This window comes from Moschus berezovskii, chromosome 21, assembly GCF_049115385.1.
Source record: "Moschus berezovskii isolate FMDL1 chromosome 21, NW_MosBer_1.0, whole genome shotgun sequence".
Taxonomy (NCBI): domain Eukaryota; kingdom Metazoa; phylum Chordata; class Mammalia; order Artiodactyla; family Moschidae; genus Moschus; species Moschus berezovskii.
Genome location: NC_142480.1, coordinates 48777182 through 48829070, shown reverse-complemented (window position 1 = coordinate 48829070; position 51889 = coordinate 48777182). Strand labels below are relative to the sequence as shown.

Below are 51889 nucleotides of genomic sequence, written 5' to 3'. Positions count from 1 at the left end.
CCCCATCAGCTCCAGTGAAGTCCCCGGAGGCTCCCAGGAAGCCCCTTCCAACTGAGATCACCACCCTCCCCTCACACCTTTAGCTCCCGGAGCCACTGGCTTGGCAAGCCATATGGAATAGATTATTCTGGACCCATGATAATCTGATTATCTTGGTCATGGATCAGCTGGAATGCACAGCCAGTGAAAGTCACAGGAAGGAGGCAGAGGGGTGATGAGGAGGGAGGGGGTGGGAAGAAAGGAGAGAGATCTGTCAGATTCCTGGTAAGGTTAGGGAGGAAGTGCCAGTTCTGGGAGCCGGGCCAGGCCAAGAAGGCAGGGAAAGTAGATCACGTCTCTCCCCTTAGAGGTGTCACATCTATGCTTCTTCACTTCATCTGGTAAGTGGAGGAGGGTCTGAGCCTGATAGTGAAACATGGGGAAACCCATGAAAGGGGTGAAGTAGCTGAACCAGCCCAAAGCAAAGATGCAGACATGTGAATACAGGGAAATTTGTCACACGGCCCCTCAGTTAGTATAGCTGTAGAAAGTACTCCCAACTGCCTGCTGAGATGTCCTGGGAGACAGCATGCCTTGGTTGCAAAGCATGGTCTCAGGCCAGAGAGCTGTCCCTGGGTGTCCAGTGTCCTTGCATTCCCAGCCACAGGCAGCAGAGGGCGCTGTCCAGCTACCTGAGATCTTGGGATCTGGGCTTGGGCGGACCTCCTGCCTTTGTCAGAGGACTTTTTATTTATTTTTCTGGGTCCAGGGCCAGTGCTGGGTGCAGGTGGTGGGCACTGGGAGCTAAGCAGATACCTAAGAGACGCTGAGGCTGGCTTAAGAAATGGGTGAGGCCGACTTCGTGCCAGTGTGATGGGCTATGTGACCCCAGACAGCCCATTTGTTCTCTTTGGACCCCAATTTGCTTATCTGTCCACTGGGAAAAACATACACCTGTGTGCAGAAAGGTAAAGCAAGATGGAACCCAGAGGAATGAGGAGAAAGCAGATGGGCTCAGGTCTCCCTACCTTCCTTATACCCATTGAAGCAGAGGTTGAAAGCAATCAGACCATGACCTGACCAAAATTCTAGGCTCACCAGCTCCCCCTAAGGATTTACAGGCCCAGCTCAGCGGCCAACTGTGGACACATCCAGCACCAGTACCTGCAGAAAGCACAGGATGGCGCTTCCTCTGGGCAGGATACACAGGTTTCTGGCTTCTTCTAACCCCATGCCTACCCTGGCTGACTGCACAGCAGAACAGTGAGGAGCCAGGACAATGGTGAGGCTCCAGCCAAGTCACTGGGTGGCTCCAGGCCTCAGTCAGCTCCGGGTTGTCCTTCCCAGGGGCTGGGGAAGGAGCATATTACCTCCCTTCTCCTGGGCTATCTAACTTCAGACCTAATATAGAGCAGAATGGGGGCTCCTGGGAGTGGGCTGGAATCTCTGGGTAGGGTCTGGGGAAGTGAAGAGCTTCTGAGCATAGGATCCTTTGTAAGAGACTGGGAAACAGCCCTGAACAGAGTGGAGAACATGTAGGGGCCGAGGATAAAGCTCAAGTTGCATGCATGCATGCCAAGTCCCTTCAGTCATGTCTGACTCTTTGCAACCCTATGGACTGTAGCCCTCCAGACTCTTCAATCCGTGGGGTTTTTTAGGCAAGAATACTGGAGTGGGTTGCCAGGCCCTCCCCCAGGGGATCTTCCCAACCCAGGGATAGAACTTGCATCTCTTATGTCTCTTGCAGAGAACCTGCAGGGCAGGTTCTTTACCTCTAGCACCACGTGGGAAGCCAGGGCTTAAGCTGACCAGATTATAAACAGAAGAAGGGTCTTACATAGTCAGTACTGATTATGTGCCTACTGAGGGTAGGTTTGGGCTTCCCTGGTGGCTCAGAGGTTAAAGCGTCTGCCTCCAATGCGGGAGACCCGGGTTCTATCCCTGGGTTGGGAAGATCCCCTGGAGAAGGAAACGGTAACCCACTCCAGTATTCTTGCCTGGAGAATCCCATGGACGGAGAAGCCTGGTAGGCTACAGTCCACGGGGTCGCATAGAGTCGGACACGACTGAGCGACGGAACAGAAACAGAAACAGAACAGAGGGTAGGATAAGCCCACCAAGAGAAATCCAAGTCTAGCCCTTGGCAGAGCCCAGGAAGTTCCTTCACCCTTGGAGATCCTGCCTCACCCCAGGCCCTGGGAATGCACAGTCAGCACCCAGCATGGGCAGCCCGTCTGGCAGAGGCCCCCAGGAGTGCTGACACCTGCTGCTTGCCTCCCACAACCAGGTTGGCCTTGACAACCCCCACCTCTGCCCCCACCCCACCCCCGGCCCTCCTCAAGGCTGGCCCCAGGCTTCAGAACAGCCTCAGCATGCCCTTTGCCCTGCGATTTCCCTGATGGGGAATTCATTCTGATAAGAAAAGATTAAAGGTGCAAGTGAAGCCTTGGTGCTGTGACAGATCCAAACTGCAGAAAAAACCCTTCCATGTGACTTGATTGATATAAGGAAAAGCAAAAGAGAACAAAAATCTAAAAACCAAGCCCTACCATGCATTTTGTAAGGATCCACAGCATGTGTGTGCATTAATGCATACTCACCAAGGCTAAGGTCTAGGACTTATCTGGTGTGCGGGTGGGGCAGGGCTGGATTCTGAGGGCTGATATAAAGAGATGTTAATCATATCTATAAGGTTTAAAATTTTTACAAGGAGTTTGCATTCACATGTGACATGTGCAGTTTAAAAGTATAGATATACGGATTTATACCTATGTGCAAAACTGCAAGGCATCTCAGTATATACTAGAAAGTGTGTTACCTAAACAGTTACAGTCATACCAGGGAGTACTTTAAAATCTCATTGTAGAAATAAATCTAGTGATCTGGAAAAGGTTATTCATACACTGTAGCACGGGAAGCTTGGCTCAGTGCTCTGTGATGACCTGGATGGGTGGGGTGAGGGGTGGGAGGGAGGTCCACGGGGGAGGGGTTACGTGTAGACATACACTATTCACTTTGCTGTACAAAAGATACTAACACAACATGGCAAAGCAATTATACTCCAATGGTTTTGAAAGTTATTAATACATTAGTGAGAGAAGCTGGTCACAAAACAACATGCACTTTATACAGCCAAAGGAACTGAAAGCAGAGGCCAGAATAGATGTTTGTCTGCCAACGTTCATGACATCTGAAAGATGGAAACAGCCCAAATGTCTATCAAGTGATGAATGAGCAAAATGTGGTATAAATGCACAATGGGCTATTATTTGACCACAAGAAGGAATGAAGCTGAAGCACATGCTACCTCGCAGATGAACCTTGATGACATTATGAAATAAGCCAGACACACCAAAGGACAATACTGTATGGTTATACTTACACAAGATACCTAAAACAGATAAATTTATAGAGATAGGAAGCAGATGAGAGGTGACCAGGGGCTGAGGGGCTGGTGGTAAAAGGGAGTTTTTGCTTAATGGGTTCAGTTTCTGGTTGAGATGATGAAAAGGTTTTGGAAATAGAAATGGTGATGGTTGTACAACATTGCAAATGCAATTAATGCCACTGAACTGCATACTTAACAATTGTTAAGATGGCAAATCTTATGTTATACAAAATACATTTACTGCAATTTAAAGGAATTTTAAATGTAATATACAAAAACTACTGAATTGTACACTTCAAACAGGTGAATGTATGGTATGTGAATTACATCTCAATAAAGCTGTTTTAAAAAAGAGACTATTACCATTTAAAAAAAAAAATGGGCAAAAGAACTCAGTGTGTGTGTGCGCTCAGTTGTGTCCAACTTTATGTGAGGCAAGGACTGTAAGCTGCCAGGCTCCTCTGTCCATGGAATTCTCCAGGCAAGAATCCTGGAGTGGGTTGCCATTTCCTACTCTAGGGGATCTTCCCAACCCAGGGATTGAACCCACATCTCTTGTGTCTCCTGCATTGGCAGGTGGATTCTTTACCACTGTGCCACTTGGGAAGCCCAAAGAACTCAGTATGCTCCCTTAATGCTTCCATCTCCATGTTCTGTGTTTGTAGGGATGCTTAGAAAAGGTTAGGATGCAGAGATATAGACTAAGTGTGAACCTGGTCCTCTCTGGGTGGACGGAAGTGGGGGTTTTAAAATTCCCTTCATTTTGATTGTCTAGACTTTCTTGTTGTTTAGTTGCTAAGTCAAGTCTGACTCTTTGAGACCCCATGGACTGTAGCCCACCAGACTCCTCTGTCCATGGGATTCTCCAGGCAAGCATACTGGACTGGGTTGCCATTTCCTTCTCCAGGGTATCTTCCTGACCCAGGGATTGAACACTCGTCTCCTGAATTGGCAGGAGTGTTCTTTACCACTGAGTCACCAGGGAAGCCCATGTCTCACTTCTCTGTAATGATTATTATTGCTTTGATAAATCAGAAAAGAAAGAAAAGGAAGGGAGGGAGGGAGGAAAAGACTTCACAACCCCCTTGCCTCTGTTGTTTGCACTCCGGTAGCAGAGATGGTGAACCCAGGCCCCCTTAAGGCTTTCGGTAATCAGGCTGGGGCGGCTGGCTCTCCCCTTGCAGAGCCTGCAGAAGTTAGTGCCTCTCCTTCTCCCACTTTGTCTCTCCCAAGAGCTGCAAGACCACAGATGGCCTCTCCTCTCCAGCAGGACAGGCAGGCAATACTCGTAGAGTCCCCCATGATGAACATATGATGCTATATCTAATCCTCCCAACAAGGACACCCATTTCATAGATGAGGAGACTGAGGCTAAAAGGTGGGCATTGAGCCCAGGCATGGCTGGCCTTAGGCTTGAGCCATCTCTGCTGAGACTTGTTGCCCCAGGAGCTGGACCAGGCCACCCTGGGGCCTCTTCAGGCTCTTCCACACCAGCCTCCTTGGCCTAGCCTTCTTTGTTGGAGGAAGAACATGGCATGCACCTCCCTACCCCCAGCCTGCTTGGCACTCCCTGGGTTCCTGTGGCCCCAGCCTCTCCCATGTACCCCCAGCCATCTTTTCCCACATTACCTTCTATGGTATCCTTGGCCCACTCCCAGGGCCCCTGCTTGTACCCAGTTTAGACAGCCTTTGCCCTGATGTGACCGCAGTCTCCTGTTTCCTGCCTCCATCTCTTTACCATCCAACCCCTCCCCCTCCTCAGAATTTCTGTGGGATCTCACTGCCTCCCCAAGAGCCCAAACCCCTCACTCGGCAGGACTTTCCAACCCCACCCGGCTCCCACTTTCTTGTCCATGCCCCTCCCACCCTCCCCACCTCTGTCCCAGGGCTCCAGACGACTTGGCATCCCCCCAATTACCCCTGAGCGTCCCTGCTTCCAGACAGGCTCACACCTTTCCCCTCAGCCAGGAAGACCCCACCCCCACTTGGAGAAAATCCACAATTTCAGGGCCCTCCTTCCCGGGACCCGCCCTGATCACCTGGCCAGGTAGCACCTCTGTGTCGCCCGTGGCCTCCAAGCACATCAGGCCCCCACAGGCTCGGAGCCAACTCGTCTTCCTCTTCCTCCAACTCATAGCTCCCAGATAGCAGCAGAGACTCAACCACCTCCCCCAACCCCTGCCACCCCGAGTCTCAGCCCCCTGGTCAGGAGCAATATTTCCTTGTTGGGGTGTGCATGGCCTCTGTGGGTTTGAATTCTGGTTCTGGGGGGCCCTAAAGCAAAGGAAGGGGCCTCTCTGGGCCCAATTCCCCTACTCAGCAAGACTGGGAATAGCAGGCTGTCAGGCCAGGGGTTTGAGCACTGAACAGACTTCTGTGGGCAACGCTGGGCACTGTGGGGTGTGGACGTGCTCAGAGCCGGGCCCGTGTAAGGCCCGGTCAGGGTGAGTACAGTGCCCAGGGCTGTTCCGTGCCCTTCCCGGGTGGCTGTCAGCCTCTGGGCGCCCCTGGGTGACGTTGATGGTGCTCGGCCTGGCAGGCCCTGGTCATTGGGCTTCCTTGGCTATGCCCAGAGTCACACGCCCGTCCCTGGAGCCACGGGAGGAGAGTGTCCAGGGTTCTGGGCTGGATACTCAGGGCTCCCGGAGTGAGCAAGGGGCACACGCAGGCCCCTGGGTATCACCCACCCTCCACCAACCCAGGAATACAGGCTCTGCCTTTACCCTGAGCCTTCCACGAGGGGGGCCTGCAGCCTCCTGCTCCTACCCCCAAAGTGCTTTCTGGGGTTTCTAAGGGGACCTGCTGCCGGGCTGTTTTGGAGGCCCCTGCACACCCTGGTTCCCAAGTCAACACCTTCTGCCCTGGAGGAGGCGGCCTTGTGTCAACAGGCAACAGGAGGTGTGAAGGCAGCCACCGTGGTCAAGGGGGAGCCTGGGCTTGCCCTCGCACTGGCTGGTAATGAGAATACCACACGGCGGCCCCTGCAGCCCCCAGCAGCCTGCCTCCCTGCCCCACACCCCCACGTTCCCACCACCTGACCACCCCACAGCCGGGAAGGGACGCAGGAGGGAAGAAGACCTGCGGGGCAGAGGCCAGCCCTGCAACCAGCTCCAGGGCCCGGGCCTGTTCCCCAGGGCCCCGCATCACCTGCCCAGGGGAAGGAGCAGGTGGAGAACTTCTGGGAGCAGGGCTGGGGGTAAAGAAACACTGAGGTCTGCGCTGAGCCACCAAGTGATCACAGGCTGACCAGAGACACGGCCTGCCCCAGTCCCTCGCAGGGCCAGAGCTAAAAGCACACTCTGACTCCAACCTGGGCCTCTCCGTGCTTCTCCTCTGACCGGGCTCTGGGGCATCAATCAGGGGATGACGGACAGGGGCCTTAGGTGCCGCTAGTGGTAAAGAACACACCTGCCAGTGCAGCAGACATAAGAGACTCAGGTTCGATCCCTGTGTCAGGAAGATTCCCTGGAGGAGGGCATGGCAACCCACTCCAGTATTCTTGCCTGGAGAATCGTATGCTCAGAGGAGCCTGGCGGGCTGCAGTCGGTGGGGTCACAAAGAGTCAGGCACGACTGAACGACTCACACTTATAACCGGAGTACTGACGGGGCCGCTGCCTGCCCCTCTGCGTCCGACTGACTGGTGCCACACGAGTGAGCGGAGCTGACTCAGGGCCCTGTGGTTCCAGCCCTGAGAGAAGGCCCAGCTGAGCCCAAGCCGCAGGCACAGAGAAGAGCAGGGGTAGGAATGTCCCGAGCGCTGAAACACTTGTGAGGCCTCGTTCTGCCCTCCCCCCGCCCAAGATGTCCTAAAGCCAGGTCTCCCGAGGCTCCGTGGCCCTGAGACTCCCAGGGCCCTGAGGGGACAGCTGCTGATCCTTGGCCTCAGCTCTCAAAGTCCCTCAGGGATCACCAGGTCCAAGCACCTCTTTTTACGGTGCTTTTGGTCAGTGTTGGCAAAGGCAGTAGCAGCCATCCACTCCAGCTCCTGTGCACTCATCCAGCCTCTTTAAAAATACACACACACACACACATACATAATTTACTGGTTTGGCTGCACCAGTTCTTAATTGCGGCACACAGGGCCTTTAACTGTGGTATGTGAACTCTTAGTTGCATCATATGGGATCTACTTCCCTGACCAGAGATTGAACCTGCGCTCCCTGCTTTGGGAGCATGGAGTTTTAGCCACTGGACCACCAGGGAAGTCCCTTCATCTGGCCTCTTCTTGATTACCTCCAGGAATAGGCCACTCACTCCCCCACACGACAGCCCCTGTGATCTTAGAAAGTCCTTCAGACTCTCCCTGGAGTATTTCTCCAGCACCTGGAGACGATGCTCACATTCCCTGTGTATTTTCCTTTTTGCACGAAACATTCCTGTGTCCTTCAGCTATTTCTCTGTGACCCAGCGTCACGTCCCCTCACTAACCTCCCTCCCCTAAGCTAGGTTTGTCCCATGCCCTCATAAACCATGGCCCTCAGGTTTGGCCACTTACCCCACATAGGCAATAAGAGACCACTGCCTCCTTGATTTGTTCTTGTTGTTCAGTCACTAAGTCACGTCTGACTCCTTGTGACACTATGGACTGCCGCATGCCAGGCTTCCCTGTCCTTCATTATCTCCCAGAGTTGGTGATGCTATCTAACCACCTCAGTCTCCTTGATTAAAGATCCCCTTTTTCTTAAAAACAGGAATGTGATCACATTTTTCATACCCTTAGTGCCTGGAAGGCAATGACCACCATGCCTGTTCCACAGTTGCTGCTGGTTACACAAAACCTTCTGACCCTGAACTTAGAAGGAGGGTACATAGGGCTCTGTTGATTCTACCTTCTTAGTAATTAGATCTCATGAGTCATTCCAGCCTAACAGAATCTCTTTCAGTTCAGTTCAGTCACTCAGTCGTGTCCGACTCTTTGTGACCCCATGGACTGCGGCACTCCAGGCTTCCCTGTCCATCACCAGCTCCCAGAGCTTACTCAAACTCATGTCCATTGAGTCGGTGATGCCATCCAACCAGCTCATCCTCTGTCATCCCCTTCTCCTTTCACCTTCAATCTTTCCCAGCACCAAGGTCTTTTCAAATGACTCAGTTCTTCACATCAGGTAGCCAAAGTATTGGAGTTTCAACTTCAACATCAGTCTTTCCAATGAACACCCAGGACTGATCTCCTTTAGGATCAACTGGTTGGATCTCCTTGCAGTTCAAGGGACTCTCAAGAGTCTTCAACACCACAGTTCAAAAGCATCAATTCTTCGGCACTCAGCTTCCTTAATAGTCCAACTCTCACATCCATACATGACTACTGGAAAAACCATAGCTTTGATTAGATGGACCTTTACTGGCAAAATAATGTCTCTGCTTTTTAATATGCTGTCTAGGTTGGTCATAGCTTTCCTTCCAAGGAGCAAGTGTCTTTTAATTTCATAGCTGCAATCAGCATCCGCAGTGATTTTTGAGCCCAAAAAAATAAAGTCTGTCACTGTTTCCATTGTTTCCCCATGTATTTGCCATGAAGTGATGGGACTGGATGCCATGATGTTAGTTTTCTGAATGTTGAGTTTTAAGCTAATTTTTTCACTCTCCTCTTTCACTTTCATCAAGAGCCTCTTTAGTTCTTCTAGACATAGGGTGGTGTCATCTGCGTATCTGAGGTTATTGATATTTCTCCCAGCAATCTTGATTCCAGCTTGTGCTTCATCCAGCCCAGCGTTCCTCATGATGCACTCTCAACATGTTAAATAAGCAGGGTGACAATATGTAGCCTTGACATACTCCTTTCCCGATTTGGAACCAGTCTGTTCTAACTGTTGCTTCTTGACCTGCATACAGATTTCTTAGGAGGCAGGTCAGGTGGTCTGGTATTCTCTTCTCTTGAAGAATTTCCCACAGTTTGTTGTGATCCACTCAGTCAAAGGCTTTGTCATAGGCAATAAAGCAGATGTTTTTCTGGAACTCTTTTGCTTTTTCTATGATCCAACGGATGTTGGCAATTTGATCTCTGGTTCCTCTGCCTTTTCTAAAACCTGCTTGAACATATGGAAGTTAAATGTATATGTATTGCTGAAGCCTGGTTTAGAGAATTTTGAGCATTACTTTACTAGCGTGTGAGAAGAGTGTAATTGTGTGGTAGTTTGAACATTCGTTGGCAATGCCTTTCTTTGGGATTGGAATGAAAACAGACTTTTCCAATCCTGTGGCCACTGCTGAGCTTTCCAACTTTGCTGGCATATTAGGTGCAGCACTTTCGCAGCATCATCTTTTAGGATTTGAAATAGCTCAACTGGAATTCCATCACCTCCACTAGCTTTGTTCATAGTGATGTTTCCTAAGGCCCACTTGATTTCGCATTTCAGGATGTCTGACTCTAGGTAAGTGATCTGATCACACCATCGTGGCTATCTGGGTCATTAAGATCTGTTTTATATAGTTCTTCTGTATATTCTTGCCACCTCCTCTTAATATCTTCTGCTTCTGTTAGGTCCATACCATTTCTGTCCTTTACTGTGCCCATCTTTTCATGAAATGTTCCCTTGGTAGCTCTAATTTTCTTGAAGGGATCTCTAGTCTTTCCCGTTCTATTGTTTTCCTCTATTTCTTTCCAGTGATCACTGAGGAAGGCTTTCCTTAGATGTGACTTTTGTCCTTGAGATTGCTTGAGGGTCACAAAAAAGCTGTTGAAGCTCCAGCCATCACTTAAGTTTTCCAGGATAACAATATAAGAGAGTAAGAGTCAGGGGAGTGTACCCCTCTGCTTTAAAAAGTTTTCCTAGAAACCCCATACAATATTTTTACTAATATTTCATTGATGATTCCATCTACGAGAGAGGCTAGGAAATGTAGTTTTCAGTTGGGCACATCACCCTCTGTAATACAGAGCCCTGTTATTAAAGAAGAAAGAATAGAGGCAATAACAGACACTGTGTGGACAACCAGAAGAGTCTGCCACACTGGTGAACGTTCTACTGACCATGGTTCCCTGATCTAGCTACCACCGCCTCCTATAATAGGAACGGAGGGGTGAAACTGGCGTCACTATCATGCTGAGGCTCAAAAGTTAATCACCTTATCCAACAGCACACAGCCATAGATAGCCCTCCTTTCACCAGGCAAGAAAAATGAAAGAGAAATGGAGACTGCCCAGCTGGAAGCCCTTGGGGGATGGGGGCCAGAACTCGCTTGTTCATGCAGCACCAGGGGCTGCTTCAAGCACACAAGGAAGAATGCTTGAGAGTCTCAGGGCCGGAGAGCAAGCAGGAAAAGCACCTGGGCCAGGACCCAGTCCACCAGGAGAAGCTGATTCAGATTCTCTGCTTTCTGGCCTTGGTTGGGCCAGTGGGCTCTGGTTCCAGCTCCAACAACTAGAACTCTTCCATTGCCTCTGCACTGGTGAGCCCTGCCACAGGCCAGGAGATGGAGTGCCCTGCTGAAGACAAACCCCATGCTGGGTCCACGGAGAAGACAGGCTGAAGTTGGAGGAGGGGGTGAGGGCAGGATGTCTAAGGCCTGGTGCTAGAGTGAGGGAGGAAGGAACCATATTCTGGGGCCACAGATGAAGCTGTCAGCCGTCTTACCACAATGCAATCTCGTCCTTAACCCACTTCATTCTGCTGCCCCGAACTTGCTATAAGAAAGACTTATAAACAAAGGCTCTATGACACGGTGGTGATGACATACATTACCTTTCCCTTCTAAAGAGTCCCATCACTTCACGGCAAATAGATGGGGAAAAAATGGAAACAGTGAGAGACCATTTTCTTGGGCTCCAAAATTACTGCAGACGGTGACTGCAGCCATGGAATTAAAAGACAGTGATTCCCTTGGAAGAAAAGCTATGACAAACCTAGACAGCAGAGGCATCAGTTTGCCCACAAAGGTCAGTATAACCGAAGCTATGGTTTTCCTAGTAGTCATTTACGGATGTGAGTTGGACCATAAAGAAGGCTGAGTGTCAAAGAATTGATGCTTTTGAAGTGTGGTGTTGGAGAAGACTCTTGAGAGTCTCTTGGACTACAAGGAGCTCAAACCAGTTAATACTAAAGGAAAACAGTCCTGAATATTCATTCGAAGGACTGGTGCTTAAGCTGAAGCTTCAATACTTTGGCCACCCAATGCGAAGAGCTGACTCATTGGAAAAGACCCTGATGCTGGGAAAGATTGAGGGCAGGAGGAGAAGGGGATGACAGAGGATGAGATGGTTGGACGGCATTGGTGACTTAAAGGATATGAGTTTGAGCAAACTCTGGGAGATGGTGAAGGACAGGGAAGCCTGGTGTGCTCCAGTCCAAGGGGTCACAAAGAGTCAGACACGACTGAGTGACTGAACAGATTTATTTTTTTAACAAGTTTATTATTTTTATTTTTTGGCCACACCTTGCAGCATGCTGGATCCTAGTTCCTCGATCAGGGACTGAACCCATGCCTGTGATATTGGAAGCACAGTGTCCTAACCACTGGATCTCTAGGAAAGTCTCCAGACATGCGTTATCTTGCTTTTGCACCAATAATTGCCCTGGAAATGAGAATCCCCACTTAATAGACAAGAAAACTGAGGTTAAGTTGCTCAAGTTCTGACAGCTAGGAAAGTATGAAACCTGGACTCTAAACCCAGGTCTATCTGATTCTACAGTCCAGGCTCCTAATCATTAAACCACATTGCCTCCCAATGCTGAGTGGGGCCAGCAGTGTGCCCCTGTGCTCCCAGAGCCTGGCTGAGGGGCCCAGCGAAGAGCCAGGGGCCACAGACCAGGGCCTCACCTCCCAGAACTTATGTTCTGCCATCCCATAGTCAGCCTGAGGCCTGGGCTCTAGGACTAACCCAAACTAAGACAGAAGGAAGCCAGGCTATCCTAGAGAGGAAAGGACAATACGCAGGGCTCTGCCAATGGTGAATTCCCCTAATTCACCAAGTGCTTTCACAGGAGACCCCTCCAGGCTTGTTCCTTCCTGGGAATCACAAGGCCACTCCACCACTCCTTACCTAGTTGCCTGTGCCCAAAGCAGCACTCTTTGGCTAAAACTAAAAACACACCAAAGGTGCATTAAAAAGAGACTGACCATGGTGTGAGCATACTATGAATACTATATTGCAGTGAAAAGAGGTGAGTTGGAGCACTCAATATCAACAGCACCTCAATTTGACACTCCAGAATCCAGATCAAGAAATAGACATGAAACCTGATGAATCCTGTTTATAACTGTCATTCAGTTCAGTTCAGTTCAGTCGCTCAGTCGTGTCCGACTCTCCGCGACCCCATGAATCACAGCACGCCAGGCCTCCCTGTCCATCACCAACTCCCGGAGTACACTCAAACTCATGTCCACAGAGTCGGTGATGCCATCCAGCCATCTCATTCTCCGTCGTCCCCTTCTCCTCCCGCCCCCAACCTTTCCCAGCATCAGAGTCTTTTCCAGTGAGTCAACTCGTCTCATGAGGTGGCCAAAGTATTGGAGTTTCAGCTTTAGCATCAGTCCCTCCAATGAACATCCAGGATTGATCTCCTTTAGAATGGACTGGTTGGATCTCCTTGCAGTATAAGGGACTCTCAAGAGTCTTCTCCAACACCACAGTTACATCTACATAAATTTCCTGATAGTATATGTCAAGATCTTTAAAGTATTGTGCAGCCTTGGATAAATAATGATTTGCCATTATTTTAATCCTTAAAAGTGTAGGATTAAGAGGGAGAACATATGTACACCCGGGGCAGATTCATGTCAATGTATGGCAAAACCAATACAATAATGTAATTAGCCCCCAATTAAAATAAATTAAAAAAAAACTGTAGGACTGATTATTTTCTAAGTCTTCCTCCCCTTAGAAAAAAGGATTATTATTTTTAAAATTATTATTATTTGGCTGCGCCATGCAGCATGTGAGATCTTAGCACCTCAACCAGGGATTGAACTCATGCCCCCTGCCTTGGAAACAAGAAGTCATAACCACGGACCACCAGGGAAGTACCCAGGATTATTATTTTTTTTTAACCTTGGTTTAAACCCTTTTAAATCATGAAATATTGCATAACTAATCGCTTCTTTCCTGTTTGAAATCAAGGCCACTGTTGACTGATTCCACCTTCTTTCTGTGTGATAGACAAATTAAATATGTCCCCTCATTATTTATAGTAGTTAAACTAAAAACAGGTGCCCTGACCAATCTTATTCGATGTCAATTATTATTTCATCATAGAGTAGTAACTTGGGTATATTTTCTCCAATATTTAAAGAATTAAGTTCTGAGGAGAAAGTGATATAATTTCATCATTGAAGGTTTATCTGCACCTCCTACCATTATTTTTTTTTTAATTACACAGTAAGATTTAAACAGATGAACACTTAAATCAACTAAGACCAACTATGAGTCAGCTAAACACGTCCTGACATGGAAGGCTCTAAGATACACTGTTAAGTGAGAAAAAACAAATTACAGACAACTTGCCATAATGTTATCTCATTTATACCACGAGTTTTCTAAGGATACAAATGTTTCTGGGAGTGCACAGGGACCAAGTTTGGAAGGACACATGACCCTTGGGGAGCGGTTACAGGGACTCCAGCTTTATGTTTCCATTTCTTATAAAGAGAATGTATTGTTATATAATTGGTGTAAGTAAAAGTTAATTTTTAAACAGTCACAAAAATACCACAAGGCCATTTATTACTTTAGGCTGGTGCGGGTTAACCTACTCTTGAAACATTGTCATGTTAACTTTTAGTTATTGAATGCTGAGTTGTTGTGTTTTTTTTGTCACACTTCTGGTCAAAAGTCACTTGGCTCCCCCTTGCCTTAGGAGTAAAATCCACCTTCTCAGCCTGGCCCCAGCCAAGGTGAGCTTGTGCGCTTCACATCACCTTAGCACACCGAAGCACATTGGGAAATCCCCCTGCCAGGCCTCTGCTTATACAGTTCCCATATTCAGAATGCTCCCTACCTGCCTGCCTCTCTCCCTAGGGCACGTCCTAATCATGCTTCAAGGCCCAGCTGTGACCTCTCTGCCTCTGTGGCCAGACCTCAACCACTCCTGGTCCTCACTTGGCCTTGAGCCTTCGATTTCAGCCTTTTCTCTGAAGATGTGAAGAAAATGGACGCCTCCTTTAAACTGCAATTATTGCTGAGGAGTGGGCACTTTTAAACTTCACTGTGTCAAAGGTTATACTAAGACTGTAAAAACAGTCCTGTGAGCAGATACTATAAGTATTACTCCCGTGTTAAGAGCTCAGGCTCAGAACTGCCCAGGGACACACAGCGAGCTAGCAGTGGAGCTACTAATTATATGTCGACCTATCTCCCGGTAAGACGGAAACCCCATAAGAGCAGAGGCCACAACTATCTTGTTCACTCTGGCATGCCTGACATTCACCAGTTGCTAAACAAATATGAATTAAACGATTAGTGCCCACAAACATCTTGAGACATAAATACTGATACTTTCTCTAGAAAATGGTAGTAGCAGACATTTAGCCCACTTGCCAGGCTCCTAAGTGGTCCCATGGATGGTCCCATTTAGCACCAGCAAACATCCTAGGTGGTAGGTATTTTATGTTATTACTGTCCTGAGGATGAGCCTCAGAGGAGTTAAATGAACTCCCCAAGGCCACACAGCAAATAAGGAGGATGTGATTCAGGCCTGCCTGGGGCCCACCCTCCCTCATTTTCATCACCCACTACACTCCATGTCTCTCCTCCGGGCTGCTGGCTCTGTCCTATTTCTCAGGGAAACTGTGGACAGTGAGACGCCCTTCTCGGTATCACTCGGCGAAGCAGCAAGTGCGGATTCTGGGAACCCAGGAAGGATCCCCCTGTAGCTCCGCTCCTTTCCCCGTCTCCCGCCACCACTGGCTGTGAGCAAGTCCCGAGGCGTTTGTCTTGGCGCCTTACCCCGCACAGTTTTAGGCACTTGGGTGGGAGTTACTGGGCACAGCCTCCCGGAGGGTGGTGATGAGGGAGGCGGCCACTCTTTGCAGGGGTCCATGAGTCATTTGAGGGACTGCTGGCCGCCCCCAGACGGTGCCACTGCCCACCACTGTCAGGGCACGCACCAGAGCAGTGGACGAGGCGGGGTGAGTGGGAACACGGTGAGAAGCTTCGCGGCTCCATCCAGATGCGAATTGTTCCTCCCACACTTCCCCCGGCAGCAGGGACCTCCATTAGAGCCCCCCAGAGGAGTCAGAATCCACACCTCCGCAAATGGGCCCGTTTTCCCAGGGCCCCCCCTGCCCAGACCCTCCCTGGGCTCTGTGGGTTTTGACACCTCTCCGCAACCTGGCGGGGGTCCACCTCGCACCTTCGATCCGAATAAAAGCTCAGTCCTGGAGGTGGCCGGCCCGGCCTGCCTCGAGGAGTCTGCAGCCATCCCTGGCCATGGCCCAGTCCCCTCCTCTGCAGAGCCTCCTGGGCCACGACCACTGGATCTTCCCTCAGGGCTGGGGCTGGGTCGGCCACTCGGATTCCACGTCCCCGGCCTCCTCCTCCTCGGACTCGTCGGGCTCATGCCCCTGCGACCGCGCCCGCAGGCCCTCGCAGCCCGCGCCCGCAGCCAGCGGCGCCGCAGAGACCGCCTCGACGGCACCAAGCCGAGCGCGCACCCGGCCGGCGGGCGGGCAGCGGCAAAGCGCCAGCGAGCGCGAGAAGCTGCGCATGCGCACGCTCGCCCGCGCCCTCCACGAGCTGCGCCGCTTTCTGCCTCCATCGGTGGCGCCCGCCGGCCAGAGCCTGACCAAGATCGAGACGCTGCGCCTGGCCATCCGCTACATCGGACACCTGTCGGCCGTGCTGGGCCTCAGCGAGGACAGCCTGCAGCGCCGGCGCCGGCAGCGCGGCGACGCGGCGCCCCCTCGGGGCTGCGCGCTGTGCCCCGACGGCGGCCCCGCGGAGGCGCAGACGCGAGGCTGCTGTTGCAGCTCGGCCGCCGGCGCCGCGGTGTCCTGGGGGTCCCCGCCCGTCCGCCCCGAGGTCCCAGCGGCGCCCGAGCGCCTGGGGAGCAGGGTCCCCGACATGGGACCCTGGCTGACACCCCCTTACTGCCCCGGGATGCAGTCGCCCCCGCAGCTCTCTCAAGGAAGAGCCCCTGATGCGGCCCTTTGGACGCCGCCTCAAGCCTCTTATGGAACGCAGACACCCCCAGAGCCCCGGAACCAGCCTACGCCCTGGACATCTCCCCCGGCGTCTCTGGAGCTGGCTGCAGTGTACCAGGTGCGCGCCCAGGCTCTCGCCACTTCTCTCGGAGTGGTCCCCAGGCTTCGATTGGAATCGGAGGTAAGCTCTGGTCTCCCGAGAATTTCATGCCTTTTAGATCCCAGGTGACCTAATCCTGATTAGGGATGGAGAGAAGCTGAAGTGGAGGGATGAAGAGGCCCTTAACCTTCTTGGGGAGACGGGTGGGGCCCTGGGAAGTTAAGTCCACCCCCACCTCTACCTAAACGCCTTCACAGCCATGTGGAGGAGGGGGGAATCTTAAGACTTGCTTTCAGACTGCAGGGTGGAAGGTAGCCGCGGCCTTCAGGAAATTCCCTCCTGGTGCTCCGTATTGTCGGGAGGTGGGGGGCGGTGAGAATGGAGGGGAGGCCTGGCTGCCCCAGGGGGAGGGGCTTCCTAAGTAGATGGGCTTGGAACTGGTGACCTTCATGTTTTCCTCAAGCTTCCATAAAAGAGCATATTGATAAGGGAGATTTACTGAATGCTTACTGTGTGCCCAACCCCATCCCCTCCAGCAACCCTGTGAAGTGGGTTTTGTTGTCATCATCACCGTTTTTTAGAGGAAAAAACTGGAACTAAAAGAGGTTATCCACAGCTCCAGAGTTATCCAGAGTTCTCACAGCTAGTGAGTAGCTGAGCTGGGATTTGAACCCTGGCAGTGTATCTCCAGAGCCTGTACCCTTAAACCACCATGCTTCAGTGCATCTATGGCTCCAGGGCAGTTCAGCAGCTGCCAGCCACGCTATGGGCAACCTTTGGGTTCAGGATTTCAGGGCCTGAGGCAGTGGCCCACTAACCTGCTTTTCTCTCCCTCAGGGTATCTCTGTGTCTCCGGAGTCCTGTCTGTTGCCAGAAACCCCTCCTCTCTTGCCCCGCCCAGCCTGCCAGCGACTCCAGCCTCAGACCCAGTGGGGATGCTGGAGCCACACTGCAGAGGTGCTGCCCAACTCAGAGGACCAGGGACCAGGTCCTGCCCTCCAGCTCAGTGATGAAAGCCCTTCCCAGAACTCAGGCCTTCCACTCAGCGGCTGCCCTGAATTTTGGCAAGATTTGGAGGGGACTCACCTGAGCATGTTCTACTAATGGCCTTGCCTGCCAATAGTAAAGGCCACCCCACTTTAGAGCCAAGAATCAGGCCTGTAGTGTGGGCTGCCTGCCTCATCGGCTACTTCAGTAGTAGTCAGGCTTTCTTTTATCAAGGATCCCTTTTCCAATTGATGTCTTTCATAGAAGCAGTGTTTAAAGCAGATAGGGGCTCACCTCCCTGGCTGAAGTCGGGGCTGGGGCAGTCTCTCCACTCCTCGACATCCCCTAGAATGTCCAGTGCTCTGCAGGGCACAGCCTGAGTTGCAGTAAGATGGTGGTCACTTGACCACAGTGGCTGGCCAGGCTGGGACTGGTAGGGGAGTGGACTGGGGGTGGGGGGTGGGTGGGGTGGAAGTGAGAAGAAATTTATATGCTTAGATTTTGTACTTCTTAAGAAAAAAAATTTGGTTTGGTCTGTTTTTCTTCTGTCCACCTGGGTTTTTATTGCTTCTGGAAAAGGAAAAATGTTCCCATATGGCAAGGAACAAGTCATACTGCTTTTCCCCTCCAGGAATCCAGGCCTACTGAGATTGATGTAGGCCCTCAATTGCCAATTTGACAGTACAGGGGCTCCACCTGGCCCGCTGGGCAAGGTGGGTTATGCTTGGGCCTGTCCCCTTGCCTCAACCCCACCACTGTGGCCCTTTCCCATTCTCCTGGGTGTATTCCTGCTGACCCACAGGGCTTTTTCACAGTTAGGTGAAATCGTTTCCCAAAAGTTGCTTGTGCGTGGCTCCCTGTGCTGTTGTTCAGTCGCTCAGTTGTGTCCAGCTGTGTGCAACTCCACGGACTACAGCATGCCAGGTTCCCCATCCTTCAGTGTCTCCCAGAATTTGCTCAGATTCATGTCCACTGAATGTTGCCATCCAGCCATCTCATCCTCTGCCACCCCCTTCTCCTTTTGCCTTAAGTCTTTCTCAGCATCGGAGTCTTTCCCCATACATGGGTTAGGCCCAGTGTATTATTTTACTGGGGCTGCCATGAGACAGCCTAGTCAGAGCCTCCCTTGGTCTTTATGGCAGCCTCATGGAAATGGAGCCAGACTGGGGGCTGTTCTAATGGTGAAGTGCGAGAGAGGGGGCAGGAGGAAGACCAGAGCATGAGTTCCCACACACAGGGCCTCCCATCTGACCCACTGTCTGCTGATATGCCCTTTGACCCCAGGCAAGTCACTCCTCTGTGCCTCAGTTTCCCCATCTCTTAAAAGAGGCACTGGTTTAGGTGACCAGTCCCCCAACCTTTCAGAAGTGGGTTCTGTTTCCTACCCCAGGGCCCTCTGTAGGAGCTGCCAGCCCCCTCACAGGAGGAGGAAACCTCAGCCAAGGTTGCATACAGCAAGGAGATGGACACAGGGTGCCACTGCCCTGGGTGTACGTTCATTCAGTTCTTAACTCTGTGTAACTGTGGGCAAGCTTCAAAACCTCCCTGAGCCTCTGTCTCCTCAGCTGTGGAGACAGTTATAAACCCTACCTCTCAGGGTTCTTAGGCTGGGCTCATGGTAATTGCTCAGTGCTTCTCAGGTGGCTCAGTGGGAAAGAATCTGCTTATCAATGCAGGAAACGAGGGTTTGATCCCTGGGTCGGGAATATCCCTTAGAAAAGTAAATAGAAACCCACTCTAGTATTCTTACCTAGAGAATCCCATGGACAGAGGAGCCTGGAGAGCTAACAGTCCATGGGGTCGCAAAGATTTGGACACGACTTAGCAACTAAACAACAACAAAAGCTCAATACAGAATACCTGAATAGAGTTACATGACCCCAGAAATGCTCCAGTTCAGTGGTCCTCTCACCTGATAACAGGTTGAGTCATCTGGTTCCAGGGTCCCACCCTGAGAGTGATTCAGTGCATCGAGCCAGGACCTGGGAACCTGGGGCTGAAGCCCAGCCAGGTCCAGGAGCAATGGATATTTTTTGCTCTTTCATTTTTATGAAAACAGGTCCAGAGAGAGGAGAACTCTATCCGGCCCTTCAGCTGGGTTGGAACTTCAAGCCCCTGACTCGCTGTCCAGTGCTCTTTCCTTCTTGAGAAGACCCAAGGTCTTGGTTCCACAGTCTCACAGCACCTGCACAGAAGGCAGAGCTGAATAACCACCTGTCTCCTTCCTTTGGCTCCCACTTGTCTGGGCATAGTCTTTATAGGGACAGAGAGAAGTACTTCTGGTCCAGTCACTGATGACATCGGCAGGGGCTGAAGTGGAGCTCCCACCAGCAGCAGCCAGAGCTGAGCGTCTTCTAGAAGTTGGCAACCCTGTTCTCCCAACTCCCCTCAAGAGATGTTCCTTTGGGAGATACAAAGGCAGAGGCAAAAGGCTGCTGTCACCCCAGCTGGAGTTGCCAGGGACACTTCCTAGTTGCTGCTGGAGTGGGGGAAGCAGGACCCAGGGGGGTTAGGTCAACCCCCCACCCCGTCCTTACCCTTTGGGAGTGCAGGCTTAGCCCTGCCTCTCAGGATCATCAGCCCCTTGCCTCCATTTATGGCTCCATCCCAGGCAGGCTGCTCTTGGCTGCACCTCCACGAAGTGGAGGTGGCCTACCCATACCTTCCTGGGGACCCAGGCACCATCCACAGAAGACTGGACATTTGCTGAGTACCTCTCCCAGGCCTTTCAATGACCCTGCGTTGCAGAGGACATGCCTCCTGAGGAGTCTCCTGGAGGGTGGGAAGGTGACAGAGGGCACCACCCCCTGCTGCTTCTGGCTCATCTTAAGGACTTGCCATCACCCGCTGGTTGGGAGAGATGGATCCACCTGTAGACAAAGCTCTGGACCGAGACTGAGCAACTGGACTTCTAGTCACCTCTTGTTCTGCCTACCACCTGCAAACAGGTCTCTGGTTCTGTCTGTCCCTTTTGCATCCTCCGGACAGAGTTCCTCCAGTCACACAGGTGTGAATGCCAGTGCTGTGAGCGGTCAGGTGACGAGCAGGTAACTACCACATCCCCACATGGAGGATCGCTTCCGCTCCTGCGCTGGCATTAGAGCCTGAGTATCCCTGCTCCACAGTTTTCTTTATCTCAAAGCTGAGATAAAGACGGTCCTTATCTTCCCGTTGAGAACCAAATGAAATAACTAACGCGCATAAACGCTTGGCCGAGTGCCAGGCTCGGAGACTAGAGTCCCTGCTGACTCTTCTACCCGGGGGCCAGCTCTCCCCCAGGGACCCTAGATGGCAGGTCTGGTCCCTTCCCCAGCGGGGACCCAGAAGGTCAAGTGCCAGCCGCAGCCACTGAGCCCTGGCGACAGGAAGGGCTGGTCCAGAGGGGCTGGGCTGGGGAGAGCCTCCTGGTTGGTGGAGGGACCCACAACCAAGGCGGGCCCCGCCCCACCCTTTGATGTGCGGAAGGCAACGGAGCGCAGAGGAGCCTTCCTGGAACCAGTCCTGCTGGCGCTTCTCACAAGAGGCTAGGAGGGAAAAGGGCCAGTGGGGCCTTGAGCAGGAGACAACTCTCCTTAAGTGTCAGACTGTGCGCTAAGTACGTGACTCTCCTTAGATCCACACACCAACCGTATGATATGCATGCGTGCTCAGTCTCTCAGTCATTCTGACTCTTTGTGACCCCGTGGACTGTAGCCCGCCAGGTTCCTCTGTCCATGGGATTCTTCAGGCATGAATACTGGAGTGGGTTGCCATTTCCTTCTCCAGGGCATCTTCCCGACCCAGAGATTGAATCCACATCTCCTGCACTGGCAGGCAGATTCTTAACCACTGCGCCACCTGGGAAGCCAGCCCTATGATATAAAATGTCTTTATCCCACAGATGAGGAAACCAAAGCCTGGAGGCTGGAGAAACACTGCCTGGAGCAGCTCACAGGTGATGTCAACTGACGGTGCCCCCTGAGGTGCTGGGCTGTATGCTCCCACCCTCTATGCTCCACCCCCTCCCAGCAGCCTTGGGTGCTCAGCTGGGCCTCCTTTGCCAAGAAATTTCCTCCAAGGCCAACGTGGGCTGAGACCTTCTCCTTGGAGTTGGCCCTGATCATTGGCTGCCCCAGGTGATCTGGAGGGCAGTTCTTCTTCTGTAGGCAACCAGTTTAAAAATTGACGGATTTCCCTGATAGTCCAGCAGTTAAAAATCCACCTTCCAATGCAGGGAACACAGGTTTGAGCTCTGCTTCGGGAACTAAGATACTACATACCACAGAGCAACTAGAGAGCCTGCGTGCTACCACTAGAGAAAGCCCGTGTGCCTCAGCAAAGACCCAGTGCAGCCAAAATTTGAAAAATTAATTTTTAAAAAACTGATATGTCACCCTGGGATCCTGGCAAGGTGGCAGGACATGCCCTTGGCCTATGTGCAGACCCATTCTGCTCAAGTACAGTAATGAGTCTGGAAGCTCATCTAGAAATCTTTTATTTACATTTTATCTTAGAAAAAAATATACAGATCTGGTGCTCTGTAGACTTCTCAGTTCCAGGGTCTTTTGGCTGCACAGGGCAGCCCCCCAAGGCCATCCATAATCCACTGAGGGCTTCTCATCTGACCCTGGAGCTGGATTCCCTGAGATCAGACCCAGAGCCTTGGGCGACAGGAGCCATGCCAAGCCTGGGATGCCATTGGCATGAGGGGCAGGAGCTGGGAGGCACTTGGACAGTCTGAGCATCAGAAACTGGAGTGGTCCCCTGGGAAGAGTGGAGCAAACATGGCCCAGAGATTCTGTCCCCAAAGGGAGAACACTGGTGCCTCAGGCTTCAGAAACAGGGGCCCCGCCGTGGGTCCCTGGGACAGAGGCACGTGGGCATCTCACATAGGGACCAGGTGACTATAAGGGCCAGAGACTGTTTAGCTGTGTTCTGTGAACCAGTTTAACACCGCCTCCTTGTTCTCCTTCACCCAGTTGATGTTGGCTTTGGTCTTCTCCAGGGCTTGCTCCAGAGCCCGTGTTCCTGAGCCGAAGCCGACGTCCATGTTGTTCTCCTTGAACTCCTCCAGCTGCCAGGAAAAGGATACTTCTGAGCCTCTGGCTGGGTCTCTAACACAGCCCTGAGGAGAGGGCTACCAGGTCCTCTATCCCTCCCGGCCATGTTAGAGCCCCTGGGGATAGGGAGTCCTTCCCTCTCACTGGCAGAAGTCAAAAATGACAGCCCCAAGGGTCAACCAGGCTCCTATGTGTATTTGGACTTCATTGTGAGGTTCTTCATTGAGCTGATCCTCTGTTTTTAATTGAAATACAATCTTAATCCAATCAAGGGAGCAGAGAAGGACAAATTAAACAGGCACCACAAGGGAGCAAGCAGCCAAATTCAAAATGTGGCCATTTCTATAGCACACATGACCTGACTGCTTGAGCCAATAAGTGGGTTTTTTTTTTTAAGATTAAAATATGTATTAGTACTGGAGGTTGTATCAATGGCAATTAGGCAAGAGAATGAAATTAAAAGCATCTAGAAAGGAAGAAGTAAACTATCTCTATTTACAGATGACCCAATTTTATATACAGAAAACCCCAAGGAATTGAAGGGGGAAAAAAAGCACAACTATTAAAACTTGAGTTCAACAAGTTTGGAGGATACAAGATCAATATACAAAAATTAATTGTATTTCTATACACTAGCTATGAAAAATCTGAAAACGAAATTAAGAAAACAGTTCCATTAACAATAGCATCAAAAAGAATAAAATACTTAGGAATAAATTTGACAAAAGAAGTGCAAGACTGGCATGTGGAAAACTACATAATATTGTTGAGAAAAATTAAGAAGACCTAAGTAAAAGGGTAAAAAAAGACAAATCTGTGTTAATGAATTGGTAGATTTAATATTACTAACATGGAAATGTTCCCCAAATTGATCCACAGATTCAATGCAATCCCTATCTAAATTTCATATGTCCTTTTTTAACAGAAATTGGCAAGCTGATTCATAAAGAAATGCAAAGACTCAGAATAGCGAAATGACTTTGAAAAAGAACAAAGTTGGAGGGCTTACAATCCAAATTTCAAAACTCACTACAAATCTATGATAATTAAGACAACACTGTGCTAACCTAAATATAAACAAATAGATTAGTGAAATAGAATTGAGAGTCCAGAAATAGACCCTAACATTTATAGTCAATTGATTTTCAACAAAGATGCCAAGATCATTCAATAGGTGAAAGAATAGTCATTTTATCAAGAGAGGAATGGTTAAAGAAGATGTGGTACATGTATATAATGGAATATTACTCAGCCATAAAAAAGAACAAAATAATGCCATTTGCAGCAACATGGATGGACCTAGAGATTATCATACTAAGTGAAGAAAATCAGCCAAAGAAAGACAAATATATATTATCACTTGTATGTGGAATCTAATTTAAAAAATGATATAAATGAACTTATTTACAAAACAGAAAAAGACTTACAGATATGGAAAACATTTATGGTTACCAAAGGGAAACATGTAGGGTGGGGAGGGATAAATCAGGAACTTAGAATTTACCACTGTATACAAGCTAGATAACCAGTACTATATAACACAGGGAACACCACTCAATATTCTGTGATACCCTATATGAGAAAAGAATCTGAAAAAGAATGAATATATGTGTACGCATAACTGGTTCACTATGCTGTACAGCTGAAACTAACACAACATTGTAAATCAACTCTACTCCAATGACGACTGTTTTAAATGAATAATACTACAAAAAAGAATGGTCCTTTAAATAAATGGGACTGGGACAACTGGATAGCCACATGCATGAGAATGAAGTTGGACCTCTGCCTTATACCATCCACAAAAATCAAGTCAAACTGATCACTCCTAAATGTGAGAGCTCAGATGATAAGAATCTTAGTAAGAAGCATAGATGTGACTTCAGACTGGTAACTGTTTCTTACATATGACACATAAAGCATATGACACATAAAAGCACGAGCAACAGAAGAAAAATAGTAAGTTAGACTTCATCAGTGATTTGCTTGAAAACTGTCTTCCCCTAAAAAAAAGTGTCGGCCAACGTTGATAATTATTCAATCTAAATAATGGGTACACGGAGGTTCATTATATTATCCTCTTTACCTTTTGCCAATACAAGAATTCCAAGATGAATAACTGCAATTGAACTGTGACATTTAAGAAGTCTGCATACCCAGCTTCCTCTGTACATGAAGAAGGCCTGACCACATTGAGCCCCACTGCCTTATGAACACCCCCTGCCTTTCGGTGGGAGCTGAGTGGCAGCTGCCCCCCGAGACTGGGGATGGGCCTCTGGGGCAGGAGCCCCAGGGTCCCAGGCTTCTTACCTGCTGGAGCTCAAACTCAGTGGAGAATCTTCGGGTCACCCCCTGGATGAGGTTGGAGAAGGAGAAGGAACCACCTCCATAACTGCAGGACGGGAGGAGACAGAGGAGCCGTGAGGGGGGCGGGGAAGCAACGTTCAGTGACTGGCAGGCAGCACGCTGTGACTGTCCCGATCTCATAGGTGCAAGGCAGTGACACGCCCAAGGAGACACCACTAGGGACCTAAACCCAGGCTGGACCGCATGTCCTTGTTCCCATCTCTTCAGAGAACACTCCCACCAGGTAGACTTTCTTCCCCAAGGGGGAAAAGGGACGGCTATATCCCACCGCCTTGTCTCTCAATTCCTGCCCCTACAGACCTCAAGCTGGATTCATCTGGTTTTTTTTGTTTTGTCTGTTTTTCATGGCATATTTTTTTTTGGCTGCACTGCGAGGCATGTGGAACCTTAGTTCCCTGACCTGGGATTGAACCTGAGCCCCGTTCATTGGACGGGGCTCTGAACCCCTGGACCACCAGGTAAGCCCCAGGGTTCTCTTTGGACCACTCCAGTCTGCCCTCTACTCCTGACCCTGCGGGGTCTGGTGCACACAGGGGCCCATGCCTACCCCCAGGGGACCCAGCCTTGGTGGGCGCTTCCCCTGACACACTCTTGGCAGACTCACTCCTCAAAGAGTTTCTTCCAGTTGCTGCGGATGAAGTCCCAGGCCAGAGACTGCCCGATGACATTGCTGGCAATGCTGTTAATGGTGGAGGTGGCGTCCTGCTTCCGGATGAGGTTGGGGTTCAGGGTGTAACTCAGGTACCTGTGAGGTCAGCATGCTGTGCAGTGAGTGAAAGGACCGTGCTTGCCCCCGCCCCCCACACACTCATCCTGCGTCCTTTCCTGCATTCCTCTACTGCATCTTCTCAACATCCCTTCAGAATGCTGTGGGCTGAAGCCTCCTTGGTCCTACCTCCCTCTCATAGATGGGACCCTGAGTCCCCTAAGCAGGGTCCCTGGCTATGCCAGGTGTCATACTTGGCATAGACCAGGTGTCTGACAAATATCTAGTGATGAATGAAGGAAGCAAGGGCTGATTCCTATATCAGGTAGAGTGACCACTCCTGTCTTTGACATTGAGGGTGACTCTTCTTTACTGAAGTCCAGGAGATGGCAATGAGGCACACAGTGGGAGCCAGGAGCCCTCATCCAAGGGTTTGGGGGTGCCCAGCTGGATGTCCAGAAGGACTCAGGTCCATCTGCAGCAGGACTTTTGTTGTTGTTGTTTAGTTGCTAAGTCGTGTCCGACTCTTTTGTGACCCCATGGACTGTAGCCTGCCAGGCTCCTCTGTCCATGGGATTTCCCAGGCAAGAATACTGGAGTGGGTTGCCATTTCCTCCTCCAGGGGATCTTCCTGATCCAGGGATCGAACCCAGGTGTCCTACATCACAGGTGGATTCTTTACCACTGAGCCACCAGGGAAGCCCGTGCCAAGACCCTTGAGAGAGAGGTAAAGGCCAGGAGAAATGCAGCAGTTAAAAGCACAGGATGTGGACCCAGATCCAGACTCAAATCTTGGTTGTTGCTTTTTTTTTTATTTAGTAAAGCTTCTGGACTTCGGGCAAGTTGTTTTGCTTCTCTGAGCCTCTGTGTCCTCATCTGTAAACTGGGAAACACACTGCCCCACTGCACAGGCTAGGAAGGATCCCATGAAGGAGAGTGTGGATGGCTGGCTGGTTCTTTCTCCCTCACATTGGGACCCTGGTCTCCGGTAGGAGGGGAACTCATCCAGCCCCATCCAGCTCTGGTCCTCACCTGTTCAGGAGCCAGACATGGTTGGTGCAGGCCAGCGCTGAGCGGAGTTTGTCAGCTTCATTAACCAGCTGTGCTTGTTGTAACTGACTCCAGGCAAAGTCCCACTCTGCCTGGCCACCCTGGGCGATGGCATTGCAGTAGATGGCGGACCGCAGGTTGGGGTCGATCCTGGAATGGCGTTGGGGGTGTCAGGGGTGGAGAAGCAGCAAAGGGGTGGGGGACGAGGGTCTGATGAGGACAGGGCTGTGAGCTTGAGGGACAGATAAAGATCAGGGGACAAGCAGGGGACACACTCACGGGTTATTGTCAGGGCTGTTCATCCACTGGTTGAAAAGTGTTTTGGCCAGCTCCTCACACTTAGACAACCCATTGGAACAGGCAGTGCTGACGGCGTTAATCTCGCTGTATCTGTACCAGGGGTGATGACACTCTGTCAGCATGCCTGGCCCTGACTCCAGCAAAGACTCCCTGTGCTTGTACTTATGCTCAGTCACTTCAGTCATGTCTGACTCTTTGCGACCCTGTGGACTGTAGCCCACCTGCCAGCATGTAACTCCAGGCAGGGCAGCAGCTGTGGGGCTCTAAGGCCACAGCCTACCTACCCTTTGGGTGCTTTGCTTCTTGCCTTGTGCAGCCCAGGGAGGGCTGGCACAAACCCCAGCCCCACCTTTAACATCTAGAATCTGCATGACCATGCTAGTGAAGGGACCAGGGAGGTTCAGTTTGGTCCTTCACACAAAGAGGCCAGATGGGTTCACAGGCCACACAGAGCCTCAGGGCAGAGCCCCGACTCCTGGTTGGGGTCAGGGAGGGGGCGGTTTCCTCCCTGATTGGTGGCCCTGGTCTAGCCAGGAATTGGGAAGTTTGGAGGAGGATGCTGTGGGAACTTGCTCTGGACTTCCCAGATTAGGATGTCTGGGCCACCTGTGGTCTCCAGACCCAAGGCAGGTCATACTCACTGGTCCATCAGGTTTTCTGGGATCTCATTCCAGTCTTTGGTGAGATTTTCAAAATGTAGAAAGATGGGTTCAATCTGCTTCCTGAGGTAATTCTGGGGAAAGAAAACATGAATAGCTTCAAAGAGGAGACTCATGGGGCTTCCCTGGTGATCCGGTGATTAAGAATTTGCCTTACAATGCAGGGGGCTCGCGTTGGATCCCTGGCCGGGGAATTAAGATCCCACGTGCCACAACGGAAGATCCCCCATGATGCAACGAAGATCCCGTGTGCTGTACCTAAGACCCGACACAGCCAAATAAGTGAGTAAGTAAGTAAATGTCTATGAAAACTAAGACCTGGCACAACCGAATAAGTAAGTAAATAGATATTTTTTAAAAAATCAAAGAGGAGACTCAAGCCTGACCCACCTGGAGCCCCACGGAGCCTCTGACATAAGTGAGCACGCGTAGCAAGGGTTAATGGTTACAGAAGCAAGAGGCCAGAGGCTAAGGGAGTAACCCAAGGCCAGATAGTACTCCAAGGGGCAGCACTAGTCCAGGTTTCAGATGACTGATCTGAGATTCTTTCTCCTCAAAGCCTCCACCAGTTCTGACACTCAATGTCTAACTGTCATTATTTCCTAATATCGTTTTAGGGCCTATCATCCTCTACTGCCCGATCCTAAGCATTCTGCCTTTATTGTGGGGAACTTAGAAAAGTCCGCAAAGCATAAGCAGAAAATACTAACCATCCCAAAGTGTTAAGAAAGTGTTAGTTGCTCAGTCTTGTCCTACTCTTTGAGACCCCATGGACTGTAGCCCACCAGGCTCCTCTGTCCATGGAATTCTCTAAGCAAGAATACTGGAGAATCCTTTGGTGGATGCCTAAGGCCGACTCATATTGATGTATGGCAAAAACCATCACAACATTGTAAAGAAATTATCCTCCAATTAAATAAATAAATAAATGGGGGGGGGAAGAATACAGGAGTGTATTGCCATTCCCTTTCCTGGGGGATCTTCCTGACCCAGGGATGGAACCTGCATCTCTCGCTTTATAGGAGGATTCTTTATCACCGAGCCACCAGGGAGGCCCAATGACTACATAATATTCCGTCAATGGATATTCTAGCTTCTTTAACCAATCCCCCTCGTTGGACATTTCAGTGTTTTGGTTTTCCTGTCTTTCACAAACCACACTGCAGTGAGCATTCCTCTGCATTCAGTTAGGACACAGAGCAAGCAGTTTGCCTCTGCCTCTGATCTCCCCCCAACCCCCCATGCCGTCCCTCTACCTTCCCCTCAAGCTTCCAAACTGTTAACATCTGCGAGGCAAGTGGAGGCCCCCTCTTTTCACAGAGGATTCTTTTGGACTGAAGAGGACTGCCGGAGGCCACACAACAGGTTGAAGGCTTTGCCCCCACTGCCATTCCCTTCCTGTACTGTGGCTTTTTCTGTTGCCTTCTGATAGTGCTAATTTCCAGATTTAGCAAACTTTGCCAGAAGTCTTTCTGTTTCTTCCCGCGCCCAACTTGCTCACCTTCTCAGTCCCCGCTCCCTTCACCCTTCCGTCCCTCCTGCTCTCTCACCACCATCAAGGACCGGGTGTGGTGCTTCACCACTCCAGGCAGTATTGCTATTCACTGCCTCGTGGCGTCATTTCAGGCACTGGGGAACTGAACACTGGCATGCCCCTCGGCACGTACCTGCATGGGGCCGTAGACCTCTGTGCGGTCGAACATGAGCTTGAAGTAGTTCAGGCTGCTCACGGCGGCCTGCCAGGGCATGTACTCTGTCTCTTTGTTCAGGAAGAGGGTGTTGTTCAGCGCCAGGGTGACAGGGACTATGTGGGCACTGGGAACAGATAGAGGGGCTCAAGTAAGCACCCCCACCCATCCTGGGCTCTCTGTGGGAACCCCAGCCCTCTCCTAGAGCCCGAGATCCCAGAGACCCAAATGGGCCAGCTCCAGCCTTCACCTCAGGTGGAGCTGGGGGAGGGGTAGTGGATGCGCACCCACTTCCAGTCACATTCCCTTGCTCATTATCCCCATTTTACAGATGAGGAAACTGAGGCTCAGAGAGGTGATGTGCCTTGCCAAAGAACACACAGACCTTAAGAGACAGATCTGAGATTCAAAAAGACAAGAGGCCTTTGCTCTCTGCTCTGCCCACCTCTTCTCTGATTTGCTTGGCCCTCTGAGATTTCCTCCCTCCACCTTCTCAGGCCATCTGTTCATAAATGTCCATGTCTATGGGTGACATCACTTACATCAAAGAACTTAGCACCTGCCGGCGCTTACACACAGCAGCTGCTCGATAAACCTCTGTTTATCTATGCCTGCCTCTCTCCTGTCACGTCCTTCCCAGGTTTTTTAGCCTGACCTCCCTCGTAGCTCAGTCAGTAAAGGGTAAAGAATCTGCCTGCAGTGCAGGAGACATTCATTTGATCCCTGGGTTGGGAAGATCCCCTGGAGAAGTAAACAGCTATCCACTCCAGTATTCTTGCCTGGAGAATCCCATGGACAGAGGAGCCTGGTGGGCTGTAGACCATGGGGTTATAAGAATCGGACACGACTGAGTGACTAGAGAGACAGGGGTACACATGCATGCTTAGTCGCTTCAGTTGTGTTCGACTCTGTGCGATCCAATGGACTGTAGCCTGCCAGGCTCCTCTGTCCATGGGATTCCCTAGGCAATGCCCTCCTCCTGGGGATATTCCTGAACCAGGGATCGAACCTGAGTCTCTAGCGCCACCTTGGAAGCCTGACCCACAGGTAGCCCTCAGGAAAACCTGGGTGTGGTGGAGCACCCTGGAGTTCCAGAGTTGGACAGATCTGTATCTGGCTGTCAAGAGTGACTGTGTGACCTCAGGCAAGATGCTCAAACTCTGAGACTCTGATTCCTTCTCTGGAAACTCTGGGCTGAATGGTGACACTGTCTGGGGCTGTGGGGCCAAGGGAGGGGTGTCCAGAAGCACAGGGAGCCCACACCCCATTCCTGCACACGATGAGGACCACGGGAGGGAGCACGGGCTCTCACTATGGAGTCACACTTGCCAAGTCGCTGGGCTTCCGCGGCTGAGCCGGTGGGGCCCAAGGGAAGAGGGGCAGGCACTCACCTGGCCAGGTTGAAGCTGTCGTAGATGACCTGTGCCCGGTTGATGACAGGGATGTTCTAGAAGGGGCAACAGAGCGTGTGACCCTGGGCGGGCCATGGGGCAGGCCCTGCAGTCTGGGCTGCCATCTTGGGACTTGGCCTTGGGCAGGGGCGGCATGGGCCGGCAGGCACCCACCTCCGGCCTTGACAACAGCTGATTCTGAATCTTCTTCCAGTTGTTCTCATCGTAGTTCACCTGGTAATAGCCCGTCACATTGATGTTCAGCAGGACCCAGTCATCCGCTGCAGCTTTGAAGAGGTCATTCTGGGCTGTGGAGAGAGACCAGAGCTGGGAGAGGCTGCTCAGGAGGCCCCAAGCTAACCTGACCCGGGCCCTCCCCACCCCCAGGCCTCAGCGGAACCGCCTCCCGGGCAGCCTGGCAGCAGCTGGCCCTCAGGCTGCTGGGCCCATGCCAAGGTGAGGGGCGAAGAAGAAGGGTGGGACTGGGTGCCTTGACAAACTCTGGTGGGTGACCTTGGACAGACCAATTGCCATCTGTGAACCTCAGTGGCCGGGCCAGTGACACCTGCTGGGACAACTACATCCGCAACACCCCCTCCAGCTCAGACTCAACTTCCCAGGCCGCTGCTCCGTCTCCAGCCCCTCCTCCTCCCATCTTTCCCTCACACCCAGGAGCACCTCCCATGCAGTTTGCCCCCCAGCGCTGTTCATCTCTTCCTGGGGGCTCCATGCCCCCTGTTGTCAGGTCTACCTCTAGCCTTCCTCCCGGCAGCCGGAGGGGCTCCTTCCATACCTGCAGATCAGACTCAGTCACTCGGGCTCCTCCTGGCCCAAGGACATTGTCTCCTGCAGCTGGCAGGGACTGGCTTCACCTCAAGGCTGCTCCTCTGTCTCAGCCAAGCTCAGTCCCCACGTTCTCTCCTACCTCAAGCCTCTCACTTGCTATTGACTCTGCCTGGGCGGCTTCTCTCTGCCGCCATTAGCCTGGTGAACACCTGCTAGTCCTCTGACTCAATTCACCTCCTCCAGGAAGCCTTTCCTCACCTCTCCTTGAAGTGAAAGCCTCCTTATTCTCTGATCTCTGCCCACCTGCCCCAGAGGCCATAAACACCTCTGATAAAGCACTCAGCACAGCTCCAGAAAGTATGAATGGCTTGTCTTCCTTCCCTTCATCTGCAGCCTTGGCTTAGGCAGGGGATGTCCTGCCCTGACCTTGGTTTCCTTGGTGCCTGGCTGAGCAAGACCACTCATACTACATGCCAGGCACTGTTGTGAACACTCCAGGGAATCCTCTCCCTTAATCTTCACACAATTCAGTGGGGGTAGATGTTGTCCCCAGCCCCATTTTACAGATGGGGAAATAGAGACCAGTGACAGATGGTAACTTGACTGGGGTCACACAGCTGGGCAGTAACAGAGTAGAAATTAGAACCAAAGAAGCTGGCTCCATTTGTTGAATGAAAGGATGAAGGACATCCCCAAGGATGAGGCCTGCCAAAATCCCAGAACAGGGGCCAGGAGCTGGGAGGATGGCCTGGGGGTTACTGTCCCCTAGGGGAAGGCCGGATTACTTGTCTCTTCGCCCCGAAGCCAGTAGTGTTCTTGCAACTGGCCATTTCTGATGGATGAGATGGGGACAATCCACAGATAGCTGCAACAAGAAATCCCAGAGACCAGGGGTGAGAAATGGCAGCTCTTGGCCACTGCCAGTGAAAAACAGCCCTGCCCAGGCTCCCAGTTTCTGCCTGACTCTGGCACTAAACGCCCCCCTCCTCCTGGCCCAGGAGCTAGACTGACACCAACCACTATGGCAGGGCCACAGCGGGCCAGGCCCTGCTATGGTCAGAGGATCTCATGGCAACCACCCCTAAGAACCTCCCTGGGACGCCTGTCTCGGTGACCCCATCTGCTCACTTGAACTCTGAGGGGCGGGTGACGGTGGCGTTGGAGTCAAGGAGGAAGTGCTTCTGGGAGATGGTCCCTGTGTTAGTGTCCACGGTGATGACAGGGAAGCCCATCTGTAGGGTCCAGCGGTCCATGATGGCACTCACGGTGTCTGGCAGCGTGATGGACGACTGACTGTTCACAGCCTTGGGCAGAGGGCGATGGTGCAGCCATGAGTGGATGGCCATCCTCCCCCCCAGCATTCTCCCCCTGCACCCCTGCCCTCTCCTTAGGGTGCCACCTTGCTGGGATGTAATGGAGGAGCACTGGGCCGCGAGGTTGTAGCTGGGCTCCCAGCCTGCCTCACCCTCCTCTCAGATGCCCAGAGCTGGACGAGCCAAGAGCTTTCCAGCCTCTGGTTCATTCTGTGTTGATTAAGGAAATCTGCATGCTCCCCCCAAACCCCACATTCTGTGATCAAGCCTGAGGTGGGTATGTGTCAGGGAGGGGCACCCAGGATGCCCCATGGCTCAACCTGAACAAATCTGGGAAGACAGGCAAGGGGAGGAGACAGAGATAAAGGAAAACCAGTGTCCCCAAGTCACAGGCAGGGAGAAGCAGAGGGCGGTGGGCGATGTGAAGGAAACACACACAGATGGGGGTCTGGGGATGGATTTAGGATGATTGCTATTGTCTTAAATCTTTTCTCACGTGTGCCTATTGCTTTCATAATAACAAAAAACCAACCACATTTGTTAATAACGGAGAAAATAAAAAGCTAAGAAGAGCATATGGCAACCCACACCAGTGTTCTTGCCTGGAGAATCCCAGGGACGGGGGAGCCTGGTTGGCTGTCGTCTATGGGGTCACACAGAGTCGGACACGACTGAAGTGACTTAGCAGCAGCAGTAGCAGCAGCAGCAGCAAGAAGAGCATAGATGGCAGAAGATGCTATCAGAAGGTGCAAGCTGAGAGGGAGAGGCTCTCTGAGGGGATGCAGAGAGAGAGGGTTCAGGGGAGAAGGAGGCGGAGATGCAGCTTGGAGGGGTGTCGGTGTGGAGGAGGGTTCTGCTTTGGAGGAAAGGAATGGGAAACTGAGGTCGGGCAAGGCAGACAGTGGAAGCAGAGGAGACAGACTGAGGCCGGGGGAGGTGGGGGCGGGGAACCAGGCTCCTGGCAGAGGGATATTGGGCTGGAGAACGGCCAGGAGGGCCCAGGAGCCCACCTGTGACTCTGTGACAAGGCCTGGTGTCCCCCTTCCCTGGTCAGGCTGGTCATGGCATGCGGGCACATGGAGGGGTCAGCTGGGCTGACCAGGGCCACAGAGAAGGGGCAGGAGATGACGGAGGGTGATGGAGAGGGTGCAGACGCCAGGCTCAGGAGAGGTGGGGAGGGCCAGGCGGGAGGGCGGGAGTGGTCAGAGAGTCTGCCCTGGGGTCTAAGCGGACAGGAAAGTGAGGTGGGGCTGGACGGGAGGGTCAGAGGGCATGCTGAGGGTGCTGGGGTGTGCAAAGCGGTGCCTGGGAGGGGCTGGGTGGGGCACAGGGCAGCCAGGAGTGCTGAGCTGGTGAATGACTGGCTCCAAAGTTCCAGGGAGATGATGGCTTGGGCTTGGGAAATGTGAGAGCCCGTTTCCTCAACATTCAGAGGAGGGTTCTCCCCAGTTCCCCTCATAGACTTCACTATAGTGCAAAGTAGGGGGGCCACCTGCCAGGCTCATGACCCAGGCTCTGGCCGCACCTCCTTCAAGGAGCCATCGCTGCACCCACTTTACAGGGAGCAGCCAATGAGCAGGCCAGGCTCCAGATGTCCTGCCTGGGGGCTGGGGTAAGCAGGGGAGCTGGGCACCTTCACTCCCACAGGGGTGCTGCCAGCCCTGGGGCTTTCAGCATCTCAGGACCCCCACAGAACGTCTTCAGGAGGGCTGGTTGGTACTGACCATCTGCAGGTGCTCCCAGAGGTTCTGGTAGGTGGTGTTCTGATAGGCAAAGGCATGCAAGTAGGACTGCGGAGAGACAGAGCTCAGTGAGGATGGAGCTGTGGCCCCAGGCTCGGCCACAGCCTCTGTGAGGCCAGGGCTCAGAGGAAACACCCCACCACCACCACTCTATGACTGGCCGAGGATCCTCACCGCCAGGCCCTTCTTGAACAGGTCCTCAGTCAGGAAATCCGAGAGCATCCGGATGACCGAGGCTCCCTGTGGAGGGGAGGGAGCTCAGGAGGCTGTGTCAAGCCATCCCCATCGGGCTAGGTGGGTGCTCCCGGAGCCCTGGGGGGCTGAACCCCCACCGCCCTCCCCACCCACCCCCCAAATGTCTGAGGACCAGCGTGGGGACTGGGCAGCACCTTGCTGTAGGAGATGGTATCGAACATCTCGCTGATCTGGGCAGGGGTGTTGACCTCGTCAGCAGGGGTGGTCAGTGGGTGAGAGGTGGTCAGGGCGTCCACGGCCATCACACGGTACACGTCGTTCGGCACCATGAGGTCTTTCTGCAAACCCCCAACAGCCAGTCAGGGGACTGGCCCTGGAGAGGATGACCCAGGTCATCCCCCATCCCAGACCCAAGCGGTCCCCAGGCAGGGGGCTCACCAGATTCCAAGTGGGCTCTGCATAGTCAGCTCCCAGGTACTCCACGTAGGAGGCAAAGCCCTCGTTCAGCCACAGGTCATTCCACCAGGCCAGGGTCACCAGGTTCCCAAACCACTGTAGGGGAGAGGGGTCAGCCCAGCAAACCACTCAGACCTCGCGATCTCTAACGGTGTCTGGGGCTACCCTTTGCCAAGTGCTCCCCATGCGCCAGTCTTGAGCTGGAGGCTTTACCGACTTCATCCTAACTCCTCCCCAAACCCCCTGGCCAGGTGGAAACCCCGCCTCCCTTCTCAGCTTCTGAGGACAGGGCCATGACTGGTGCCCTCTCCTCCCGGAGCTCCCCGTGTTCTTGGTCTGCACTCCCCACGATGGGGGGCTACCTGGTGGGCCAGCTCATGAGCAATCACAGTGACGACTCGCTCTTTGTTGCTGCTGGAGGAAGACTGAGGGTCATAGAGCAGCGCGTTCTCCCGGTAGGTCACCAGCCCCCAGTTCTCCATGGCACCGGCGTTGAAGTCGGGCAGGGCAATCTGGTCTGGGGAGGCCAGGCGGTTGGCAGGATGGCCTCCGGGAATGAGGGGGGAGACCCATTCACTTTCCCCCAACACGAGGCCCCTCACTCACCGGATTTGGGGAGTGGATAGGCTGTATTGTAATGATTGGCAAAGAAGTTCAGGATAGGACCTGTCACATTCAGGGCGTAAAGGCCATGGTTGTCTGCAGTTGCTTTTGGCCGAGCCCAGATCCGGATCTGCAAAGAGGATAGGAGAGGTCAGGGGCTCTTCCTGGGTCCTGTGCAGGTGGGCCAAGTCCCAGAGTCTGGCAGGCTGGTGACCAACCAGGTTAAACTGGGAAGCTTGGTCAGCGGGGAGTGTGTGGAGTGGGGGGTGTCTCTCTTGGAGTTGTAGGGAGGGGCCTGCGGGGAATGAGCCATGGCCACTCTCTGTCTGGCACCCAGGAATCGGGAACTCCCTTCATGAGGGGTGCGTGCATACTAATTCACTTCCGGCGTGTCTGACTCTCTGCAACCCCATGGACTGTAGCCTGCCAGGCTTCTCTGTCCCTGGGGATTTTCCAAGCAAGAATACTGGAGCGGGTTGCCATTTCCTTCTCCAGGGGATCTTCCCTACCAAGGGATTGAATCTATGCCTCCTATGGCTTCTGCACTGCAGGCAGATTCTTTACCGCTGAGCCACTGGGGAAGCCCCCATTAATGAGGAGGGTCCTACTTTTCAGATGCAGAGACTGAGGCTCAGAGAACTAAAGGCACCTGCCCAGATGACTCAGAGCTGGGGTTCACACACTGCCTAGGGGCAGGGACCAGGATGAGGATAAACAGGAATGTCTCCCAGGCCAGGACCAACCCTGGGGATGGCGAGGTGAGCTTGGGCCTCATACCTGGACATCATTGGGCGCCACTGACTCCACACTCGTGAACTCGCTCACGATGTAGGCCAGGAGGTACGTGGACATTACAGGCGTGGTTTCGAACTCAGTGACGTTCCAGTCGGGCTCTTCCTCATACGGGACACTGGGACCTGGGCAGGGAGCGTGCAGGCCTGTGGACGTGTGGCCCCTGCCCTGCCCCTGTGCCCCAGCCCTGGGGGGGAGGGTCTGCTTTCCCAGGCCCAGGCCGTGAGGCCCCAGCCAGAGCTGCTCACCTTTGGGTGGCATGTTGGACAGGGCTGTGAGCTCCTTGGGGTGGACGAGGGTGATGTTAAACGTGGCCTTCATGGCGGGCTCGTCAAAGCAGGGGAAGGACTTCCGGGCATCTGTCGACTGCATCTGTGTGGTGGCCAGCACCCTGCCCAGAGCAGGGGTTTAGAGGGTGCGCCCACAGAGTGTGCCCGTGGGCTGTGCAGGATGGGGGCTTCAGGGAGGGCTAACAGAAGCTGCCTGTCCTCATCCGTGTCCCCTTATCCCCCAACACCCCCCTTCCTCTCCTAGGCCACCTGGAGGCCGACAGGCCAGCTGACATGGGCGATCAGAGCTCCTCTGGACTCAGGGTTAAAGTCCTGGCTGCCCCCATCCTGTATTAGCCGGGAGACACTGGCACATTTCTCTCCTCAGAGCCTGTTCTCTTATCTGTCCAAGGTGGCTTTCATTGTTCATCCCTGACTCCCGATTGAGAGGGGGGTGGGGGTGGGGGGCTCGGGGAAATGGCTGATTGTCTTGGGAACTCTGGATGGAGCGATGGGCCAGCCAAGGGCTTTGGAACGTTCAAAGGCCCCGAATCCAAGCCCTTCCTTGGCCCCCAGGATCCCGCCCTGCCCCGGCGTCTAGGATGCGCCCCCACCGGGCAGACCCACCTCTGACTTACTTTTTGACATCGCCATCCATGTACTCGCTGCGGTAGAAGCCCGCCAGGTCGTCGGCCAGCTCCCCCTGAAAGGTAGTCTCCATCTCGTACATCTTGCCCACCTCCAGCGAGCTCTTGAGGTGCACCACCAGGTACTCGGTGAACAACACCAGCTCGGTCCTGTCGATTTCAGGGGCCTGGGTGTCCCCCACACCCTTCAGGGCCACCAAGTGCCCGTCGTGGTAGGTGTAGTTGAGTTTCTTGCTGTGGATAATGATGACGTCCGTGGACTCCTTGCAGACAAAGTGGACGGTGCTTGAGCCCGTGAAGATATACAGGCCATCCTTGTTGGGAGTGAGGTAGGGCCTCAGCATCACCCTATAGGAGGTGGGCAAGAGGGTCGTGGGGAGGCGGTATCGGTTCCACGGCTTGCTCTGGTCCACAGTGGTGGCCGAGGTGGTTGTCGGGCCGGTGGGGCTCGTGGGGGCCGCGGTGCCACGCTCAGCATTCTTGTTCTTCTCCTGGGCGTACACCACAGACAGAGCGATGATGGTGGCCACGGCTGCCACACCCAGGAGAATGGCCAGGATGCCCAAGGCCTTGGAAATGTAGAAGCCTTTGGCCATGGTGAGGACGGGGAGGGAGCTCGGGTAGGCTCAAGAACAGGCAGGGAACAGGGCAGCCTCAGTCCAGGCTTATATCCCCAAAGGGGAGGGGCCCCAGAGCCCACAAAGACTGGGAAAAAATTAACCAGGGCTCAGGCAGGCGAAGGTCACTGGGCTGAGTGGAAACACGCTCTATCCAGGTTTCCAAGAGCAGATCCAGAAACAGGGTGCGTGGAGTGCGGCTCAAAGGGGTGCCTGAAGGGACAAATTGGTGTCTGGTATCTCGTTACAGGCCACCTGGGAGCCTCACCAAGGGCTGAAGGGCAGGCAGGCGACCAGCGGGAAGAGGTAGCAGCCAGGTGGCTTGGATGTGCCTGCGAACTGAGACGGTGGGCACAGAAACAAGAGGATGGAGGTTAGATGCAGGAAGTTAGGACGACTTCCCAGGGGCAGGAGGTGGGAGGTAGAGAGAAAGGGAGAGTCGGCTTCCGGCTCGGGTCAAGAGCAAGTTGGTCAGCCCTGTGGTTGGACGGGGGCCTGGGCACCCCAGAGCCATGGCCCCAGCCTCCGTTGCATTCTTCCAGAGCAAGGAGTTCTTCCAGGTCCCCTCCCTTTCCCTTCGTGCCAAAAACTTTCCCCTCAATTATCAGCACACTGAGTAGAATGAAATGAAGTTGTTTCGCCTTTTTTTTTTTTTCAAAGAGAGGAGGCTGGTAGAGGCTTAACCTCTTCCCAGCCATGACCTTGGGCAGGTAATTTTACCTTTCTGAGACCCCTTTCTTCATACACACATGTTAGAATTTATTTCTCAGGTTTGTTGAACAGATTTAATGAGAAAACACATTAAACACCATCTACTATAGTAGAGGGCTTCCCAGGTGGCTCAGAGGTAAAGAATCCTCCTCCCAATGTAGGAGATGCAAGAGACGTGAGTTCAAACCCTGGATCAGGAAGACCCCTTGGAGGAGGAAATGGCAACCCACTCCAGTATTCCTGCCTGGGAAATCCCTTGGACAGAGGAGCCTGGCGGGCTACAGTCTGAGGAGTCGCAGAGTCAGACATAACTGAGTGACTGAGCACTCACATTAGAGTAGAACCTGAAAGCCCTTTGTTCTTTTTTCCCAGAAGTCAACCATTCTATCCCTGGGAAAAATGAAGATATTACTTATCATACTCAATATAATATGTTCTTACAGGAATATGATGTTCATTGTCACCCCTCCCATCCATCAGCCCAGTTTCTCAGACTTCAACACTGCCTGATCTTTACCCCAACATTCAACTCCCCCTGCCCCCAGTCTCACCGTGTCCTGGGTCAAAGCCATTCTCATTGCTTATGTGGGCACTTCTAGACCCTCATGGACTCCTTGCTAACATTTGGACCCCTCAAACCCTGAATATTCATTGGAAGGACTGATGCTGAGGCTGAAGCTCCAGTACTTTGGCCACCTGATGCAAAGAGCCAACTCATTTGAAAAGACCCTGATGCTGGGAAAGACTGAAGGCAGAAGGAGAAGGAAATGACAGAGCATGAGGTGGTTGGATGGCATCACCAACTCAATGGACATGAGTTTGAGCAAGCTCCGGGAGATAGTGAAGGATGGGGAAGCCTCGTGTGCTGCAGTCCATGGGGTTGCAAAGACTCGGACACGATTTGTTGACTGAACAACAACAACAAAAAAACCAGTTTGCTACATAAATGGAATCATTTTGCACCACTGCTTAAAAGTATCCTTTTGCTCTCGGAATTCAGACCAAATCTTCTAACGACACCCACAAGTCAAGTGCTGTCAGCTGGCTGACCGCCTGACCTCACTCTCACCATACTCCCCTCTGCTGGAACTCTAGCCAACCTGGCCTTCATCCAGTCCATCTACCACAGGACCTTTGCACGTGCAATTCTCTCTGCTTAGATCATCTTCCCCCCACTCTTGCCCTGGTTGCTTCCCATTTATTCTTCAAGTCTTTCTCAGAGAAGATACCCTGGCCTCCGGGACCAGGTCAAGCTCCTGAGAACCACAAACCTCTCTTCAAAGCCCTATAACTCGGCATGGTTTTCCATTTGATCCATGTGGTGATGATTTATTTTTGGCTGCCCTGGGTCTTCATTGCTGCAGGCAGTCTTTCTCTAGCTGCAGGGAGAGGGGGCTGCTCTCCAGTTGGCTGCTCTCATTATGGAGCACGGGCTCTAAAGCGTGGGCTAAGTAGTCACAGCACATGGGCTTAGTTGCTCCACGGCATATGGGATCTTCCCAGACCAGGGATCAAACCCATGTACCCTGCATTAGCAGGTGGATTCTTCACCACTGGACCACCAGGGAAGTTCTCAATAACTGTTAAGTGAATGCCTTGAGGACCCCATGAATGGAATGAAAAGGCAATAAGATAGGACACTGAAAGATGAACTCCCCAGGTCGGTTAGTGCCCAATACGCTACTGGAAATCAGTGGAGAAATAACTCCAGAGAAAATGAAGAGACAGAGCCAAAGCAAAGACAACACCCAGTTGTGGATGTGACTGGTGATGGAAGCAAAGTCTGATGCTGCAAAAAGCAATATTGCATAGGAACCTGGAATGTTAGGGCCATGAATCAAAGCAAATTGGAAGTGGTCAAACAGGAGATGTCAAGAGTGAATGTCAACATTTTAGGAATCAGCGAACTAAAATGGACTGAATGGGCAAATTTAACTCAGATGACCATCTACTACTAGATGACCATTGAACTCAGATGACCATTATATCTACTACTTTGGGCAGGAATCCCTTAGAAGAAATAGTGTAGCCATCATAGTCAACACAAGAGTCCAAAATGTAGTACTTGGATGCAATCTCAAAAATGACAGAATGATCTCTGTTCATTTCCAAGGCAAACCATTCAATATCACAGTAATCCAAGTCTATGCCCTGACCAGTAATGCTGAAGAAGCTGAAATTGAACGGTTCTATGAAGACCTACAACCTTCTAGAACTAACACCCAAAAAAGATGTCATTTTCATTATAGGGAACTGGAATGCAAAAGTGGGAAGTCAAGAAACACCTGGAAAAACAAGCAAATTTGGCTTTGGAGTACAAAACAAAGCAGATCACAGGCTAACAGAGTTTTACCACGGGAATGCACTGGTCATAGCAAACACCCTCTTCCAACAACACAAGAGCAGACTCTACACATGGACATCACCAGATGGTCAATACCAAAGTCAGATTGATTACATTCTCTGCATCCAAAGATGGAGAAGCTCTATACAGTCAGCAAAAACAAGACAGAGCTGACTGTGGCTCAAAATCATGAACTCCTCATTGCCAAATTCAGACTTATATTGAAGAAAGTAGGAAAAACCACTAGACCATTCAGGTATAACCTAAATCAAATCCCTTACGATTATACAGTTGAAGTGAGAAATAGATTCAAGGGATTAGATCTGATAGACAGTGACTGAAGAACTATGGACACAATTTTGTGACACTGTACAGGAGACAGGGATCAAGACCATTCACAAGAAAAAGAAACGCAAAAAAGCAAAATGGCTGTCTGGGGAGGCCTTACAAATAGCTGTGAAAAGAAAAGAAGAGAAAAGCAAAGGAGAAAAGGGAAGATAAACCCATTTGAATTCAGAGTTCCAAAGAATAGCAAGGAGAGATAAGAAAGACTTCCTCAGTGATCAGTGCAAAGAAATAGAGGAAAACAATAAAATGGGAAAGACTAGAGATTTCTTAAAGAAAATTCGAGATACCAAAGGAACATTTCATGCAAAGACGGGCTCAATAAAGGACAGAAATGGTATGGACCTAGCAGAAGTAGAAGATTTAAGAAGAGGTAGCAAAAATACACAGAAGAACTATACAAAAAAGATCTTCATGACAAAGATAATCATGATGGTGTGATCACTCACCTAGAGCCAGACATCTTGGAATGTGAAGTCAAGTGGGCCTTAGGAAGCACCATTAGGAACAAAGCTAGTGGAGGTGATGGAATTCCAGTTGAGCTATTTCAAATCCTGAAGGATGATGCTGTGAAAGTGCTGCACTCAATATGCCAGCAACTTTGGAAAACTCAGCAGTGGCCACAGGACGGGAAAAGGTCAGTTTTCATTCCAATCCCAAAGAAAGGCAATGCCAAAGAATGTTCAAACTACCACACAATTACACTCATCTCACACACTAGTAAATTAATGCTCAAAATTCTCCAAGCTAGGCTTCAACAGTATGTGAACTTCCAAATGTTCAAGCTAGTTTTAGTTTTAAAAGGCAGAGGAACCAGAGATCAAATTGCCAACATCTGTTGGATCATGGAAAAAGCAAGAGAGTTCCAGAAAAACATCTATTTCTGCTTTATTGATTATGCCAAACACTTTGACTGTGTGGATCACCATGAACTATGGAAAATTCTGAAAGAGATGGGAAATCCAGACCACCTGACCTGCCTCTTGAGAAATTTGTATGCAGGTCAGGAAGCAAAAGTTAGAACTGGACATGGAACAGACTGGTTCCAAATCGGGAAACGAGTACGTTAAGGCTACATATTGTCACCCTGCTTATTTAACTTTTATGCAGAGTTCAGTTCAGTTCAGTCACTCAGTCATGTCCGACTCTCCGCGACCCCATGAATCACAGCACGCCAGGCCTCCCTGTCCATCACCAACTCCCAGAGTTCGCTCAAACTCATGTCCACAGAGTCAGTGATGCCATCTAGTCATCTCATTCTCTGTCGTCCCCTTCTCCTCCTGCCTCATGGGAAATAGATGGAAAAACAGTGGAAACAGTGTCAGACTTTATTTTTTTGGGCTCCAAAATCACTGCAGATGCTGATTGCAGCCATGAAATTAAAAGACGCTTACTCCTTGGAAGGAAAGTTATGACCAACCTAGACAGTATATTAAAAAGCAGAGACATTATTTTGCCAACAAAGGTTTGTCTAGTCAAGGCTATGGTTTTTCCAGTAGTCAAGTATGGATGTGAGAGTTGGAGTATAAACAAAGTTGAGCGCCAAAGAATTTATGCTTTTGAACTGTGGTGTTGGAGAAGACTCTTGAGAGTCCCTTGGACTGCAAGGAGATACAACCAGTCCATCCTAAAGGAGATCAGTCCTGGGTGTTCATTGGAAGGACTGATGCTGAAGCTGAAACTCCAATACTTTGGCCACCTGATGTAAAGAACTGACTCATTGGAAAAGACCCTGATGCTGGGAAAGATTGAAGGCAGGAGGAGAAGGGGACTGCAGAGGATGAGATGGTTGGATGGCATCACTGACTCAATGGACATGAGTTTGAGTGAACTCCGGGAGCTGATGATGGACAGGGAGGCCTGGCGTACTGCAGTCCATGGGGTCGCAGAGTCAGACATGACTGAGCGACTGAAGTGAATGCACACAGACAGGGACGGGTGCATGGATGTGTGAGTGGTCTACTCAGGAGTCACTCACTGGAGTCTCTGTAGACCACCTCCACCCCTGTCTCCACTCCCACTTTGCCCTGGGAGAATGGTCTGCTCCTTCTCTGAGCCCTCCTCCAACCATGGCAGACAGGCAAGACTCTTGCTCGGGCCAGATGCATCTCAGGGCTTGAGTCTGCCTCCTTCATCACCTCCTTGAGGACCTTGTTCCTCTGCCACTCTGTGCCCTGGCTTGGGCTGGCCATCCCCTGAGCTTGCCTGGAGGCTTGGTAAACAAATGCGTGAGTGGATTGAATATATTCATAAGTTAATTCATCCAGGCATCCCTGGGAGACTGAATGACTGCCACTCGTCATCTGGCCAGGGTCTGAGTACAGGATAGAGTCTTCAGGGGAATCCCGGTGCCCATGTTTGGGCTCGAGGGTGCTCTGAGCAGTCAGCACTTCCCTCCTTCTCTCTGGAGACATGCCCCCAGGGTCCTGGTCTGGGCAGTGTGGACTTTCCATTGCCGTGACCCGCAGCCACCCCTATTAGGCCTGGGCTGATGACCAAGGGGCAAGAGTGGGAAGCCAAGTCCCCGGGGGAGGGCTCCAGCTTTGGCACCGTGACCGAGGGAACAGAGGCCCCTGAGGATGATGGAGAGAGAGAAGCATGTGCTCCCCATCTCGCTCCATCAGGGCTGGAATTTTCCAAGGAAAGCCATCTTTCTTGTGCCCTTGAAGGCTGGCACCCAGGGGCCATGTATTCCCCCGCAACAAGTTTCATTCTGTAGGGCCTGCAGCCTGCTCCCACCTTTGCAGCAGAGAGACACACAAGCCTGCTTGGCCTGTTCCCGACTCCAAACAAAGAAAGAGGCCCTGCCTGGCCCACCATGGCCTTTTCCTGTTTGCTTTGGACACAGCCCATGGGCCCAGCTGGCTGGAATCCTTACTCTTTTGGAAAGGGCCTCTGGTCTTCAAAGTTGGCGCAGCAGGCAGCCCATTGCCCTGGAATGAGAGGTTCCTTTTCTGGGCAGTGTGCCGGCCCAGTCTGGGGACACAGAGAGGGGCAAGCTCCACAGCCCCCAACTTCTTTGATAATAAAAAGAGATCTCTCTCCCAGCCCCCACCACAGCCCACGCATGGCCATGGCCACACCCCACTGGGCAGCAATAACCTTGCTCTCCTCTCCTGTCACCCAACCTGCCCACACAACCTGGCAGAGAGATCTTCCTCTCCTGCTTGCACCTGGTGTCCCTCTCGTCACTGCTTGGAGGACGAAAGCTCACCTCTGGCTCAAGCCTGAAAACCTTCTGTGGACTTGACCTTCTGGCCTCTCCTCTTTCCGTTGCCCAGCATGACTGCTGTTGTTGGCATTTCTCCCAAACTCCCTGGACTTTTTCATACCTCTGTGCCTGCTTTCACTGCTGGGAATGCCTTTCCTCTCTTTCCTGTCAAACTCCTATTCATTCTTCAAAACCCAAGTCAAATGTCACTGCCTTCACAAGCAGAGGCAGCTCCTCTCCCCTGGTGTTTCCATGGCCTCTGGCTCACGCTTCTATTACAGAACTTAAGAAAAGGCCATCTATGTTGTTCAAAAGCTTCTCACTAGACTGAGGCACCTCAAGGGTGCTATGACTTTGCAGACTGCACCATGCCTAGCACAGGGGAGAAGCCCAGTGTTGGCTGAATGAATGACAAGGTCCACACTCCTTGCCATGGCCTATAGGTCCAGTATGATCTAGCCTCCAGTGAGTCTCTGATCTCATCTCAAGCCTTTGCCCCCTGTTGTTCTACCCCACTGGCCTCTTTTGGTTTCTCGAGCCCACCAATTCTTCCCTCCTCCACCCTTCACCCCCACCCCAAGCTGCTCTTTGGGCCCGGAAAGCTTGTGTCTTTCCCTCACCTGCCACCCACTCATCCAGGAAGCTAACTTCAGTGATGTTACCCCAGGGAAGCCCTCCCAGTGCCCCGAAGACTCAGTGCCATGAGGGTAGAATCCTCTATACCAGGCAAGCACCTGGTACACAGCAGGCAGGTAACATATGCTCATGGAACAGATGCAGCAATAAGACAATTTGGGACTTCGCTGCTGGTCTAGTGGCTAAGACTCCATGCTCCCAATGTTGGGGGCCTGGGTTGCGTTCCCGGAACTAGAGCCCGTATGCTGCAACTAAGAGTTCTCAGGCCATAACTGAAGATCTCACATGGTGCAACCAAGACTGAGGATCCCGTGTGCTGCAGTTGGGACCTGGCAAAGTCAAATAAATACTAAAATAAATAAATAAAAATAAAGTGGATGTACTAGTCAGCTCAGGCCATCGTAACAAAGTACCACAGATGGGGTTGCTTTGAAAAAGGAAAATTACTTAAAAAATAAAAATTAAAAAATAAATAAAGGGACTTTCCCGGTGGTTCAGTGGTAAAGAATCCACTTGCCAAATGCAGGCGACACAGGTTTAATCCCTGATCTGGGAAAACTCCCACATGCCACAGAGCAACTAAGCCCCATGCCACAACTACTGACCCGTGCTCTAGGGCCCGGGTGCTGCAGCTCCTGAAACCCTTGTGTCCTAGAGCCGGTTTTCCGCAACAAGAGAAGCCACCGCAATGAGAAGCTCACAAACCACAACTAGAGAGTAGCCCCCGCTCACTGCAACTAGAGAAAAGTCCACGCAGCAGCGAAGACCCAGCACAGCCAAAGATAAATAGAATTATTAAAAATGAATAAATAAATAAAAAGTATTCATCTAGGTAGCCAACAAAATCATCTCATTCAGCTGCGCTCACTTTGGGACTCACTGCTCCATCCCATACGATTCTGGGGAGGCGTCATGTGCAGAGGGTCTTTGGAATGGAAGCTTTCTGCCAATGAGCAGATGTGTGCATTCCTTTTACTATTTATCTCTGGATGGGAAAGAAGCTGAGTTCCCAGCCCCTGTCTCAACCAAAGCTGCCTTTCTACCTGTGGGTTTATAGATTTCTAACCTGATTATGCTTTGGTCCAGAGAACAAAAGTTATAAATTTAAAAAAAAAAAAAAAAAAGGGCTAACAACGCTCGTGTTAGAGAATATTTGAGGCATAGCCACTCATATAGAAGGCAAAGCTTTATCTCAGATATGGGATTGCAAGTTACTTTCTATTCAAACATGAAAACACCAGGAACCTGGGAGGGACTGTGGTGGGGAAACCCAAGACCAGAAGTCAGGCAAACAACTGTGCAGCCCAGGCTCCCTCCCAGACCACCGGGTCCGGGGGTAAGCTGCTGCTCAGGCTCACTCAGCACCTCCCCCGCCGCCCCCTTAAGTGCAGAGCTGGGCAGGCTGGGAGCGATGGAAAAACCTGAAGGCCAGCTGTGTGCTCTGAAGGAGCAGACAGTGAAGAGCAGGAATGAGGTTGGGGCCCCAGTGCAGGCACTTTCTGGACCCTGAGGCTCCTGGCTTTCTACCAGGCTTCTGGGGTCTCCACCCACAGCTGCAGGAGCCTGGGCCCAGGCCAGCCCCCCAGGGTGCTTCCTCTGGGAGCCTTGGACCTTGTCCATCCTGTGAGAACCACAGAAGGCCCCCATAGGAAGTCAGCTCCTGTTTTGACTTCTGGAAGCCAATGAAGGGCACTCAGGAGCAAAGGAGAGACAGAGAGCGCGTGGAGTGTGTGGAAGGACACCAGCCTTGGAAGGGCCTTTCTGGGCTGCGGATCCTGCCTGGAAAACTCCCTTCTGTGTGACCGAACTCAGACAGTCACCACCAGGATAATCACCACCACTGGCTCTTGAGGAAACCACAGCACAAAGTTAAGTGACTTGCCCAAGGTCACACAGCCAGTTGTGGCAGATTCTATTGTTGGATTATACACGCCTCCGGAAAGCATCCTCTCATACAGCCCCTACATTTCCTACTGTGCAGTGCCCCAGAGGGTTAAAAGACCTCAGGAGGAGACATACATCTTTCAAGAGACCTCAGGAGGTGACAACACGGGACAGCAGTTTAAAGAAGGCCAGGCAGGAAGAAAGATCTGATCATCTTTTAGGGGAACTGTGAGTCCCTTCTTCTGATTTTTATAGTCACGCTAAGGGACATGGGATGGGAGTGGCTGCTGCAAGGAGAGACTGGGAATCTGGTGGAAGTCAGCTTGGGGGCTCTACAAAACGGCCAGCAACTCCCTGCCCCCAGACCAGAACCAGAAGCTGAGGGGGCTCTAGGAAATGGAACTTCTTATCAGAAGGGGAGGGCAGTGCTCCCAGACTCAAGCTGCTGTGGGGGACCCTGGTCTGCCTCCAGGGTGCAGCTGAGAAACACTGCAGCGCCTCTGATGACAGACACCCAGGCCTGGGCCCAGGCTGGAGGTGAAGGCTGGTGGCCTGTGTGAAGGAAGGCACTCAGGGGGCTCTGAGTGAGCAGCTGGCTCACCACCCACGCTGTCCTTCCCAGATTCTGAAAGGGTCCCCAGCGTGGGGTCCTGGTCTCCCACCAAAGGCAGAGGCCCAGGAACTAGGCCCAACTCCAACACTGGGGAGACTGCTGCCTTCCCACGTGGGGACCCCAACCTTTCTTCTCAGAATGCTTAGCAATAAAACCCCCAAAGCAAAGGGGCTGGAAAACTCGGCCTAAGGGTGGTGGAATTGGGGAGGAGCTGATGCCCCACTCTCCAGCAGGCTCTGGGGGGAAATCACGGGGTGGGAGCTGAGCTGCCTCACACAGCTGAGCCTGTTTCTCCATCTGTGAAGTGGCGGCAGCTTTCTGGGCTAAGCTTCCTTCCACTCAGTCTAGCCTTAGACTCTAGGGCTCTTTAGGGAGGTGGGCTAGAGGAGGATGCCAGCCTACTGCCAGAGTTGGGCAAGTCACCCTGCTTTCCCCACCTCCCCTGCCCCCAGTGTGTGGGGAGAGGGTCTTTGGCGGATCCGAGGCCCTTTCCCACTTCCTCTTGGCCGCGCCCCCATTGTTCCCCTCCCCCACCTCACATGACTACAGCCAACTCTTCAATCACAGTCAACTGGAGGGCCCATCTGCTCCAAGACTCCTCTTTCAGACACACACTGTGTGTGTTTGTGTGTGTGTGTGCCTGTGTGTGCTGCATCACTCAGTCATGTCCGAGTCTTTGAGACTCCATGTTCTGTAGCCCGCCAGGCTCCTTTGTCCATGGAATTCTCCAGGCAAGAATATGGGAGTGGGTTACCATTACCTACTCCAGGGGATCTTCCTGACCCAGGGATCAAACTCTTGTCTCTTGCTGTCTCCTGCATTGGCAGGCAGATTCTTTACCACTAGCTCCACCTGGGAAGGCCCACACTCCTCTTTTACAGGTGAAAAAAGCAGGGCCCAGAGATATCCAGGTCATTGAGCGACTCAGGGACTAAGCCAGCTTCAGACCTCAGGTCTGACTGAGAACTGCTCTCTGACCAGCCAGCCACACGTCCTGACTGTCCCACCGATTCCAGTAACTAGCACCTTGCCATGAGCTAGGATGAAAGGAGGAGGAGGAGGATTCAAGTCACAAAACCCAAGGCATGACCCACCTGGGCACCCCCACCCACCGCACTGCTGGGGGGTGGGAAGGTGCAGGGTTAGGATCCCACTGGCTCTACTTGGAAGCCGCTCACCAGAACAAATGCCGGTAGCAGTAGGAACACCGCAGCCGCTCATCTCGGCTGCGGGGAAGGGCTGGAGCAAGTACTCTGTTCCCACATCAGGAAAACCCTCATCCCAGTGGCGTTGTTGTAAGGAGCAGGGGAGTGTTTTAGCTGGTAAGGAATCTGCCTGCAATGCAGGAGACCTGGGTTCGATCCCTGGGTTGGGAAGACCCCCTAGAGAAAGGAAAGGCTACCTACCTGCTCCAGTATATTCTGGCCTGGAGAATTCCACAGACTGTATAGTCCATGAGGTCGCAAAGAGTCCGACACGACTGAGCAACTTTCACTAAAAATAGGAATTCCCTTTAAAATAGTGGTCCGGTAGAGGGCTCTGGACGGGGGCAAGACGTCCAAGGCTAGCTAAGGGGATCTCCTGCTGGAGTCTTGACCCCGGCCTCCCTCCCTCTCTGGGATCTGTGTAGACCCCCCAAGCGTTGGCCAGGACCTCGCGCATCTTTGGCTCCGCCCCACTCACTGCGAGTCTGAGCGGCTGAGCCTCAGTCACCACGCTCGCCAACACACTTAGTCCCCACCCCACCCGGCCCGGGACCCCAGCAGGGCTGAGTCCGCTGCACCAGTGGTGTCTCTCCGTCGGTCCACCCCCAGAGGCGCCAGAAGCCGCGCTTGCCACCCTGGGGCCACCTCTCCAGGGGGGCGACCCCCCGACCGGTTGACAGGCCCTCTGCGGGACCATCCTGGCGGTGCGATCCTAGAGGGGTCTCTCTCCTTCGCTCGCCTTGGACCTCAGTGTGCCGATCTGGGAAGGGGGCGTCGGCAGAGACGTCGGAGTCATGCGCGCGCTTGCATCGAGGTCCCTGCTTCAGCCCGGCTGCGCCCCGCGGCCCCTCCGCGCACCCGGTCCCTTCTGCACCGCGCTCCACTTGCCTGCGGCTGCCAGGCGCCCAACCCTGGCCGGCTGCGAGCCTCCTCCCGCGATGGACGAGCCGGACCAGCCACGGACACTGCCCACCAGGGCCTGACTCCTCCTTTCCCCTTCTTTTTAAAGGGAAGTAACCTGACCCGACCACTACTCCCGGGTTAACCCTTGCCGGCCCGCAGCTCCGCCGGGACTCCTCCCCTGCTTGCCGGCAGCCTCCCCGAGCCCCCCGAGGGGAGCTGCTCCCGCGACGGCCGGCCCGCCGGCCCTGGAATTGCTCTTTGGTTCCCCAGGTCTCCAGCTTCCACAACCACTGCCCTTCCCCTGCCCCCCAAACAGTCCCGCCGTGGCCGCAGCCCCAGGGCCCCGCCCCCGCCCACATCTGGACAGCATCTGCCCCCGGGGGAAGGGCACAGAGGCCCACCCTTCGAACTGGGGCAAGGAGAGGGAGAGTCCCACTCACTGAAAAAACAAACCGGGCATCCCAATGGCGATGGCCGTTCCAGACAACTGAATCTCTGCAGCACACAGTTTAACTTTCCTGATACCTAGGACTTGTCATTAGGAAGGAAGAGAAGCTGCAGGATCTAGCAAAAAAGAAGAAAGCCAGACCAGAGTCAGTGTATGCTGCTTCCTTAGAGGCTGAGCGTCCAGGGGCAAGGCACTCCTCTTCCCTGGGCATCTTTTTACTGGGCAGTATCAGATGATATTTGTACTTTTTCCTTATGGCTGCTGTAACAAATTAACACAAATTTAAAACAACGCACTTATTATTTTAGTTTTGTAAGTGAAGTCCAAAATGGATCTCATCAGGCTATGTATATTCAGGGGGGTCCACAGGGCTTCCTTCTGGATGTTCTACAGAACCTCTCTGGGTACCCGCATTCCTTGGCTTGTGGCCCCCTACCATTTTCAAAGTCAGCAGTGGCCCATCCAATCTTTCTGTCATTGTATCACTCTGACATCAATTCTTTTTTTCCCCTCCTGCATCTACTTTAGAGGCTCCTTGTGATTACATTTTGTCCACTCCAATAATCCAAGGTTTCTCCCTATTTTAAGGTTAGCTTAATACCCCATTTTAATTTCATCTGTGGTTTTAATTTCTCTTTGCCACATAGCAAAGCATATTCAGAGAATACAGGAATTAGGACAAGGGCATTTTTGCAGAGGCGGAAACCACAACATTCTGCCAACCACAACGTTCAAGACACCTTCCAGAATCTCGGGTTTATAAGCAAATTTAGAGACCACCGAATCTAATCGACTTCCTCATCCATTACCAGAATCTGTGGGACAGGTTAGCCCTGCACCACATGGCCCAAAGTGGTTGCTTTCTGACTCACTTGCACTTGCTGTTCCTTTAGAAATGGCACAGTGGGCTAGGATGCTGTAAGTAGCAGCCTTGCTTCCCCTTTCTAATTTGTTTCTGTGGTCTTAAAACAGAATCACAGGTTTATTGGAGAATAGAATTTCATATAAAATAAGTCTGCTCTGAGTAAGACTCTAGCAGCTATTTTTTTTTTTTTTTTTTTGGCTGTACCACATCTTAGTTGCAGCCTGTGGGATCAGATCTTTTGTGTGTGTGTATATATATAATTATATATATTTAATTTATTTATCTTTGGTTTTGGCTGTGCTGGGTCTTCGTTGCTGCCTGGGCTTTTCTTCTGTTGCAGCAAGTGGGGGCTACTCTGTAGCTGTGCTCGGGCTTCTCATTGCTGTGGCTTCTCTTCTTGCAGAGCAGAGGCTCTAGGGCATGCACGCTTCAGTAGCTGCAGTGCATGGGCTCAGTAGCTGTGGCTCCCAGGCTCTAGAGCCCAGACTCAGTAGTTATGGTTACACGGACTTAGTTGCTCCAAGGCTTGTGGGATCTTCTTGGACCAGGGATTGAACCCGTGTCTCCTGCA

General features: G+C 52.0%; 2 protein-coding genes across 4 annotated transcripts; one reads left to right on the top strand and one right to left on the bottom strand.

The window, feature by feature from the left end:
• The first annotated feature begins 15733 nt into the window (after positions 1–15733).
• Positions 15734–17795, top strand: MESP2 (mesoderm posterior bHLH transcription factor 2). Of its 2 annotated transcripts, none has more exons than XM_088829794.1 (2): positions 15734–16564; positions 17384–17795. In XM_088829794.1, the coding sequence occupies exons 1-2, from the start codon at positions 15734–15736 to the stop codon at positions 17648–17650; spliced, it is 1098 nt and encodes a 365-aa protein (XP_088685920.1). In that variant the 3' UTR covers positions 17651–17795. The 2 variants fall into 2 exon arrangements, with proteins under 2 accessions (XP_088685920.1, XP_055273518.1); XM_055417543.1 differs by having other exon boundaries at positions 15734–16627.
• Positions 17796–21991: 4196 nt separating this feature from the next.
• Positions 21992–50251, bottom strand: ANPEP (alanyl aminopeptidase, membrane). 2 transcript variants are annotated; one of them, XM_055417822.2, is made up of 21 exons: positions 49991–50251; positions 37528–38492; positions 36869–37011; positions 36606–36745; positions 35832–35958; positions 35588–35742; positions 35208–35321; positions 34964–35107; positions 34749–34814; positions 34557–34622; positions 32648–32823; positions 32305–32384; positions 30908–31041; positions 30734–30789; positions 29322–29469; positions 27637–27728; positions 26975–27085; positions 26678–26845; positions 25544–25684; positions 24883–24964; positions 21992–22586 (listed from the first exon to the last, which is right to left on the bottom strand). In XM_055417822.2, exons 2-21 carry the CDS (start codon positions 38130–38132, stop codon positions 22437–22439), a joined length of 2898 nt encoding a protein of 965 aa, XP_055273797.2. In that variant the 5' UTR covers positions 38133–38492; positions 49991–50251; the 3' UTR covers positions 21992–22436. The 2 variants fall into 2 exon arrangements, with proteins under 2 accessions (XP_055273797.2, XP_055273796.2); XM_055417821.2 differs by lacking the exon at positions 49991–50251 and adding an exon at positions 49304–49535.
• Between the last annotated feature and the right edge of the window lie 1638 nt (positions 50252–51889).

Excerpts from the sequence above, each read along its gene's own strand:
- MESP2 (XM_055417543.1), top strand. The coding sequence starts at position 15,734 with ATGGCCCAGTCCCCTCCTCTGCAGAGCCTCCTGGGCCACGACCACTGG. Across the intron at positions 16,628-17,383 it reads GGCTTCGATTGGAATCGGAG|GGTATCTCTGTGTCTCCGGA; the intron begins GTAAGCTCTGGT and ends TCTCTCCCTCAG.
- ANPEP (XM_055417822.2), bottom strand. The coding sequence starts at position 38,132 with ATGGCCAAAGGCTTCTACATTTCCAAGGCCTTGGGCATCCTGGCCATT. Across the intron at positions 35,743-35,831 it reads CTATCCACTCCCCAAATCCG|ACCAGATTGCCCTGCCCGAC; the intron begins GTGAGTGAGGGG and ends TGGCCTCCCCAG. Across the intron at positions 27,729-29,321 it reads AGGTCTACGGCCCCATGCAG|AATTACCTCAGGAAGCAGAT; the intron begins GTACGTGCCGAG and ends TTCTTTCCCCAG.